The sequence below is a fragment of the Ambystoma mexicanum genome, chromosome 1p, assembly GCF_040938575.1.
Source record: "Ambystoma mexicanum isolate Mex_15411 chromosome 1p, UKY_AmexF1_1, whole genome shotgun sequence".
Lineage (NCBI taxonomy): Eukaryota > Metazoa > Chordata > Amphibia > Caudata > Ambystomatidae > Ambystoma > Ambystoma mexicanum.
The window spans coordinates 77355438-77427526 of NC_090921.1; the positions used below are offsets into that span (position 1 = coordinate 77355438).

A 72089-nucleotide genomic window follows, 5' to 3' on the forward strand; every position below is an offset into this window, starting at 1 on the left:
CATGGCAAAAAGGGGAAAGTAACTAAATCGTAGATTACATTTACGTGAATGAGGTCCTGTGGCCCGTAATATCGAGCTTTGAGGTTGTGAAAACTGCGGCGAGTGATTATAACATCCTGGTAGCAAGGTGGGCTGACCGCACAATGCTTAGCCGCTCTAATATCGCATCCCTGAAAGGGACTTGTGTGGTGAATGCAAGCGTAAATAAACTCTGATGGTCGGAGTCAGAAGTATTCCAGCTTGAACGATTGCTAAGATTAGGGCTACCAGATATGGATTTATAGCCTGAGAATGTGACAAGTGTCCAATCTGAGGTCTTCCTAGTGTTCCAGCAGCAAAAACAGAAGTCCAGGCACCCCACCCATCACCTTCACGGGTTTGATAGAGAGGTTAAAGCAAAGAAAACACAGCTTCATCCGGATCTGAGACGAGCCCAAAAAGAACCTGCCCATTTGTGAAATCAGCTAGTTACTAAATTAAGAACTACCTATAGGAACTGGTCTAAAAATAATTGCGCAGCCTTGTATCAAGAAGATGGTGCAAATATGTTAAAGATCCTCTTTGCCCCACAAAAGGAAGCCGTACAGGTACTCATGCCAACTCAGTTCCCCTTAGCTCCACCTGAGAGGTTCATGGGTGATCCCAAGAGCTATCGTACCTTCGTAAACCAAGTTCGCCTTAATTTTCTATGTAGACCTAGCTCATTTCCAGACTTGACCACCAAAGCAGCATTTGTATTGTCGCATCTGGGCGGTACTGCTGCAGCATGGACCAACCCATTACTTGAATCAAACAGTCCATTGTTGTATGATTGTGACGCTCTATTATCTGCAATGAGCAAGGTTTTCGATATGCGTTATGCTACCCAGGACACGGATTTAGAACTGTTGAATTTGCAGCAAGGCAATCAGACGTTGTTGGCTTACCTCGCTCGCTTTAACCAGCTCACCGCTGAAACCCAATGGCCAGAAGACAAGAAGACGGCAGTCTTTTATAAAGGACTGTCGGAAGAATTCAAAGATACCTTGTCAACAGTCCCTGTGGGTCCTGCAGGGTTTTCGGACCTTTTAGACCTGATCCTCCAGATAGATGCACGGTGATCCGCTAGAAAAGAAACCCTTTATGTCAGCACCCGGTCATTCCGATGCGTCTCAGTCCGCCTTCAGTGAACCCAAACCCATGCAGATAGGTGCTGTACATGGCCGCTTGTCGGTTGCTGAACGCGAGAATCACAGCAAAAATAATGTATGCATGTACTGTGGTTCAGCAGAACATCAGTTGGTTTCGTGCCCCAAGAAACCGGTTAGGAAGGCGGGAAACGTCAAAGCTCGGCAATAGCAGGGGTCCCTCTGTTGAGTACCAAACCGGACTCCCCTCAGTACCTGGCGTCCTCGATAGCGGTAGCAGTATCATTGGAATTCAACGGGAACAGCATCCACTCCAAGGCAATGTTGGATTCAGGCGCATCCAATAGCTACATCGACATAACCTTTGCTACCCAATCAGCTATCCCTAAGGTTATCAAACCGATTCCAGAAGCAGTTAGTACCATTGATGGTTCGGCCTTGTCTTCTGGGTTGGTAACAGAAGAGACCATACCACTCAAGGTGTCTCTACCCGATGGTCACACGGAATATCTGGTTTTTGACAAAATTGCCGCTCCTCAATAGCCATTGATTTTGGGTTTATCCTGGCTCAAATTGCATAATCCTGTCATAGACTAGGTCACCGGTCACATCCAATACCCCTCGGATTATTGCAATGAGAAGTGCTTCTTTGAATCAAAAGTAGCACGCACACACCTATACTGGCTTTCCTTGACGGGGCTCCTAGTATTGCTTCGCTTGGTTTCAATTCCGTTCTGGTGCCTAAGGAGTATGATGCCTACTCCGACGTGTTTGACAAGGGCAAATCGCTGTTACCACCACATAGGCCATTTGATTGTCCTATTGAGCTAATTGCGGGTGCCAAGATACCAACAGGGCATGTGTATTCACTCACCCAACAGGAGGATCAAGTCCTGAAAGATTACATTGACAAAGCCCTCGAGAACGGGTTCTTTCGCCCTTCACAATCGCCGGCAGCCTTTCCTTTGCTCTTCGTCCCAAAAAAGGAGGGGGGCCTACGACCGTGCATTGACTATAGGGCTATCAATGCAATAACCGTAAAAAAACAGTACCCCCTACCTTTAATAAATGTCCTGCTGGATCAGCTGGCTACTTCTGTCGTTTTCACGAAATTGGACTTGCGGGGGCGTCCAATCTTGTGCGCATTCGACAAGGCGATGAATGGAAGACTGCTTTTAAACCCCGGTACGGTCTCTTTGAATATCTCGTCATGTCGTTTGGATTGTGCAACGCCCCTGCAACGTTCCAATATTTTATGACCGACATTTTCAGTGACTACATCGATCAATTTATGGTCATCTACCTCAATGACATACTGATTTATTCAACCTCCGTGGAAGACCATATTACACATGTCACCAAAGTCCTCCAAAGGCTAAGAGAAAATCATCTGTTCGTAAAAGCCGAAAAGTGTGTCTTCCACACCCAAGAGGTGGAGTTTTTGGGTTATGAAATCACCAGGCAGGGGGTGAGAATGAGCCATTCCAAAGTCAAAGCCATCCTGGACTGGCCTGTATCTATCTCTGTCAAATCCTTGCAATCATTTCTTGGTTTTGGAACTTTTATAGGAGATTTATCCACTCTTTCTCTAAAATAGTAGCACCTCTCACAGCCTTGACAAGTCCTAAGAATCCATATCATTGGACAATAGAGGCTCAAAAGGCCTTCGATATGTTGAAAGAGGTCTTTACCTCTGCCCCGGTTTTACAACAGCCAGACCCAAATACGCCATTTATAGTAGAGGCGGACGCTTCCAATTTTGCTATTGGTGCTATCCTTTCTCAGGAATGTGCATACACTGGGATGGAACATCCTGTGGCATTTTTCTCTCGTAAATTAGCCCCATACGAGAGGAACTACACAGTCACAGAGAAAGAACTATTGGCGGTTAAAGACGCATTCCTGACCTGGCGTCACCATCTCCTTGGAGCAAAGCATACAGTGTGTGTATATTCAGATCATCGCAACCTTCGGGCCATCAAAACAATGAAATGCCTGACTGCGCGCCAAGCTCGGTGGCATTCATTCTTTGCCCAATTTGACTTCCGTATCTCGTATCGCCCGGCCAAAGACCACACCAAAGCAAATGCATTATCCCGTCTCCGTACTGGTAACGTCGACTGCGACACAAAGAAACCAACTCTATTGGCAGAGAAGGTGATCTGTAGCTGCTCTATTCAGCCCTCTTTGAAACAAGATATAGCAGATTGGGTTTCTCAGAATCCCCAAGAGGTGGTAAATCTGAATCTGAACATCAACTGTGGACTTCCATACTACAATGGACTTCCATACTACCTACAGAAAAGACCTGTTCCAAGACGCTGAAATGGGGTCATGATTCTTTGGTTGCCACCCATCCTGGTCAAAAGAAAACACTGGAACTGGTCCAGAGATGGTGTTGGTGGCCAGGCATGTCAAAAGACGTAATAGACTACGTTTCCTCCTGTGCTCTATGCGCTCAATGCAAAGCGTCACCAGGTAAACATATGGGATTGTTGCATCCATTACCAGTACCTCACAAACCCTGGTTCATTGTATCCATGGATTTCGTGGTCGAATTACCCCCTGTCCAGGGATACGGTACAGTGTGGGTTGTGGTAGATTATTTCACCAAAATGGCACTATTCCTACCTTGTCAGGGTATTCCTACTGCCAGTGTCTTGGCTGATCTCTTTCTGAAACATGTATTCCGGTTTTTCGGATTGCCGTCTGTGGTCATCACCGACAGGGGGTCGCAGTTTGCATCTCGTTTTTGGAAGGCATTGACATCGGCTCTTCTGATGGACGAGCGCCTTTCCAGTTCTTATCACCCTCAGACTGATGGGCAAACGGAACGGGTTAACGGTACTATGGAACAGTATCTTTGGTGTTCATTGCTACAATATCAGACCACTTGGCTTGCAGTCTTGCCCGCAGCCGAGTTTGCGTATAACAATTCTGTGCATTCCTCAACCGGGGTTTCTCCGTTTTACGCACTATATGGTCAGCATCCCCGGTCCATTCCAGTGGATCTGGAGCCTCCCGGTGTCACGGCTCGCTCCCTTCGCTCCCGTTCCTGCCACTTGGGGGCATGTTTTGGGGTTTATTCCCTACTGGACAGTTCCTCCGAACCTTATGCTACAGTGTCCTGATGAATTGGGAGCGCTAAAACCTTATTTCCCAAATTACTTCCCTTCCGGATCCATTCCAGGTTTTTGGCAGCCAGCATGCTACTGCTACTTTAATCAAATGACTATGCTTCCCAGAATGCCTGGCTCACTGCTTCACCTCCTCCCTTGCAGGACAAGGCTGGGTCGAGGATAGGCAACACCTCTGGCTGCAGGTGCAGCAGGCGGCACGCCTGAGGGGTGTGCTCGTTAAGCAGCTTTAAAAGCCTCAGTTTGCTTCAGTCCAGCGCTGGTCATTGTTGCTGTGTTCCTGTTGTGACTGGTCCCTTGTTCCTTGTTCCTAGCTTTTGTGCCTAGTACCTAGTTCCTGTTCCTTGTTCCTAGCTTTTGTGCCTAGTGCCCAGTTCCTGTTTCTTGTTCCTCTGCCCTGGATTTCGGATTCTTGTGCTTAATTGATTTCTGCTCACTGGATAACCCTTTCTGTCTTCCTCTGTCTGCAGGCAGCCTGTCTCTGTGCTTTACCCTTTAATGCTGCCAAATTCGCCTGTGTTTTCTGTTTCTTTGTTGCTGTCCTTTGCTACTGAAAAACCTGATGCTTTAGTCTTTCCCTTTATAGATTCAGCTTCCTGCCTCAAGGTTTCCTTTTGTGATATCATTTTCCCTGCTCCTGATCCTTACTTTCTATTGGGATCCATTCCATGTTTTCCATCTCACTTCTGCATTCATTTCCCATGGATTATTAGGTGTTGGTGTTATTGTAACTAGTCCCAGTGTAAATGCCCTTTTTGTTTCCTCACTATTTTATATCACTATTTCTACTTGCCCCTTGACTAGGGTCTTATGTATTTAGTTTCCTCCACCCATTGCTGTTATAGCCTTCAGGGTTCCTGTTTGATCAACTGGGTTCGTGAGTTTACTGACATTCAAGTGGTCTTTCCGGTCCTCGTGAGTTCAGTTTCTAAGTTCCTTATTCTGTATCATCCAGAGTGTCAGCTCACAGATCCTGTCCTTGCTTGCCCTCTACGTGGGTTTAGCGCTGTCAGTATCTGTAATAGCATAGTGGGTAAGGAGTTTGCCGACTTTCCTTTCAGTCATAAGGAGGTTCTAAGTGCTTACCCCACATTCCTTTTCATATATAGGTATTATTGTTTCTCCTGGGTTTTAGTATACACAAGTCTTGGGTTTTGTATGCACATATTTAGATTCAAAGTTGTACACTGTGAGATTCCGTGCACATTGCCTTCTTCCTTTCTTAACACCCGGTACCGTCCCTGGAGAAGCCAATAAACTAAAAGCAATGACTACCTTGCATGCCAGAGTTAAAAAGGAACCTGGAGGAAGCACAAGCCCGCTCAAAAGAGCATGCAGACCGGCACAGACATGTTGCTCCGCCCTACAAGATCGATATGTCAGTCTCGTTGTCCACCAAAAACCTGAAGATATCAGGCAAAAGGAAACTGCTACCTCGTTTTGTGGGCCATATAAGATCGTCAAAGTGCTTAATCCTGTGGCTGTGCGTTTGGAATTACCTTCACGTTGGAGAGTGCACCCGGTTTTTCATGTTTCATTGGTGAAACCATTCAGGGATGGAACTCGGTTGCCTGTCGGCCTTTGGCAGTATCTGTAAAGGGCTCTGATGAGTATGAGGTAAAGGCGATATTGGACATGAAAATGCGTTCTGGGGTTCCTCACTACCTCATCGATTGGAAGGTATACGGCCCCAAAGTTCACTCCTGGGAACCGTTGGCTAACATCCATGCACCCTCGCTGTAGCGCCGGTTTCACGCTTCCAGAAGGGTGGGACGCTCTTTGGGGGATAGCACTGTCATACCTGCCAAACCTGGCCTCTCCCCTACGCCTACTCGCACAGCCGAGAGGACAGCCAGGCCATTTTGTACGCGCTGGCGTCTCTTGGGGAAACTTCCTGGCAAACGATTCCTTTAACATTTTCAAGCGTTTCTCTTACGCTTTAAGGGACTATGCATTTCCTTCATCCCAATTGCATAGAACGTCCTATCTGCATGCGCGTAGTGCCGATCATGATCTGATCTACGGCATATGCGAGTGTCAGCTGATGTAACGCCATCACGCGCTACACGCAAACATCAGCTGACATGTATTTAAACCAGAAGCTTCCGGGGTTCGGCGCTTCTGATCGTTGTTTGTTTTCGCTACGTTCCGGAGCTTGCTGTTTTTTAGAACTCCTTACCGCACTTCCTAGCAGAGCCTTCTGTCAGCTGTTCAGATTCCGAGCAGCTGTATCCCTACCGCATTACCTTGCGGCTCCTATTCACCAGTGGAGAAAGCCGTTCTCCTTGGCTTTCACAGCTGCCTTCTACGTCTCCGCATTGATGTGATACCCGGCGGCGCCTTCTCTTGTCGGCATCGCTTCTGTTCCACTTTTTCTCAGCGGGGTGTTGGAGTCACCCTACCGCATTACCTTGCGGCTCCTATTCACCAGTGGGAAAGCCGTTCTCCCTGGCTTTCAGAGCTGCCTCCTACGTCGCCGCATTGCTGTGATAACCGGCAACACCGTTCTCTTGTCTGCAGCCGCCCCTGTTCCGCTTTTCCTCAGCGGAGTGTTGGAGTCATAGCCATCCATCTACTTGCACCTGCTCCTGACCATCCGTATCCAAAGAGGAGAGTTGTATACAGCGGGGTAAGGTGAGAGCAGGGACCTTCTGCTATTATTCTACACCTTGTCTACTACCCAATCCATTTCCCATTTCATCTAAAGGGCTCTACCAGTCTGTGCTTTATTCTGAACTCTGTGAACCACATACTCCTCCAGGATAAACACTGTTCTTCACCTCCACTCTTTCAGTCCAAGGCTACAGAATTCAGAGCACTGGACTTTATGGACGCTACCCTGTGTGCACCATCCCGGATCTAGTGTGGCCCTCGGTCCGTTCGGGTTAGTTTCCTTACTAACTTCCCTTTCCTTTTCAGTGGTTCATGTTTATTTTTGTGTGGAGTTTCCTGAGTACTTTCCTATTCAGCAGGTTAGTGTATTTCATTAAGCTTTATATTGATTCCAATCAATTCGGAACAGTTCCTAAAACTCCTTCTTGTGTTGCCTTAGCAGGCTGGTGGTTCCATTTCAATAACACGCCTTTTCCACTGATTCCTCTCTTTTGACTGTCACTTAAATAGTCGAAGAGCGACATCAGTTGGAAGGTCTGAATTCAACACACTACGCTGTACTCCGAGTCATCTTCTGAAGACTCTACGTGTATCCTTTGAATAGTCTTCATGTATCCTTTTAATACTCTGGTATCCTTTATTGGTGTTGGTATTCCTGATAACCTGACAAACAGATCATTATTAACCTAGTTATATATATTATATGTTACATGATAATGTTAATATCTGAAACAATCTACTAAGGTCAACATTTTACTTGTTTCACTGTTGTGGCCTTGAAGGACTACAGGACGCTGTAGTGAGTCTACCCCACTTTATTAAATAACAACTGGAGTGGACTTTTATATGTCCAAGTTCTCATCAAGCACGTACTTGCAGTTCAGTTAAGTTCAGGACTTCCCCAGTTGAATCACTGAGGGAAATGTGTGCACTAGGATGGCACGCTGTAAGCTACTAGGGCCCCCAGGTAGCCTCCTGTGGCTGTGGTGTTACACCCTAGAAGCTGTGCAGTACGGCTGCTGTAAGTTCTCACTTTCTTGGCTCCTCATCAGGAGCAGCGCTGTGGTACGACCGCTTCATCTGGCGGACTGCCAGCTCTGAAGCGGGAAACGTTTTCCCGCGGAGCGTGGGCTCGCGAGATCACGTTACGTGCGATCTCGCGAGAACACGCTCCCGCGATCGTGTGATATCCCCACACACCTCCTTTGCTGGGAAAAAGGATGGGTGGTCATTCCATGACGAAGTCTGCAAACTTGCTGGGTTTTCTTCTCTCTCTCTGAGGTCTGCTTAGATCTGTATATGGGGCAGGATTGCTGGAGTACCCTTGAGAAGATGCGGGTGATTTGAGTTCTCCTTCCCTTGTTCTTCGCTGTGACTCCCTGGGTGTAGTTGGAGAGTTGGGGCTTGAGAGCTCGTTGCCGTGGTGTGGCTCCAAGACACCTCTTTCTGAGCGGTGAGGGTTTTCGGATGTCCCTTGGCGGTCTTGATCTTCTCCTGTGTCCCAGTGTGGTTGTTCCATGTCTTCCTTCCTGCGGTACATGGCCACTCTCTCTAAATTCCATTTCCTTCCGTCGCTGGTGCAGATGTGGTTTGACCCTCTCACCATGACTTCTATGGGACTGCTGTACTTGGAGCCGGTCGAAGTGTCTTTGTGGGGGAGGCGTATTTTCACCAGGTCACCTCTGTTAACTGCTGTGTGTCGAGCGGCTCGACGCAGGTCCCCTTGGGCCTTCATGGCTTCTTTGTTGCGCCGCATGCGAAACGCTACATCGTCCATGTTCACGTCTTCGTCAGCCCTCACTTGATGGAGCCAGGGTGGTACCAGTGAGGATGCTGCCCTTCTCCCCCTCAGCAGATGGAATGGGGAGACACCAGTGACGGAGTTGGGGGTGAGGCGGTGGGCCGCTACTGCTTCCTTGACCGTCTTGTACGGGTCTGAGCCCGAGGCATGAGCCAGTTGTAGTGCCCCTTTGATGAAGCGGTTTTCTCGCTCAACCAGGCCATTGCCTGTGGGTGGTATAGGCTTGCTCTCCGTTGTCGAATGTTGTTGAGCTTGAGAAACTTCTCCATTTCTCGAGAGACTAGCTGGACTCCGTTGTCTGTGACAAGTTCTTCTGGTAGACCTTCCCGCTGGAATACGGCAGTGAGTGTTTCAATGACTGTGCTTGTGGTGTTGTCTGAAGTGAAGTCAGCTTCCACCCATTTGGAGAAGTAGTCAACCATGACTATCCCATATCTGTACTCTGGGGGCATGTTGTCCAGGGGCCCAATGAAATCCAAACCTAGTTTTTGCCACACCCCTTTGGGGACTTCGGTGGACAGCATGGTGGCTTTCCTCACGGTTAGGCGCTTGTCACTGTTGGTGCACTCATGGCACCTTTCAACCATTTGTCTTATGTCCTGGTCCATGCCTGGCCACCAGTAGGCGTTGCGTATCCTGCGTCTGGTCATGTTGCATCCCAGGTGGCCCGAGTGTGCCCTGCACATTATCACTTTACCAATGCCGCTGGGCGGGATGATTTGATCGCCCCTGAAGATGAGACCGTTCATGGTGGAGATTTCCTCGTTCACTTTCCAGTAGGGACGGAGGCCTTCGGGGATCGCTCTCTCGTTGGGCCATCCTTCGCGAACCCAGGTACTGATGTGCCGTAGGGCCTCGTCCTGTTCGAACTCCTCCTGCCAGTAGCGCTCACTCAGGTCCATGTATTCGCCGTTCCTTAAGTCACCGATGGAGGCCACGACACACTCATCTTCCAAGAATGTGGTACCGGGGGCGCTTTGGCTCAGGAGTCTGGACATGCAGTCCGCTTGTGCGTTTTTCCACCCCGCAATGTGTGCTATTTCATATGTGTATTCTTGAAGCTTTGCGGCGATCCTGGCCAGCCTCGGGGTGGCCGTCTTGGTGCCACCCGGGCTCAACATGTGGATGAGGGGTTTGTGGTCGGTGATCAGCTTGAATCTCGTCCCCCATACGTACGATCTGAAGTAGTCGACGGCCCATGCACATGCCAACATTTCCTTCTCAACCGTGGAGTAATTCTTCTCCGATGAAGACAGCGCTTTGGATGCAAACGCCACAATATTCTCAGTGTCTCCCTTCTTCTGGGTCAGGGTGCCCCCAGGCCATACGCGCTGGCGTCTGTGGTAATGCAGGTGTCCCATTCAGGGTTGTATGGTTTCAGGCACGGCGCGTGTAGGATTCTCTTTTTGATTTCACAGAACGCCTCGTTCTGTTCCGGACCCCAAGAGTAGGCTGCCCCCTTCTTCAGAAGCTTCCTCATGGGAGACGTGGTCTAGGAGAATCTGGGGACGAATTTGGCATAGTACTCCGCTAGGCCCAGGAATGAGCGTAGCTCCTCTTTGGACAACGGAGCCGGGGCTTCTGTTATATGGCCTGCATGAGGTCCTTCTTGGGACTGACGCCGTCACTTGAGATGCAGTACCCAAGGTATTCTACCTTGTTCACTCCGAAGACGCATTTTTCATGGCGTAGGTGAATGCCCTCCTCTTGAAGCCTGCGCTCAAAACTGCCCTGAGTGCCTTGTCATGGGTTTCGTTGTCTTTGGCATACACAAGGATATCATCTTGAAAGAAGGAAACATTTGTGAGTCCTTTGAGTAAGGAGTTCATCATCCTCTGAAATGCGGATGCCGCCGACGACAACCCAAATGGCATGCGGGTATATTGAAAGGTTCCGAAGGGCGTGATGAACGCTGTAAGGGGGCGAGAAGCTTTGTGCAGGGGAATCTGGTGACAGGCATTACGCATGTCGAGTTTAGAGAAGATTGCCGCCTCTTTCATCATGAGGATGATTTCGTTGATACTGGGGAGTGGAATGCTATCTGTGATTACCTCTAGATTGAGGCTTCTTAGGTCGATGCAGATCCTAAGGTCGTTGCTGGATTTCTTTTTGATCTAAACTACTGGACTCAACCACTCTGAGGATTCCACGGTCTCGATGGTTCCTTCTTCGCCCATCTTCCGAAGGTGGGCATCCAATGCGGGTCTCGTTGTGGCCGGTACTGCCCTGACTTTGTGTTTCACCGGTATCGCGTTGGGTTTCAGGCGAATCTTGTGGACATAGTTTCTCACCTTCCCTGGGTACTCGGAGAACAGGTCCGGGAACACCTCCTTGAAGTTCAGCGCTGCTCCTGAGGAGACCATGAGAACCTGTTCCGGAGTGCTGGGATCCAGTTTCATGCTGAGTTTGTGTTGATCGTCCCATCCCAGTACAGCTGGGCCTTTAGGTGAGAAATACACTTTGGTGGTGGTGGACCTCCCTTTGAATTCGATCCGGGCTTTGATGTAGCCTAAAAGGTCGACAGTTGCACCACCGAACACCGTCGGCTTGTGCTTGTCCCATCATCTCCTTATACGTGTTGATGGGGAGGATTGTGAGGTCGGATCCCGAGTCTGCCATGACGCGCGTTTCCATTCCGTCAATCTTAATGGTGCAGTGGGGCTTTTCCCTCCTGGCCTGGGGGGCGTTGACCATGACAACCATGGGTCTGTCCTGCTGGTCGTCATCATCGCTTGAAACGCAGTCGCCATCGACACGGGAAACCGTCTTCTCCCGCCACGTGCATGCCGGAGCCACGTGGCCGATGCGTCCGCACTTAGAGCACTCTTTATTCCTGGCGGGGCAGTCGCGATCATTCGCCATGTGCTTGGTGCTGGCGCATCTATAGCATTTGGGTGCCTCCTTTTGCCTGGGACCTTTGTCTCTGGGGCCGTCGCGGGACTGCTTGTCTCTGCGCCCTCTCCATTGTAGCGCCGCAAGTTCGGGCACGGGCAGGTGACTTCCCGCCTCTTTGCGTCTGCTGGAGGTTTCCTCCTCCGCCCTGGCAATTTGGATGGCCTTGTCAAGGGTGACCTCCTTTACTTGTATGAACTTGTCCTGCACTTTCCTAGAGTTAGTGTGAACGACTAGCATGTCGCAGATGACCTGTTCTGCGATTTCGCCAAAGGCGCAAAGAGAGGCCAGCTTCCTCATCCCTGAGATGTAGTCGTCCACGGGTTCGCTCCCTTCTTCTTTGCGGGTGTAGAACCTCAGCCTGTGCAGTACAACGTTCTCCTTATTGGTGAACCTCTTCACAATGCGACGGGTCGCTTCCTTGTAGACGTCGTCGTCGTCGTCATCATCGGCCGCAGGTATCTCCTTCAACCCAGCAAAAACGCGCTGTCCTTCAACCCCCAACGCATTTAACAGCATCGCCTTCTTCCTCACGGGGGCATACCGCGTGCCGCCTATCGCTTCCAGATAGGTGGAGAACAGGGGATCCCACTGCATGCATGGAATTGCTGGTGTCCCTGGTGACGGGAGAAAGGCAGGGGGCGGTGTGGCGCCTTGCATGGTGGGGCCGTGGGGTTTCTAGAATCCTCGTCGCCAATTATGCTGTGGCCTTGAAGGACGACAGGACGCTGTAGTGAGTCTACCCCACTTTATTAAATAACAACTGGAGTGGACTTTTATATGTCCAAGTTCTCATCAAGCACGTACTTACAGTTCAGTTAAGTTCAGGACTTCCCCAGTTGAATCACTGAGGGAAATGTGTGCACTAGGATGGCACGCTGTAAGCTTATAGGGCCCCCAGGTAGCCTCCTGTGGCTGTGGTGTTACACCCTAGAAGCTGTGCAGTACGGCTGCTGTAAGTTCTCACTTTCGTGACTCCTCATCAGGAGCAGCGCTGTGGTGCGACCGCTTCATCTGGCGGGCTGCCAGCTCTGAAACAGGAAACGTTTTCCCGCGGAGCGTGGGCTCGCGAGATCACGTTACGTGCGATCTTGCGAGAACACGCTTCCGCGATCGTGTGATATCCACACATTCACTTTTTGGTTTAATCAAATGCTTTAATTTTTGTATTTGCTACTGTACTTATAAAATTGCCAATAACAATCAGTTAACGGGAAAATCCATGGTAGTTTGTGGACATTGTTTTGCAGAAAACGTAGTTCCCACCTTTGCGTTCGACCAACTTTTATCGCTTAGTCTACTCTTCTTGTTCCCTAATCATCACGTACATGTATGCCCTTATTACTGTCGTTCTTTATTTCTTAAACATCAAAATATGTTAACCACACAGTTCTAGTATAACTCGGCGGCCCTAGCCAAAGAGGTGACGTATTCCGACGTTGATAGATCACGCGGTGATGTAAAGGCGTCGGTTTACGGAAGTTACGTAACTGTCTCGTTACGCGCTAGTAATGTCCTTTCTTCTAATGCCGCGTATGTGCCGGTGGTGACCGTGCAAGCGGCCATGTGTGTTGTGTACGGTGGCCTCGCGGAGCCTAGGCCCGGTTGAACACCACGGGGCTTCCTCTTCCATCTCCCCGCTGAAGGGTGCACAGGTGCCGTTGCAGCAGCACTCTTACTCCCGGCTGCATGCAGCTGCCTAAACAACGTAGCGTCCTGCAAAAGCCGCTGCCCATAGCAGGCACCCAGCATGAGCCGGTCACCCTCGGGGGCCTCCGTCATGACCAGATCTCTCCTGGAGACATCCAGCAGGAGCCGGCCAGGACCGGGGGACTCTGCTAAGAGCCCGTCTCCCCAGGGGGCCACCAGCCGGAGCCCGTCTCCCCAGGGGGCCACCAGCCGGAGCCCGTCTCCCCAGGGGGCCACCAGCCGGAGCCCGTCTCCCCAGGGGGCCACCAGCCGGAGCCGGCCAGGACCGGGGGTCTCTGCTGGGAGCCAGCCCGCCCAGACGTCCTCCACCAGGAACACGACACACAATGAGGCTGGCAGCAGAGCGCAGCCGTCCAACAGGAGCCCGTCCCCCCAGGGGGCCACGAGCCGGAGCCCGTCACCCCAGGGGGCCACGAGCCGGAGCCCGTCCCCCCAGGCTGCCACGAGCCGCAGCCCTTCGTCCCAGGGTGCAACGAGCCGCAGCCCTTCGCCCCAGGGTGCAATCAGCCGGAGCCCGTCGCCACAGGGTGCCTCCAGCAGGAGCCAGGCATGCCCGAAAACCTGCGATAAGAGCAACAGTCAAATATCTCCTCCTGTGCCTATGAACAAAAGTAATGGCGATGTTGTGAGACCCTCGGGAAGAACTACTGGAGTCGATGTGCAGCCCACAACACTCTCATCACCTAAACCTCCTGACAGTTTGTATGGCGTGCAGGTGTCTAATTTAGAAAAACACTTTGAAAATCTATACTTAAAGTCTTTCCTCGCTAAAAGCTTCATGCTTTATGGAAATGTGGTGTGTGTTACTATGCATAACGCTGACAAGTATCGTTATGGCCTGGTCTTCTACAAACAAAAGCTTGAACGAGAGAGAGCCCTGACTGCATACGTAAAGGGCCCCCTTGGAAAAAAGCTTTGTGTTAGATCTTGGAATGGTGCGCCACCATGTATTTTTGGTATTGTGGTTACAAACATTGATAACAATGCTGTGGACCTCCCTGACAGAATCAAATCTGAGTTGGGTATATTTGGGGCTATTACCTTAGTTCAGGTCCGCGGTCCTACTCACCAAAGGTTTGCCCTAGTTTTCTACAAATATCAAGAGGGACAGAAGAGTGCTCTTGCTTCATGCAACCCATTAAAAACATCATTCGGGGAGGTTAGATTTTCTCCATGGAATAAACCTCCACCAACGTGCAAAAAAATGTCCAATGAGGTCATTAGCCGGATGAATACTGGTTCTCCGGTTGTATCCAACTTGCGGAAGGAATGCAGTCAGCAGCCACCGGCTTCTGTACGGAATTGGCCACCAGTAGCCGTCCAAGCCACTACGTGGAATGGGCCACTGGTAGCCGTCCCACCACCTGTGTGGGATGGGCAATTTGTAGCCGTCCAAGCCACTATGTGGAATGGGCCACCGGTAGCCCTCCCAGCACCTGTCCAAGCCACTATGTGGAATGGGCCACCGGTAGCCCTCCCAGCACCTGTCCAAGCCACTATGTGGAATGGGCCACCGGTAGCCCTCCCAGCACCTGTCCAAGCCACTATGTGGAATGGGCAACCGGTAGCCCTCCCAGCACCTGTCCAAGCCACTATGTGGAATGGGCCACCGGTAGCCCTCCCACCACCTATGTGGGATGGGCAATTCGTTGCCATCCAACCCAGTCGTATGTCGCCATGTAATAAAAAGGATAACGAAAATAGTCAATTGCTATATTCCCCTTTACTCGAATCCGGCTCTCCCCATGCTTTACGTGGACACAACAGAAGTCGTTCACCGTTGTTCACAAAAGCACGAACAAGAACCAGACGGAGTAGGAGCAGGTCACCCTATTCTTGCATGTCCAAAAACACCTCTCCTACTAGATCCAGGTATAGCCGATGCCAGTCTCCCCATTCCAACTTGTCCATTAGCACGTCTTCTCTTACTAGAGCAAGGTATAGCAGGAGTCAGTCACCCTGCTCCTACCAGTTGCACTCAGAACGTTGGCCTACAAGCGAGATCCGACCCCTGAGAGAGCATAGAAGAGCAGGTCAGGGTGAAGTGTCCTCCACTCTTCAGAACTCATCATTGATACTTTGGATTAACAACCTGGATGAAACCATCTCTCGTGCCGAGCTCCGTTCAGCCTTTAATCCCTTTGGGGAGATCGAGCATATTGAAATCAAAGAAGGGTTCAGAAATAACGGTAAACAAGCATTCTTGCAGTACAGTAGTCCCTCGAGTGTCACTAGAGCGATTGATCACATGGATGGGACCTATTTTTATAACCGCAAACTCCAGGTAGACTTTGCCTATCCCCAGCAGGCTACAAACTGTTTGTGGGTTTACGGTCTCCAATTTGCTGATGCCACAGAGCAGTATCTAACATACGTTTTCAAAGAGTTTGGGCACGTACAGAAAATGTTGCATGATCCGGTAAAAGGCGCCGCCCTGGTGCTTTACAGTGATGCTACTTCAGCTTTAAACGCTATTAACATGAAGACCATTGGGGGACACTCCGTTAGGCTGGGGTTTGCGAATCGTAGGTGCCAGCTCGGCTTTTGCCATTCCATGGAATCCTCGGGGCAGGACGTTGGAGCCTTCTTTCGGATGTTGCGATAAATTGATGTAAGCTGTAACGTATTAAAAATGTTTTTTGTGGGGGTCTGGGTTTATGGGATTCCTGCTGTCAATTTATAGCTCCATGTACAGCATGGAGAGCATTGTTGAACCCAAACAAATGGGCACACGTTTAACCCACTGCACACGTTTAACCCACTGCACACGTGAATATTTTAAATATTGATCGGAGCATTATATGAATCTGGCATTTGACAAGTTCAAACTCTTCATATCACTACTTGTCAAACAGTTAAAAGTGGGTCTAGTAAGAGACCCTAACACTGACCGATTTTTACTTTCTTGAGGTTGGTCTGTATGTGTGAATGTCTCTTGCAACTTTTTCTTAACCTACATACGTGTGTCCTGATTTATAACCCCTTGGGGGACGTGAAGCGTACCGGGATTTAATTGCATTATCTCGTTTTGTAAGCAGAACTTACTGGTCGGAAATTAAACCTTTATTTACAACACTGCTTGTTTGCCTGGAGATTTGCTTAACTTGTCGTATTGCATATTCCGAAGATCCTTTTTAAGCGCCTGATTTTCCTTTTGCATTCTTGTATAGTTTTTGACTCAAAGTGGACATGTAGGAAACACACATTATTGCCTTACATAGCCACCATTGTGAACGCATTCTTTAAGCTGGCCTGTGGAGTTGGATGACCTGTAATTGCCTGTCAGAGCTGAAGCATGCCTGGAAGTGAGCAGGTATGACCGTAAACCTAGTGGTACAGTAGGGTTCACATGCCTATCCGTACTTGTATGCACCTATAATCCACATGCGCACACATATGGATACTTAACCTGTAAATCATTTTTTGTCCAATTTAGAAAGGTGATTAGAAGGCCAGAAACCAGAGAGAGCTTGTGGGGCAAACATAAAATCACATCTGGTCATTTCAGACGTAGCTGTCGAATCTTCTTGCTGAGTAAAAGCATCACACGCTGCTTGGTCATAATAGGACTATATTGCTACACAGGTGTTTGGGAGAGCTGATCTCTGGACAATGGTATTGGGGCATACCTGGTGTTGAGGGAGTCTGGAGACTCGTGCAGTTTACAATCCTCAAGGGAAGAGGTCTACTGCCGTTGTATATGCATGGAATATTTTTATGCGAGACAGCATGGAATGTGTGGAGGTAGTTGTGAGAATAGCGATGTCTGCCTCATATTCATTTACCATTGAAGAGCGATTTAAAGTTGCAGATAAGCTGCAAGGCCAGAGAGGCTCTGGTTTACAGTGTTCTTGCTGTTTAGTGATCGTAGCCGGATCCAGGAGGCCATACTGGGTATCGAACGTTTTCATGGTTGGGAGGAGATAAAGATCCTTCTCTTCTGGCCTGTGTTCTTTGAAAGGCGCCTGGAAAAGCTAATTGTTACAAAATTATTACTGCTCTTCCGAAGTACAGGGAGGCGTAGCGTCTAAATTAATACTCTGCACCACACTACTAGTAAACCAGCATTCATCCCAATCGTCCTTGGGATCGGAATCCCAGGTAAACTACCTCTATAAGAATAATGCATATTATATCAGGCTACTGAGAGCTATACGCCCTTTTCTGACAGAAAATAACGCGGCCACAATAGCCAGGGCCATTATACTGGCACGTTTAGACTACAGTAATTCACTGCTGCTGGGAGCTTCCAAAAAATGCATCAGTAAATGCCAGATAATGGAGAACAATGCAGTCCTGATTGTAAAAGGAAATGATGGAAGACGCCATCTGACGGAGGCTAGAAGATCCCTCCACTGGCTTAGAGTTGAGGAGAGAATTCTCTTTACGTCTATGACTCTATAGTGCACAGATGTCTGTACGGAGTGGCCCCATCCTACCTTGGAGCCAAATTCACACGTTACATCCCTAATGGGGCCCTAAGATCTCAAACATCTGGCAAGCTACAGATACCCCAGGCATCCCGAACTACGGGTGCTGGGAAATCTTTTCCGGTTCGAGCATCTCAGCAGTGGGACAACCTCCCAGGTACCCTGAGAGCAGAGCCAAATCCGTCAATCTTTAGGAAAAATCATCTGAAGACTCATCTCTTCAAATAATGTGCCACTCCTAGTTTCCACCTATCGTTCTGCCTAACTCTAATTTGTCTCTCTGCGCCCTGATGCATGCGGGCTACCGACGCATTACAAATAAATAAATCGTTAAAGTGAAACGGGCACAGTTTAACAGTTCTACTTCTTGTATAATAGAAGCATGTTTTTCTTTTTTTTTTTATCTGAGATTTTATTGTTATGAATTTTAATTGGTATAGTGTAAATCCCTCTTTAGCATGCAGATGTACTAAACCCTTTAAAAGGTTGATGGTCTGTTACTCTTGTGTATTGGATTGTATGCTAGTGTGTATCTTTTGTGTTGTCGCAATCAATGGGTACATGTTTGACGATTTGTAGTATAGTCAGTTCTAGTAAGAAAAAATACGCATTTGTTGCTTTGAATGAGTGTGTGAATTAAGTGTTTGCTTCAATGTGAATGGGTTAGCTTGTGCAAGTTTATCGCAGTACAACAATGCCCAGTGAAGATTTAACAAGAAGGAACTTTCAATAAGCTATAAAGGCATACAGCAGGTCTTAAAATTGGCATTTGCTGACCTGGAGCAAAAAGCAGCTCCTGGGTATCTAGCCTCACCCATTAGGCTGGGTCTACCTCTGGGGAACCAGAAGCTAGTATATACGGTGCAGCAAATCTAACATGTGCGCGAAATGCAAACTATCCTTTTGTCTATTATACATTCTCCAATATGCTTTAAATGACCCTTATTCTCATTTATAAGCATTCCCAAATTTACCCAGTTAATATAACATAGCTATGTTTATATGTTTGTATGGCACCGCTTGCCTGGGAAGTCCAGAGTAGCTCCTGGCAGCTGTCGGTTTCAAGCTAATCATGCTCCCCTTGGCTAGGTGGAACTCTGAACCTTTCTCTCTACTATCGCTCTTTCAACCTGTGGCGTTCCGCAGGGATCTTGCCTATCCCCCATGGTTCATCAGCGTCTATATGGCTGCCTTGGCACGTCTGATGCTACTTTCCCCTCTTAACTTTGTGTAATGTGCATGACATGCAACTATCTTTCAGGCTACCCTCAGCCACTATGCTCTTCCTCGTTCATATCTCACTGCCCGCTATTCAGTCATGGTGTGCTGCAAACGACCTCTGCCTCAGCACCAGCAAGACTGAGATCCTTCACACTGGGACCCCTGCTCCTGCTTTCCCACTTTCACTCTGGCCGGCCTCCCTTGGCCCTGAGCCTGCATCCACCTGCGAGGCTAAAAACCCTGGGGTCATCTTCGACTCAACTCTCTCCTCTCACATTTCAGACATCTCTAAACAAAATCTATCAGCTACACCTCCTCAGAGGCACTCTACATTTTTTCACTTTTCTCCCAGCGCCTCACTGTCTCCAGAGCCTTGGTTCTCTATAGGCTGGACTACTGCAACAGCCTCTTTCTCAACCTCCCGCTTCTGCTCTGCGCCCTCTCATCCAGAACAAAACTGTGAGACTTGTCCTTGGCCTCAAGCTCAGGGACCGCATCTCTCTGGCGCTGAACTCCCTCCACTGGCTCCCTGTGGCTGCAAGGATCAAGTTCAAGACCCTCTGCGTTGTCCACAAGGCTTACTGGGGCCTGGGACCTACCTACCTATCCGAAACGATTCCTACCTAAATACTGTTCCCTCCCCCACCCTCTGTTCATCTACCTCCAATCTTCTGCAAGTGAGCCGGTTCTCCAAGCAGAGATTTGGAGGGAGATCTTTATCCTCAGCAGGGGCCTCCCTCTGGATAGCCTGCCTGCTGTCCTCCGCCTTGAGCTTGGTCTCCCTTAAGTTCCAGAAACTCCTCAAGACTTCCCTCTTCTCCTCTTCCTTTTCTCTCCCTCTACCCTGCTAACCTATCCCTCTGCTCTTTCCCTTCTGTTTCGTACAGCTGGCTGACTGGCAGCCTGGTGTTCCTCAGACTCGCAGGTCCCTGGCACCCCTCTCACACTCGCCTCACCATCACTGCACTTGAAAAATAACCCATGAGAGTGGCATCTCTCTGCGCTTACTCCAGCCTCCACCAACTGGGGGCACTTAGACCCCCCCCCCGCCCCAGGACTTGGCCCTCCACCGTCCCCTGTAACAGTCTGTGCACTTGTACTGCAATCCGAATGACCATGCCTGAAGATCGCCTTTATGTCCCCCGTCTTCACTCCCTGCATGGTGGCGCCTTTATGCACTTGGTAAAACCGCAGAATCGTCATCCGGCCTATTTGCTGTTATCTGCACTGTTATTATGTGCACTTACTCTGCCTGTGCAGACACTATCGTTTCAGAATTTCAAAGACGTCCAACGACTGTTTCTCCCAGCGTTTCCTCCCTCCTTTAATCCCTCCCTAGGCGCTTTACAAATAAACATTACCTTACCGAGAACTGGGAGCTAAAGCAATTTTTAACCCTGCATACAATTTATTAAAAACACAAGAGACGGAACCCTGTAAAGAAAACTGAGAATGCAGATTTTAAGAATGAAGGGCATTATGATAGGGAGGTGTGCACTGGTATCAGATCTCAGCAGGAATGTCAGTCTTCGGATATGTTTTTTTAAAAGACAGAGAATGGGAGCTTAAAAGCCACTACAGTTAATTGTCACAAAAATGCCTTTATTTCTTGCAAGAAAATGGACGGAATCCCGTTCTAACCAGCAACCCCAGCCCGCTCGCACAGCTCTCCCGATCACCTCCTCATATTCCTTTCGAGATGCTCGACCCCAGTCATCCGCGGAAAAATATATTCTATTGCAATCTGTTTCCCGATCATACATTTCCAATTCATTCTGCGCCCGTTGTCACCTTCCGGTCTCGTTCTCCTCAAGTGAGGGGCGTAGGATTTATTTCCGCTTAAATGGAAGGCTCCATTTGTGAGACTGGATATAACTGGCATAATCCAAAGATGGTGCCCAAGTGGTCGTTACCCAGTAACATGTGTCCCCAAATGTGCTGAGCCCACCATCCCTATGGTGCATGCTCCACCACTGATAACCAGGGTCTGCTAAGATTTAAATAAAACGAAAAAAATATTTGGTTCAAATTGACATGGGCTTCAGAGGCATCATAAAATGGAAAGTAACAAATTAAATTGGAATCCCTGTCCCGTTCATCTCGCTCTATCTGTGCCTTACAAGACATGAAAACGTTGCCATGTTTATCGCTTATCTTGGGGGGTAAGTTAACATACCTGTTTCTCTTCGCCCTACATAGTTACATGAGCATAAAGTCCTGTCTATAGCTTTCCTGACCTTGACCGGTGGGGGTCTTGTCAATGGTCCGCTACTAGTCCTATCCTAGTAATGGGACTGATGGAGCTGCTTAACATTTCTTGCCCTTTTTTTGTTTTTAAAAAAAACTTTGGGTCATAACCACTAGTATGGCAAAATCATATAATGTTAATATTTAAGGATATGTGTACCGCACACGTCACCACCGGAGTGGTCCTCTAGCAGCTCTGAAAAGGAACGGGGCTGAAGTGAGTTAGTGGGACCGCTTGGTGAGCGTGCAAGAGCAGTGATGTGCTGTTGGCAGCTTCAGTGCGGTTAGCACTGTTCGCTGAGCTTAGGTGTGCTTTTCGGTTGCTAGCCATTGTGTTCTGCTGTGCAAAGCTATATTTGTGTTGCAGTGAAGTTTGTGTGGTTTGCTGTGCTTTAGGGGTGTGGTTGTGTTTGGTTAGAGTTTGAGAGGTGCATGCAGAAGGGTGAGATTGTTAGGGGCGTGGTTTATCTAGATTTGATACAGGGTAAATTCCATATTCTTAAAGTGGCACGTGAATATCTCCACCTAGATGCAGTACTGGCTAATATTGACAATCCTGTCTAGATGTCATGCAAACTAATATTCACAATTATATCCAAATGTGCCACTGGCTAACATTCACAATCCTGTCTAGATGTGGCACAGGCTAATGTTCAATTCTAGATGTGACTGAAGGCAATATTAACCTTTCTCTAAGAGTGCGATGCAGGTTAATATTTACAGTACTATCCCAATGTGGCTTGGGTAATAATCGCCGTTCTTGCTGCTTGTGAGCATGAGAGAATTGACTTTCACACAGTTACTGCACCACAGGTATAGTCAAAAGCTCGTCTGTTATCTTTTATTTTGACATTTAACTCTGTGGGAGAGCCCTTTGTTACAGCACGTCATGTGCCTTTTTCAAATCAAGGCACTTAGTGTTACATTCACATTACATGAGTTTCTCTGTTCATGTTTGCTCAAATGTTTGGTCTTTAGTCTTTAAATAGCAAAGTTCTTAGGTTCAATCCCACCTGAAGATTGTCATGTCCCATCCATTTGTGTCGGCTGACCGGTGGTGAAGCTGGTTAGTATTAGTAGCCTGATCTGCTATGTTCTGAGTTTAGGTAGCGTGGTTGGGCTTCCAGAGTACAGTGATTGCTCCAGTCCCCACACCTACCTTGATCGTCGCTGCTGGCTGGCCACTGGCCTCCCCTGCTGACACGCGCAGACTCTGTCTGGAGACGTCCTTTGCCTAGGGGCCCTTAGCCGCTGGGGGTGCCTTGGGAGGATGTATTAAGAGGAAGTAACAGGCCAAACAGTGTTGGTGGGCGGGATGGAGGGAGGAGGCAGCAGGGAAGCGGGCTGAGGGGGCGTTCGAGAGCATGTTTGCTTTTTTAAAATGTATTTTAAATGGATGCTGGAGGAAGCGTGCGGGTCCTGGGTAGCCTTACTTCCCGTTGCAAAGGCCCTAGTGGACAATCGCAGCGTTGGGGGGCGGGATGTAGGGCGCGAGGAAGCAGGCTGGGGGGAGGCAGGGGTGGTTAAGCGCTAGAGTATGTTTTGCTTTTGGTTTTTTCTTCAAATAAAGGTATTCTGGGGGAATCGTGCAGTTACTGGGCAGCCTTACCTGTGGCCTTTGCTGCGGGTAATGGATGCCCTTCTTCTTTCAGGGGGACTAGTAGGTAAACCTACCTGAAGTACCTTTTGTAACTGAGGAGTTTAGGGAACAAGGCCCCACATGGTATCAGGGTTGGGCTTAAAAGGGAACTGTTTTGTTTTACTCTATTAAAGTATTTCCACGGTGTTATATGCATCTGAAAACCTACCTATAATGCGCTGGGTTTGAACCATATGCTTTATTATAATAGTGAATGTATGTGTGTTTTAAAGTAAGTTTGACAGTATTTGCCTACAAGTTTCATTGCTTAGTGTGTAGTTTAAGGGCCTAAAATAATTTAGTATATATATATTTTTTTTAACCTACCTGTCTTAACTGGAATTATTGGTGCGGCACTTTGTGGATCTCATTGTAGCCCTAGACCACTGATGCTAAATCCAACCATGTCAATATGCTACCTGGCTAGACTTTAGTGTGTATCTCGTACCCCATGGGTAGGTCAGGCATAGCAGCGGTAATGGTCTTGTTCGGGAAATCACAGAAGACCCAAGCAAAGGCTTCTCCATCCTCTTTTTGCTGCTTCTGATGCAATCTGATTGAGAAAGGAAGACTTCGATGGAACTCCAATTGATGATGGCAAAGATGGTGTCAGACAAGATTGAGAAAGAGAAGATGGAGACGTCCAGCTAGAGTTGGCCAGGTTGAATGGGTCTCTTGGTTCCTCCAGAGGGCCTGATAGGCTCTGTGTCCTCCATTTCATCCAAGATTTCCTTGGATTGGTTGACTGCATTTGAGTATGCTTGCGAAGTATAACGTGTGAATGGGTCTGACAAGATTGCTTGGCATCTCACTAGACTACCCCAGAATGGCTGCAGTGCAGTTATGAAATGTAATTTCCTGAGGGAAGATTTGGGGGCATTCCCAGATGTAAATCTGTCATTCCCTTTTGATGAGGGAGATGTACTCACAGGGGCATCCTTCACTTCAGATTCCTTGCCAAGAAGCTTTGGAGAAGTTAACTCTAGTGTCCCTGTGGTCCTGGGAACAGCTGGTAGTTAATGCATATGCATCCATCTCTGACCATATCAGGGTTCTTATTTTAAAAGAGCCCATAATTTGGCATCTGGGAGTAGTTGCGCGTAGACAGACGGGTAGATGGCTCCCTGCGGTCAACTTTTGCTCAACGCTTCCTTTTTAATTTGCACAGGAGTGCAAAACGAGTAAATGCTGTCTATGTGCGCGTGGTGGACAGCGCTTAATTGTAATTGCCGCAAGCATAGCAGACAGGGTATACAAATGGATGGCTATGGAATGTGCTGGCTTTATGTTGATGCATAAAGCCGGTGTGTTCCATAGGGATCACTAGCATCCCCAGAGGCTCTACCCAGAGCTCCTCTGCAGCCAACCAATTTAGTAGGTGGCCCCCTCAATGATTCCATGTAATAACTGCCGCTCTAGCAACGGAGGAGTGGGTGGGATTTCTTTGTGTTCAGAGGCAAGACCCAGGGAGAATTCTGCTGGGAAAGGATCTCAAAGACCTAGGGTTTGTCAGTGATACAGCGGGGCGTTTACATCGAAGGACTCAGATAAAGGAGGCTACCAAAGGCCAAGAGTAAATCCAAGGCTAAGGAGCTAATATTTCTAAAAAGGAAAGCAACAGTCCCTCCCCTCAAGTACCTTCAACCGAGGTTGATGTATCTGTCCAACACCTGAACCCGACGATGAAGGTGTTCCCTAGGGTATACTATCCCCACGATCACCTAGAACTGCAGGATTTACTTGCAGAAGAGGGATCCTCTAGGGAAGAATGAAGCCGGAGTCAGAAAGAATACCCAATATTGGAAGGTCTAAGGAGACAGACCTGTTTCCAGTTGGATGGAGTGCCCCCAGGCAAACATAGGATCTACTGGGAAGGTTTGTTGCTTCATAGTGGCCCCAGAGAGTCCACAGGAGGAGACAAATACGGGTTGGTGGTCCCCAATATGAGAGACCCTTCCTCTTTCAGTTGGTGCATGAAGTTGCCCTTGCAGGTCATCTTGGAGTCAAGAGGAATGAGAGATTATCAATGCGTTACTTCTGGCCTAAAATGGGGAGGAGGTGCAGATAAAAAGCCACTGCATGAGTTATTCTGCTTGTCAGTTGTCTGGCAAAAGTGGAGCAATGATCTACTATTGGAGTGGGTAGTGATTGGCATTATTGGTCCCCTTAATCCTTCTACGTCCTCTGGCAGCATGTTTATTCTTGAGAACTATGCAACCAGGTATGCTGAAGCAATCCCACTTGATACAGTGATTGCCAAGTAAGTTGCTAGAGCATTATTCAGCATCTTTACTAGCATCGGCTTCCCTAAAGACATTGTCTGACAGAGGCAGCAACTATGTCTAATTATATGGAGGCCATGTGTAAGGAGTGTGGTGTGTCTTACACGTTTTTATCCTCCTTCCATCCACAGACAAATGGTTTAGTAGATGGATTAAACATAACTCCCAAAAGCATGAGTGGAGCTCTCTTGAAGAGCACCAGAGAAGGAAGTGGGATCTTCTGCCACAATGCTTACCTTTTGCCTCAAGGGGTTGATGTCAGCCTCCTTTAACTACTTTTCGGTCACCCAGTAAGGGGCACGTTGGGCAGCGTGAAAGAACGGTGTTAAAGCCCCTATATGCCCACTACCCGAAATAAAGTAAATTATGCTCTGCGATTCGAAAAGAGGATCTTTTGATGGCCGAGGCCAATGACAAATTGAAGGCTGGTCCATCACTGGAATGATCAGAAAGCTTGTCTTGTTTGGCCCCAGGCCAAGAAATCCTGACCATGGATCCCATAAGATCTAGAGCTTTACAAGAGAAGTGGACTGGTCCTTACCAAATCGTTGAGGCACTAGGTGGAGACAAACTATTTAGTGGACCTAGGCAGACCATATGAGTCTCCCAAAGTGTCCCATGTAGATAGGTTGAAGGAATTCATTCCAAGACCTTTCTGCCTTAAGTTAGTGAAGAGGAAGAATCTGAACCTCTCCCTGATATGTTCCAAAGCAGTCCTTCAGATGGCTTCACCGATAGTGTCCACTTGTCCCCTCAACTTACTACAGCAGCAAGGTATTTTATTTGTATTTATGTACCATTTTTACACCAAAGTGTGGATCAAGATAAAAATGGTACAACACAAGTCAACATGGGAGGAAAAACGGGTGAAACAATTAAGACGAGCGAAGATGGTCTTTGAGGCATGATCGAAACAGAGTGTGGGACTAGTGCGACCACAGGGGGCTGCATTTTAGTGGAGTGTGGCTAGGAGAACGAAAACTGGACTGGTCCCCGGGGCAGGGGGTTGTAGTGGGGTTGGCTGGGAGGGGTTTAGGGCAGAGGTCAAAGTGTGCAGGAACAAAACGGTACAACGTTCCCTTTATTAGACCCGGATAACCATTCCAGGACGGCAGTGGGGATTTGAGCCTGTGCCGCGATGGTGACCTAGTATCCTCACAGGTGCTTGGTTGCTCTTGTTCATTTATATAGACTGCCTGGGACCTAGCACTAATTTCGGAGCAGTCACAAAGCCCCACTTGGCAGTGATCTGTCTTCTGCAATTAATCAAGGATTGCTGCAGACTCAGTGCCTTTACAGATAATGGGTGGGGCAGGAGGTGGCTATAGACCTAGAGTGTCCCTTAAGAGATGTGAATGGTGTGTAATTGGAAGGGAGAGGCTGCATTCTATGGGCAACAATGACCAACTAATGGTGGCTGTTTAAATGCATTTTATTTATGTCTATTTTGATAGTACTGTTCTAAACACAGTAGTGTGGGGTAGAGCAAAGGAAAGCATGGTGTTTGAATTGTGGGGTGGTTCAGAAAGGGGTCTGTGTGGGGCACATGGTGGTTTGGGAGGGGGTGAGGGAAAAGAAGGGGCGGGGGAGGGGAACCTAGTTCCATTACTTTTCTACTTTGACCACTGGGGGTGAGGGACAGTAAGAAGAAACCGTGACTGAGCTAGGTGAACCAGTAGGAAGATAGAAAGATGCAACAGAGGAGAGCTGGGGGAGGGGGATTTGAGCCAAGAGTGAAATGGAAGCCAACGTAAAGCGGAATGAGCAGGAGAGACTGTCACTAGAAGACAAAGCATACAAGGCGGATGGTGGAATTATAAATATATTTGAGTGTACATGGACTGGAAGCAGGAAGACCAAAGATAAAGGAGGAGCAGTAGAAGAGTTGCAAGTGTTTAGTAGCATGAAAGTAAAGAAAGGGTATCTACAGGAGTGAGGGGAGATAAAGCGAATGAAAGAGAGAGTAAGGTCCATCTAGATACCAAGATTATGAGCAATAGAATATAGGGGCAGGTCCGAGGGAGGAAAGGAAATGGATGCTGGAGTGGATCAGAGTGGAACTAGAAAAGGCAGGAAAGAAAATTCAGTTTTGGAGGAGTTTAGTACCAGGTAGTGGTCAGCCATCCAGGATTGAATGGCCAGTAGACCAGATGAAATAGTAGCATGAATCCCAGAAGAGCAGGATAGGAACTTGAGTGTGATCCGCTTAGACCTGGTGGGATAGACCAACGGAAGAGATAATAGCATGCAAGAAGGAATGTGTGGAGGTGAGGTGCATTTGACTGGGTAATTTGCCCCCTTGTTTTCACTAATATCAGGCCTGACACCTTGGTGACAGCATGACATAAACACGGTGGATAGTGTGCATACCAAAAGTAGGAGTTCTAAAATGTCAAATAAAGGAAATCTCCCATTAAGGCTGAGGCCAGCAAGCTGTTGGATCTAGGGATGATGGAATCCTCTTACAGTCCATGGTCCAGCCCAGTGGTTCTGATACCAAAGGCAGGCACCTCTTACTTGAGATTGTGTGTGCACTATAGAGTTATTGATGCTGTCACCAAGATAGTTGCTCTTCCCCATCTTTTTCTTGGGTCCTGGTCAAGTGGGAATGGACTAGATCTCGAACAATTCTCATATATTCCTTTTATTTTCTGAGCTGTCTGGGATAAAGGTAATGCATCTTTCTCCCCCCCTCTAAGGTCTCTAAGCATATCCAATACATCCCCCGGTTCACGTTCATATAGAAGTTCAAATGGCGAGACCCCTAGAATGATCCCTGGGGAGCTCCCCAGGCATCCCTTTCTTAGTGCCTTACATCCGTTTCTATGAGCTTTCTGAGGACCGTTTTGAGGGTCTTATTAATACGCTCAATGAGTCCGTCCAGCTGGGGATGTTGCGTGCAGAGCATCTTAATCTGAACAATCTCCTTCAACTCAACCATCAGTTTGCTCGTGAATTGGTTCCTTGATCTGTGATGATTTCTCTAGGGAAACCTCAGTGGGATTTGAAGGGACCGTGATGTTTGAGGATTTGCTAGGTTGAACTATTACACATTGGAAAGGCTTTGGGGTAGCGAGTTGCATAATCTAAAATGGTTATGATGCATTTATTTCCAAGCTGGGATGTCTCTAGAGGACCTACAGTATCTACCGCTATGAAGGAAAAGGGTATATCTATAATGGGCAAAGTTTGAAGGGGGCTTGACGGGGAAGGTGTTGGACTGTCTTCTGGCACAGTTAAAATGTTGCAGAACATTTTTGTTATCTCAGAAAAAATACCTGGCCAGTAGAACATACTCACTACCTGTCCTTGGGTCTTAGCTGTCTCTTGGTGTCCCAAACTAACGGGTGCGTGTGTGATCTACAAGATTATCCTACAATTACTTTTTGGAGCCCCAATCTGGGATCGTAGAACACCTTCCGGGGTTGCGTCCCCTGAACAGTAAGCCCCATTTGAAGAAAAAGAATGGGGTATCTTTCTTCCTTCTTCTTTTGATATCACTTTCTTGAAGGATTCATCTAATATGGCATCCTTGCGTTGAGCAAAGGCGAGATCTAGCATAACTTCAATCCCCCCGTCCCTCAGCCTCTGCCAGTGGGGTAGATGTTTCTGGTTTGGGCTCCTCTTGTGTCTGCTTCACCAAACCCCGTTTCCCGTTTATCGGTTTGGTTTTGATAAGGAACCTCCAGTGGGTCAGGAAAACTGCGTTATCTAATATCACTTGTGCAATTTTGTTCCAACCTTAATATGGTAGGCCTGCTTTGCATTATTTTGCCAAAGGACTTTAACATCTCCTCTATAATCGGGGTCCATAACCCCAGCTAATGCATCCAAACCATATTTTCAAGCGAACGCCATTAGGTACCCATGGGAGCTGACAAGACTAGGCCAGTAGATATAATTTGTCTTTTCCCCTGGTTCAATCATCAGATCTTGACTATTGGATAAGTCACATCCAATAGACTCCATAGTGGTCACTGAGCGGTTGGAAGACCTGTCACTAAGTTTGGTCAACTTGAGGGTTGCCCAGTTTATGCCAGACAGATGAGATCCCATTGCTAACACCAGATGTAAGGGAACAGAAGTACGAGTCTGACACAGTCGTGGCATGCTTGTTGGCAAAGACCTTTATTATAAAAGCAAAGAAAAAGAAAACCCTAGCTTGCCCTATCTCTATAAGGAGGGTGCCCTACCTCAACAAATACACTTCGGACTCTGTGTCCAAGCCTATTTCCGACCCTTGGACCAAACTAAGTAAAAACGATACGTCTTCTTGATCCAGAAGGAGGATTCTCTTGTTTTGGACACATGCCTTTAAAGTTCAGTTTGTGGAGTAAAATTCAATAAGAAATTATTTAAACACAGTTCGCAAATATCAAGGGTGGGGGGTGTGGTCTCTTCCCCATATGATGATCTTCCTCCAACTCCAAACTGTATCACCAAGTCTGGTGCACTATCCTGCCAGACTTGACTATAGTACTTAGAATTTCCAGAAAGTGTCTCTTCCTTTAGCAATGGGTCAGCGACCCCTTGTTTCAGATTCTTCTTTTTCTCTTTCACGTAGGTCCCAGATCCTTCTGGCATGTCTCTGACTTGCTCTGGGCCTCAGGCCCTTGACTATATGTTCTTCACTCTTGTACGCGGTTTCTGACCCATGTGCTTTGCTTTTGTGGGCCTCGCCCAACTTCAGAAGGGTGCCAGGCACTGGTGTGTTGCTTTCGCAGGTTCTCTACCCGTGCTTCATTCAACTTCCAACTGGACAGACCTGGTGGACTCTCCTGCCAGGTACTGTTCCCAGTGCTCCAGATAAGATTTTGAGGTGGGAGTATTTTACGCATGATTTTTCAAATTAGAGAGTAAATGCAATTTCAAGAGAGTAAAAATGAGTTTTGTCCTCTGAAAGAGAGTAAAACTTATCCAACACATACACCCATCGCATATGTAAAATCCGACCCATAGACCAAAAGCGTTGTAGATCAAAGTTGTCTGGCTTGTGCAGAGCCCTTCACTCCATATGCAAACGGCATATCCCGTCTGGGCACATAGTAACAGCACATCACTCCACTTGATAATGGCATTCATCCACCCCGAACATGCAAGCTATGCATCTCCTCTTGACACATACTAACGAGTATGCCACGTACTCTGTGCACATGGGGCACATCTACTTTCAGCATTTTCAGAGATGTGCTGTTAGCATTTGAAGAGCAAATTTGTGTCATTTGCATGTGTAAATTGCACCTTTACACTGTGCATGCTAACAGCACATCTCTATGCATATGCTAATGGCAGACACTGTTTTCACGTATTGATAGACCATGTTCTGTTTAGCAAGCCTGATATTTGTACACGTTGACAGGACATCTCTACCTATAGTGACCTCCAATCTCTTCTCTGCGCATGCTATTGGCACATCTCTTCTCGTCTGCTAATGGTACATCTTCTCTGCGCACATACTAGTGGGACAACTCTCTGTACATGTGTGATAACTGTGCATGTGCACAGATGTGTTTGCTAACGACATGCCTTCTACGCACATGCTAATGTGACGTCACCTCTCTGCACATCCCATCCCTGCACGTACTAACTGCACATCCTGTGCAGCGACGGGATGTGCAGTTAGCATGTGCAAGCTCCACATCCTGTCTCTGCACATGCTAACGACACATCTCAGCTCTGCATGCTAATTACCCTTCTGTTCCATGGCACGTGCAAATGACACATCTTTACTAATTACGTACTATGGGGACATTTCTTCTCTGTGAATGCTAACGTAGCATCTCCTCTGCCCATGCTATAACAGCACATCTCCTCTCTGCCAGTATTAACGGCAGGGCTCCCTGCTGCACAGGCTAAACTGTTGCATCCAAAGAAAGGGTGGAAAGCTACTGGGCAGGAGGGCTGCCTGCACTTCCCAAGTTCCAATTACATGACGAAGCCTTGATGGGTATGGTGCAGAGGGAAGACCGCAGAGGAGTTGCTTCTTTCTTACAAGAAATGCAATAATGAAGAATGAGCATTCACACAAGTTACTGTCAGTGCTGGAAATTGACAAAATGTACTGGGGCCAGATGTACCTGATTTTCCCCCTCCCCTTTCCTTAGTCAGCCTGACTCGAACATGTGTTCGCCAGCCCCCATCACAATGCCCAACAGTGCTCCCCTGGCATTCTGCTCTGTTTTGCTGTAATAAATCAAGTACCATTCGAAATGGGATAATAACCGTTACCATAGTGCATAAAAGCTGAAGGAGTTTGACTAAAAGCGCTATGTAAGAACACATACTCCCTTTCGACATGTTATTGGCATAGACTCCGTACACATGCAGCAGCACGTCTCCTCTCTGCACATGCTAACTGAGCATCTCTTTTCTGCATGCGCCAGTGGCACATGGCCTCCCTGCATGTGCTATTGGCAAATATATTCAGTTCAGGCTAATGGAACCGTTAATCCCTGCATGGGATAATGGCCCATCCCTCGTGTTATAGCCCAACAGCAAGCGCACGTCTTACTACAGCCAGCGTAACTTTATAAATTCTACATTACAGAGCAGGTTTACAACAGGCAGCAAGTAAAGGAATAATTGCAGATGTGTTGGCTCCCGCCCCTCTATTTCAGCACTTTGAGGGGAGGTGTGGGGGTGGCTGGGGGCTTGTGAGAGTAAGCCGACCTACCTGACCTCTCTCCCATGCAGGAGCACAACAAAACCTCAATTTCAGGAGGTTCAAAGGGGGGAGGGGGGAATTAAGTCATGATGGGAGGGGCTACTTCAGAAAATAGGCAGGGCAAACTTGGAGGCTCTGCCCCCACTGGTCTACTGTTCTACCCAACTCCTCCCATGGTCTGGTGTGTGGAACAACTATTGAATAGTATATTTTAAAGCACAATATGCAGAGAGGTGATGGAAGACGTTCTTGAAAGGAACAGCTTTAGAGTTTTACTGCGTTTGTTCAAGTACATTTTTATGAGCACACACAGTAAAACATTAACACTGCCAGTTTGGGGGAAAGACTTCCCTCACCTCCCTGCCTATCAAAATGCAAGTGTGCTCATCCAGGGTTGCACCTAGGCTAAAATGTAGGTTGGGGCTAACCCTTCAAATGTTGGGAGAGGCACGAACTTCAGAGACTGTGGAGGAATGGCAAACTTACTTGTGTAGGGGCATCTAACTTCATTACTCATTGTAATAAGAATATTCTAGTGCAGCATCAATGTTACTATCAGTTAACTGCTCTCTCCTTGAGTTTGAAACACCCACTTCTTGCAGAACCTGAAGGTCGTAGAAAGTGTGAAAATGGCAGATGGTGTGTAATGAAATACTCAATATCCTAGCATAACAGGGCATTGCAGAGTGTGGGGCAGTACTCTGGACGGCCCAAGCACCCCCAGTGGCTGGGAGCAAAAGAGGAGAAAATGTAATGTTGGTTCTACCACAGTCCGCTATACTAGAATCTCCGGTGCACTGACTGGCTGGTGACACTATGTCTCCCTTTCAAATCCAGTGTTACAAGAATAGGGGAGGGCCAGTGCAGCAATAATGCAATTCTATGCAGCAGTATTGGAGCCACTAGCAGAGGAACACCAGTATACACCAATGTGTCCCTACACTTATTAAAACTTTTGTACATATTCCGCCTCCTTTTAGAGGAGGATGGCAAGGCCTCCTGCTGGCAACAAAGCATACTATGAGCTCCTGGGACTCGGTGCTGAAACAGAAGGGAATCCTGAGAGGACTGAACCCCCCCCCCTAGCACCGATCTTCCACAATCTGACCTTCTCGCCCGGGGTAAACCCCCAAAACGTTCAGAATTGGATAGCGGGAGGCCTCGAAACGTTGGACCGTTTACGAGGGGGCCCGACCCTGCACCTTTGAAAAATGCAAGGAAAAGTTTCGACTCCAAGAAAGTGACAGATTCACATACATTCAGCTGTGCCATTGGTGCTCCCACCCCAAACTCTCAAAGCAGCTACACGCCCTCTTACTTCCCTTGAACAAACCCTTAAGGATCTCCCAGTCCGCGGAAGGATTTACACTCTATACAGGCGATTCCTGGGAGACTTTCTAGCTTCAAAAACCCGCTGCATGGCCCAATGGGAGGCTGACCTGGGACACCGGATTGAGGATCAGACCTGGGTGGACATCTGGTCTCGAACACATAAGTCATCCGCCTGTGTCACTAACGGAGAATGTGCATATAAAATCTTGCTGCGGTGGTACTATTCCCCTCTGAGGCTCCACCACATGAATCACTCCCTCGACCACACTTGCTGGAGAGGGTGTGACCAGCCGGACTCCATCTTCTACATGTGGTGGGCATGTCCGAAGATCCAACAGTTCTGTAAACGATGTTTAGCTACTATTGAACAAATAACCCAGACAGCTCTCACCTCGGAGCCTGAGCCCTTCCTCTTAGGGTCCCCGGTCCCTGGGGTTTACCCACGCTCCGGAAGCAGAGCCAAGTTGCTGACTCAATGCCTTCTGGGGGGAACAATATTGGTCGCCCGCTTCTGGAAAGCCTCGGAAGGCCCTGTTATGGCCCATTGGTGGGGAAAGATGTGGGACATACTGATTGCGGAGAAGGTCACAGCAGCAAGGACTGGAATTCTTCAACGCTTCCAGAACAGTTGGGCCCCCCCGTGCTGGAATATGACCAAAGATTCCCTGCACTGACTTAAACCCATCAATATCCGGTGGGCCCTGAGAGACCAGAATTCTTCCTGAAAAGGGGAAACGCATTAGGGGGCAGCGCCCCCAGACTGATGATCGTGAGGGGTGTTGGAGGGGGGGAGCAGAGGGGATTTATGGTCCTGTTTTATATATCTTGCTGTCTTTGTCGTTTTCTACACTGCTGTCACTCTGCCCTGGTTTAAAATAAATATATTTTTAAAAAAAGTGTCCTTTTGTAAGGGTGTAAACTAAGCACTCCAATTTTTTGCAATTGAAGTCAGGGAGAGATTACATTATTTGCCCAGCATCACACACTTACGCTAAATTTGGGCATGGCCACCTTCTCCCGTGCTTTACTTGGAACAAAACATTTTGTTTTGGGTGTCAAGCCCTACAATAATACTGTCCTATAGAGTTTACTTGCATAATAAAGCATCATAACATGTAAATCCTTATAGCAGCATTTTGTGCCAAAATAATATCACTGTACCTTTTTTATTTTCCACATCCTGCATGGAAAACTAGAAGATGCAAAAGGCAAAATATCCTGGATTTACCCACTTCATTTTCAGCGCTTTAAAAACACCCCAAAAAATAAATTGTGCCATAAACTCACTTAGGTTTGGAGATTCGTCACAAACTTCCAGCTTGTTATGTATGGTCATTAAATAATATTCAACTAAGGACATCAAAGCAAACTTTACTTTTTGGCATATGAAGCTATTAGACGCTATGGGTATGAACACATTTTAAAAGGGTGCATGCTTTATTGTGTTGCTCGCTTAGCTCTCACAGATTTGGTCTTTCAGTTGGAAATTCACCATGTGTAAGAAAGGCTATGCTGCTGACAAAAGAAACGCTACAGTGCCATCTAGTGGTGGAAAGTATATATTATTTTAATGAATAAATGAAAGCGTACTCACAGGCCGATTCATGTAATTCCCCTCAAAAGTGTTGCACGCGGCTGGCGCACAGCGTGCCCGTGCGAATGTCTGCGCCAGCCGCGTGCGATAAAACCAATTCTCGCGCACAGCGTATTCATGGATTCTCGCCTCCAAAAGCAGACGTGGCGCAGCGACCCTGCAGCAGCGCCAGTTACGCCCCCAAGAACGCCCTCACGCAAGGAAAAGCCATCAAGATCGCAAAACCATCGCAAAGGGCTGCGCCAACACTGTACCGGTTTACCGGACTGACAAAAGCGGGGAACGCGTTTTACGGGTGTCGGGAACACGCGTGCGCGAGAAGATTCACACGCGATTGGGCCAGGGGGAGCGTGTGCGTGTATTTCAGGGGTGCGCGAGAAGTCCTACACGCGAATGGCCTGGGTGCGTGTATTCCAGGGGTGCGCGAGAAGTTCTACACGCAAATGGCCTGGGTGCGTGTATTTCAGGGGTGCGCGGGAAGTTCCACACGCGATTGGGCTGCGTGCGTGTATTTCAGGGGTGCGCGGGAAGTATCACACGCGATTGGGCTGCGTGCGTGTATTTCAGGGGTGCGTGGGAAGTTCTACACGCGATTGGCCTGGGCGCGTGTATTTCAGGGGTGCGCGGGAAGTTCCACATGCGATTGGGCTTCGTGCGTGTATGTCAGGGGTGCGCGGGAATTTCCACACGCGATTGGGCTGCGTGCGTGTATTTCAGGGGTGCGCGAGAAGTTCTACACGCGAATGGCCTGGGTGCGTGTATTTCAGGGGTGCGTGGGAAGTTCCACACGTGATTGCCCTGGCCGCGTGTATTCCAGGGGTGTGCGGGAAGTTCCACACGCGATTGGGCTGCGTGCGTGTATTTCAGGGGTGCGCGGGAAGTTTCACACGCGATTGGGCTGCGTGCGTGTATTTCAGGGGTGCGCGGGAAGTTTCACACGCGATTGGGCTGCGTGCGTGTATTTCAGGGGTGCGCGGGAAGTTTCACATGCGATTGGGCTGCGTGCGTGTATTTCAGGGGTGCGCGAGAAGTTCTACACGCGAATGGCCTGGGTGCGCGTATTTCAGGGGTGCGCGGGAAGTTCCACACGCGATTGGGCTGCGTGTGTGTATTTCAGGGGTGCGCGGGAAGTTCCACACGCGATTGGGCTGCGTGCGTGTCATGATCTCTGCTTCCAAAAGGTCAGGGTTTTCCCAACTCCCTTGGAAGCAGATCCATAACCCAGGTTCCGAGTGCCAACCAGTCCCAATTGGGACCTTTTGGACCCAGTCCTGGCGCAAGTGGCACTAGGCTCATAAATATGCCCAGTCCCAGCGCTGGAAGCGCCGGGCTTATAATGCTTGGGTGGACTTACCTGCAGCAGACCATGCTGCTTACTTGCCTGCCAGTTGAGCCTCTGATCCTCTTCTGTTTGGAACTACTTTTCCTGTTGGGTGGGGCAGGAGCCACTCCCTAGGTTCAGAACACTGGAACTCTTCTGGAAAGCAGGAACTCTTTTCTTACCTAGGCGTGGCTGTGGAAGGAGACACCTAAGCACTACAGGAGGCTATTTAAACCACACCCGATGGATGAATCTTGCTTTGCGTTATTCTGCATCCTCTGCAGCAGAACGCTCATCGTGTCTTCTGCATCTGATCCTGGGCCTAAGGAAAAAGGCTTACCATCCTGAATCCAGTCTTCAGCAACACCTATAAAGACAAGAAAGAACAGGTTAGCATTACGGTCTTCAGTGACAGCGCTTCACTTACCTGGTCCATCGGCTGTCACCAACGCCTCGCGCTGCATTCCGGCATCTGAAAGACAAAGGCTTACCTACTCTTCGTGCGCTCCGGAGGTCTTCGCACTGCATTCCGGCATCTGAAAGACAAAAGCTTACCAACTCTTTGCACGCTCCGGAGGCCTTCGGCGCTGCATCCCGCATCTGAAAGACAAAACAAGGTGCGTTTAAAGACATTGGGGAACATTAATACTCCCGTGCCATTACTCCTTTCCACATCTAACCCAGTGGGTATTCCGGCACCCTGCAGCCGCTCCGAACTTGTACCTGCAAAATAAAAAGACAGTTAGAGCGCATCGTGAAGCAGGCAACAAGCGCTTACTTACGTGCTTCCAGGCGCTTCTATTCATCACACGGACTCCATCTTCAACTCACTTCATCCCGTCATCCGCCATCGCCGGAACCCTGCAAAACAAGAGACATCATTCCTAAAGACTTTTAAAGACATTAGAATTACTCGAAACTTACCGTTCGTGCAGTAAACGACGGACAGCAGTCCTCTGAAGTCAAGAGGCCTGCTCCCCTTATCCAGTGAAGGAACTGGTTACAGCACCCTGCCCCGAGGCAGATGGAGAGCACGGCGTTCACTTACCTAAAGTGAGAGCGTTAACCTTTGGGTTCTACAGGAGAAGAGAAAGGGAAGAAGAGAGAGACATTCAATAACCCAGTTCATTAATCCCATATTTTCTATCTGCAGACATCTTACCCTTCAAGTCAGACATACAGTGCACAGAGGTCCAGCCCAAAGAGCCAGCCGTGTGTTACACATCACCTTTGAAGATACGGTATACGCCCAGTCAAGACCGGCGCCTCTACGGGAATCAGGTGAGCGTTACAGTGCGTGTATTTCAGGGGTGCGCGGGAAGTTTCACACGCGATTGGGCTGCGTGCGTGTATTTCAGGGGTGCGCGGGAAGTTTCACACGCGATTGGGCTGCGTGCGTGTATTTCAGGGGTGCGCGGGTGGTTTCAGACGCAATCGGGCCTGGGGTAGCGCGTGCGTGTATTTCAGGGGTGCGCGAGAAGTTCCACACGCGATTGGCCTGGGCGCGTGTATTTCAGGGGCTCGCGGGTGGTTTTACACGCGATCTGGCCTGGGGGAGCGTGTGCGTGTATACCAGGGGTGCGCGGAAAGTTTTACACGCGATTTCAGCAGGGTACGTGTATTTCAGGGGTGCCGGGGAGTCCAACATGTGATTTGCCAGTGTGGGTCCTCCCAGGTGTTCCCTGTACTCCCTCCACGGCCCCTGCAGGCAGCCCACACCACAGGGGACTACCCTGCATCCCTGGTCATGTCCCGCAGGCAGCCCACCCAACATGGGCATGCCCCCCAGCAAAGGCACATGTCTCCTTGCACTAATGATCACCAACTCATGTCCCCTTGCACCCCCACCCCCAGAATTACGGGGCACCTGCCAGCAGGCCCCCACCCATGTCCAACTCATGTTCCCCCCACCCCCAGCAGTGCAGGGGCAGCCTCCACCAGGCCCCCACCCATGTCTCCCACCACCCCCAGCCACCAGGGGCAGCCTCCACCAGGCCCCCACCCATGTCTCCCACCACCCCCAGCCACCAGGGGCAGCCACCACCAGGCCCCCACCCATGTCTCCCTCCACCCCCACCCCCCAGCACTGTGGGGCACCCACCACCAGGCCCCCACCCATGTCCAACTCATGTTCCCCAGCACCCCCACCCCCCAGCACTGTGGGGCACCTGCCAGCAGGCCCCCACCCATGTCCAACTCATGTTCCCCACCCCCCAGCACTGTGGGGCACCTGCCAGCAGGCCCCCACCCATGTCCAACTCATGTTCCCCACCACCCCCAGCACTGTGGGGCACCTGCCAGCAGGCCCCCACCCATGTCCAACTCATGATCCCCACCACCCCCCAGCACTGTGGGGCACCTGCCAGCAGGCCCTCATCCATGTGCAACTCATGTTCCCCAGCCAACATGTCATCACAACCTAGATCCTTGGTCCCTATGGTCCGCCTCCAAATGCAAAACACCCACCCGAGTATTGCATCCACCCACTCATAATTTGCAATTACATCACAGAACACCAATTGCAAGTTACGAAACAAACACATCTCCCTCACATACACCCAATGGGTGTCAGTGAATCTCGAAACACATATCATGAAATGCATGAAACCAATGAGATACCACACATTGAAGTTCACCAAAAAAAATATGTATTAAAGGAAACATAAATTGAATAAAAAATGAAGAAACAGAAATGTGAATGTACAAAAATTAAAAGAAGCATGTCCGTGAAAAAAAGCAAAACCAAAAATCAAATTCCAAAGTTATGTCCAAAGTCAATGTCCACAAAATATCCAATGGGAAATAAAAAAGAAAGCCATTGCTCCATGGTTAAAAAGTGAAAAAAAAATACAATCCAACAGTGAACTATGTACATGGGAACAAGCCAGGGTCCATTATCCCAACAAAAGAAAGGAAACCTATCTAACTAAACTAACTAATAAAATAAACTATATACAAAAATGTGGCCAATGTCCGAAAGGTCCAAATAAAATCAAAACAAAAATGAAACCTAACACTACCTACATAACTATGTACAAGGGCAGCGGGCTAGTTTCACGGCTCACTTGTGGATGTCCCGGGCCAGGGCATCATCGAACTCCTCCCCAATGTCCCGGAGGCGGTCCTCCTCCATGTCCCCGAGGGTCTGCAGGGTCGTCGACGTCTCCACCTCCAAACCCCTGCGGATTGCCTCGAGGCACTCGGCCCGCCTCAGGGCCCTCCGCATGGAGTTCTCCGCCCTGACCATTGTGAGCTGTGCCTCTTCCGCCTGCTGCCGCTCCGCATCTATGGCGTGGCCCAACCGCTGCCGCACGGAAGACACTCTCTGTCCTGGGTCCTCCTGCCCTCCGGCCGATGCCTGCCCCTCCAATGTTGAAGGCCCCGAGCCTTCATGGCTCCCACCACGTTGCTGCTGCTGCTGTGCCTCTGCCCGTGCACTGCCTCCTGCTGCCTGCACATCCTCCGCCGGTTGGGGTGCAGTTGTTGATGTGGCCACCCCTGCTGGATGTCCGACTCCCGACTGTGGCAGGGATGCCTCCTCCACCAGCCTGGACGCACCGTCAGAGGCAGCTCCACAGGGCACCCAGGTGACTGATGGGTGGGAAGATGGCACAGAGGACGACTGGCGCGTAGGGGGTCCAGTTGAGGAGGGGGTCGTAGCAAGCCCCATCAGACGGAGGAATCCGGCCTGGGTGACCTGTCCCAGCAGGCTGACGTGGTCAACGAGCCATTCGAGATGACGTGCAGTCTCTTCATGAAAAGACTGCAGGTCACCTCGCATGGCCCTTTGACGCAACGCCACACCAGCCAGGACAGGCTCAACCCGGACCCGGATAGCCACGCCCGCAGGCAGAGGAAGGCCAGTTGACGTGAGCTCATCCCCTGCCTGAAAACGGGTCTGGACGTAGGCATCCCTGCTGGTGCAAGATGATACAGGGACAGGATCAGGGACAGGATTGCACACAGGCACCTCTGTGGCGGCCTGTGCTGCCTCCTGTCCCTGGTCCTGCACTGCACCACTAGCACCAGTGGGATCCCCACCTCCAGACCCCGTCTCTGGTGCTTGCACGGCGGCCTCCTCCACCAAACCCCCCACCAACCTGGATGACTCCGTACCATCTTCCCCTGTTGGGCCCTGTGGGGTCCCAGCTGCCCCTTCCGCTGCCGGGGAGTCCAACTCCAACCTCCGCCTCTTGGACCTCCCCCCGGCAGCTGCGGCCTGGGACGCGGCACCGGACTCCTCACTCCCCGACGAGATCACAACATGGGAGGGGAGCCGGGCCTTGCGTCTCCGGATGGCGGTGGGATCCCCGCCGCTGTGCTCCACAGCACCTTCTCCGCCCTCTTCATCAGTTGACGCTGCAGACAGGGAGAAACATAACACAGGCATCAGGGCACTGTACAATGGACACATACACACATGACAGTTGTACATGAGTGGCATTGGCAAACCTCAGACATATCACAATCCCCAACACACATGTCATTACAACTCGCACACATGAGCCATACCACAGCCATATCGCAACTGCCACCACCATCCATACACATACAACAGCATGATCAGCCAAAGGTGAGCCAGACATCACATGCAACACAGGAAGTGCACCACACATGTACACACACCACCACACTTGCATGCATGTGTACACCTCTGCCAAGTGTCGCAGTGTTCAGACGGGCATCCATGTCACATCTGCCAATCAGGCTTCCACATACCACTGTCACATGCATCCATGTTGCATCACTGTTGCACCCTTGTCAAATACACACACATGCACACAGTGCTGATACATGCAGCCATAAACAACATACATGCGTGGCATCACGGACATGTCTACTTACATACACATTCATCCAAACATGTGTGCCCACACAACTGCATTTGGCATGCAAGCCTACACACACAAGCACCATCCATGTCTCACACATTCCAGCCCTCGCATGTGTCAGCCCCACGGCCCTGTACACCCCCACCCATACTCGACCCCATACAAACAGATGTGCAACCTGCACACTACTGAATAATCACCACACGCACTGCTCACAATCCGGATGCATGTACACTCACCGCTCGACTCCAGACGGGTCTGCCTCTCAAGGACCTGGACGTGGAGCGCTGGGGATATGCGTTCCAGGACCCTCATCTGTTCTTCCGACAAGTGGCCCCAGCGCCCCTTGGCATCCGCTGCCTTCAAGAGGCGCCGGGCCTTGTTCAGGGTCCTGGACCTGAAGTCCTCCCAGCGCTTCTTGACATGTTGTAAGTCGCGGACTGCCACCCCCTCCGCGTTGATGGCAGTCACGATGTCAGTCCAGATCCGAGTCCGTCCTTCCTTGTCGGCGCGGGAACTTCCGAAGAGGGCATCATACTGCCCCAGGACTTGCTCCACCAGGACACCAACTTCTGTGGCACTGAAGCAGGTGCCCCTCTGCCCCTCTGCCTCTCTGGCCGGGGATTGTCAGTGGTCTCAGATGGTGTTTGCCCCGACATGACAACCCCAGAGGCAGGAGTGGGTGGGCAACTGGGTCCTGGGGCTGGGCTGTGGAGCGATGGAATCCCAGTCGGGAGTCTTCGGTTCCAGCAGGGGTGGTCACAGCAACAGCACCCCTGGCTGATGTGCAGGCAGCAAATGGCAGGGCACGTGGGCAGCAGGCAGTCTGGCAGCAGCAGCTGGCAGGTGGGGGCGTGCTCGGGGCTCTGGGGGGCAGTAGTTCGGCCTTCTGGGCAGGAGCGTGGTCTTCCGTGTGCTTACGCGTGGCCAGCTTGATACGGAGTGATTTGGCATGTGAAAATTCTGCACGTCAGCGTGTGAATCGAGGAAAGGCCCTTAGCGCTTAAGCGCGTCAGCACGCATATGCGATTCCATTGGACCAAAGGCCCTTAGCGCGTATGCTTGTCTGTGACGTATCGCGCACGGGCGTTGCTTTTCGTGGGGTGCGGTGCGTGTGTCTTGCAGGCGTTGGGGTTCACACGCTATTACTTCACAGCGGGTGGGTGTTGGCTACGCGTTCTTCTACACGCAAGGCAGACGGTGAGTGGTACCCTGCTCCCCCAGGCCCCTGAAATACACGCACACGCTCCCCCAGGCCCGATCGCGTGTGAAAACACCCGCGAGCCCCTGAAATACACGCACACGCTCCCCCAGGCCCGATCGCGTGTGAAAACACCCGCGAGCCCCTGAAATACACGCACACGCTCCCCCAAGCCCGATCGTGTGTGATACCACCCGCGAGCCCCTGCAATACACGCACATGCTCCCCCAGGCCAGATCGCGTGTAAAACTTCGCGCACCCCTGAAATACACGCGCACAGGCCAATCGCGTGTGAGTAACTTCTCGCGCACCCCTGAAATACACGCGCCCCGGCCAATCGCGTGTGGAACTTCACGCGCACCCCTGTAATACACGCACACGCTCCCCCAGGCCAGATCGCGTGTGAAACCACCCGCGAGCCCCTGCAATACACGCACATGCTCCCCCAGGCCAGATCGCGTGTAAAACTTTGCGCACCCCTGAAATACACGCGCACAGGCCAATCGCGTGTGAGTTACTTCTCGCGCACCCCTGAAATACATGCGTCCAGGCCAATCGCGTGTGGAACTTCACGCGCACCCCTGTAATACACGCACACGCTCCCCCAGGCCCGATCGCGTGTGGGCCTTTTCGCGCATGTAGGACTTTGGCGCACATTTTTTTCCTGCGCAGGGACGCTACCGCCTGCTTTCGTGTGGCGGACATGTATGGGCCTGTGCGCGTCTTTGGCCGTGCGCAGTTTTTCCCTATTCGATTCCATGAATACGTGTTGTAGGCGAGCGTGTGGGTGTTCTGCGCACTTGCCTCCTGTACTTCCCCCGTGACGCCCACATTTTCACGTATTGTTCCCCATTCTGCATGTGACGCCCCGTGTTACGCCTACTTTTGTTATGTGCGCCGCGCTATGTGCGAATTCGCTGTGGCCTTATCGCACGGCGTTCGATGACCTGTGCGCCAGCGTGCGCCACGCACTTTCTCAGCGCACATCCCACATTTCGCGCCTGCACGGGCTTCCATGAATTGATGTGCGATGTTTTCTGTGCGATAATCGCACTTGCACTGCGATTTTCGCTGTTTCTCTGCGAATCGCACGTTTTCGCACGCGTGCACCCTTTTTTCGGTGCACGTTGATTCCATGAATCGGCCTGTCAGTATGCAGTAGAAAATGAAATCCTCTGTATTTGCCATAATTACATGCGTAAAAAGGCACGATACGCACGTTATCTGCAGGGCTGACTGTGCCACATGTTATTTTATACAGTTTGTTCCAGCTTTTACAGTTTACTATCCCTTTCAGCCTCTCGGGGATATTGGCTTCTGTCAAGCACAACCTTCATTCTCTCTCCTTTGGATTTTCTCAGGTTCCCAGACCCTTAATGTCAGTTTTGCCCTTGTATTTTGTTAGGGTCTCCAACCCGTTTATTTTGGCTTTGCATCTGTGGTTCGTTTGGGTCCCAGACCCCTTTTGTAATTGCATTCTGGAACACTTGGTTTACTCTCCTAACAAGTGTCTATTGAGGCAGTATATGTCTGTGTTCTTATGTTTCTCTTAGGGTTCTGGACCCATGTACATCATCAGCCTCAGTTTGTATCGGGTCCTTGACCCACCTCGGGCTCCCTTTGTTCAGTTCCCAGCCCCTCTAGTGGACCTAGGTAGCACCCGTACCTTGTTTCTGGGTACCTGCTTCATGGCGTCCCGACCTTCTGATCCTTCTCTGGCAGCCCCTGCTGCCATCCATATCCCTGCTTCCGCTACAGGGATTCGGCAGTGCGGCTTCCCTTTAGTAGGCATCCCAAGTCTTCTGTGTACTTAGTTTCTGTTCAGATTGTTGTGGTCTGCAGGTTCACGGCAGCACCCTTAGAGACGGTGGCTCTCTCCCACCGTCGTCCCCGTCCACAGCTGCCTGTATCTCTCCATCTGCGGCATTCAAACTTCGGTCTCGATTCGTCTGGGGTTGCCTTGACCAATGGTCTAGTCCTTTTTCTAATTTGTATATTGAGCAACCAGTAGGCAGTCTCCAGCAACTAAACTGCATATTCTGGTTCCTATAGGTATTCCTCATTGCTCACCCTGCCTCCTCGTCACAGTGCTGAACTGATCATCACTATAGAGTTAAGTATCCCTCTCTTCATCTCTGTATTCTGTTGGGACTAGCTTCCTCAATTGTACTCAGAGGTGTGGGGGTCTACAGTGTACTGAGTGGGGAGAAGTGAAGGAGGGGACTGAAATGAAGGAGGAGAATACTGCATTCTGCCAAGGTGTTCATTATTAGTCATTTGGAGGGATCCCTCCCCATGAGATCCACCTGCTGAGTACCAGCTCCAGGTATCGGGTAGCGGCCTTGCCTCCCTGGCCTCACGGGATGGGGCTTCCTCCAAGGAAGTACTGACGATACCCTGGGATTTGTTACAATATAAATAGTGGGTCTGGGAAGCACTGGCGGGGTGATTAACAATTTTACTTGGGACTGTGCTCGTTTCACTTTTCACTTGGGATTAAGCCCGTTCACTGCTAACATTGTGCCAAATTTTTATTCTGTTGATTTAATGCCCAGCACGTCCTCTACTCAACCCTGTCAGCCTGATGTCCAACGGCTCTTCTCCAATTCACGCTTTTGTCCGTTGTAACTTTTCAGACTCTGCGTTTGATGAGGTGAGGATTATACTGGATGGGGTTGTCGATGTCGAAGAAAAACACCCTGCGAGCGCCGGAACTCAAGGCATGCTGACGCGCTTTACCAGCGACATCCACAGCGCCCTGCCCCCTGTTTCCGTTTAGGGGAACTGAACAAAGCGTGCACCGAACTTCCAGCCCCATTGCGCTTTGCCAGTGTCCCCTGACAGAGCGGAGTTGCTCTGTCTCGCTGTGCCACCCGCGATTGCTTTGTTTCACTATGGCGCATAGAGTAACGAGGCGGTTGCGAGTAAATTCACGATGCCACATAATCTCACACAGTTAATATAAATTATAACTGCTTCTAATCTAAATACTCAACATAATATAAAATGTGCTGAATAAGAACATCGGCTGCCCGAGCAGCAACGAAAGAGGATGAAGTTGATTTCACATAGACGGTTAAAGGAGTATAAGGATTGTGATTGGACAGACATATTACGGGGATAAAGTGACCTATACAGTTCAAACTAAGAAAAAGACTTGGTTTCATGGGAGTTGTAGTTTATTCATGTTGTTTGCACTTATGTTTGATTTGTATTGCTGCTTGAGAAGTAAAAGAGAAGAGTTGAGCATAATCTGAATTTGTATTTTGTATTTATTTTATTTATAAAGCGCACCAGGCCCAAGGGCATCTGGGCGCATCACTTAGGTTACAGCATAGTGAAAGCAAACATATCAGTTACAGTAAATTGCATCTATATACATAAGCAGAAAATTACAGGATAAACAGTAACCTATTTACACAATGATAGAGCTGGCGGCTATCGCGAGACTGGAGGCTGCTGGGTGGTCGGGGGCGAGTCTTGGGCGGAGAGCCAAGTTTTGGCCATGCTTTTGAATCTCTGGAAGGAGGGTTTCGCTCTGAGTGGGTTAGGGAGCGAGTTCCAAAGTTTGGCGGCCATTACTGGGAAACTGGACCCGCCAGCTCTCTGATGGTTGAAGCATGGTACAGTTAGGCAATTAGTTTGAGCACTTCTGCAGGGTCTGTTGGAGTTGAGGGTAGTGAATCTGTTGGCCAGGTAGCTGGGTGCTTGGTTAGAGAGGCATTTGTGAGTGTGGGCTAGTGATTTCAGGGAGATTCGATGTGATACTGAGAGCCAGCGTATGCTACGTGTGGTGTCTGAGATATGTTGGTTCCTGGGGATATTTAATGCAGCTCTAATGGCATTGTTTTGGATAATATGTAACTTGTTTAAGTTACAAGTGTTAGTGCCAAGATAGAGGGCAATACAGTAATCGATTTTTGACAGCACCAGAGTCCGGGCTAGTGTAGTGCAGTTGGCTGGAGATAAAAAAGGATGACTGGCAGTGATTAGCTTGCAAGTGTAGGCAGCTGCGGAGGTGACTGCATTACTTGTCTGGCTAGGGATAGAGTGGAGTCAATGTAAATACCTAATGTTTTGGTATCCTTAGAGACCTTGATGGTGTTGCCATCAATGGTGAAGGAATTAAACAAGGGGTCTAGTTTGTTGAGTCTTTGGTGAGAGCCGAGGATGAGGAGCTCTGTCTTTTCATCATTCATACAGAGTCCATGCTGCGCCATCCGGGCTTGGATGACTTGGTAGATCGAATTGACAGCAAGAGAGCCAGTAGTGTAATCTCCTGTGATGGGTATCTGGGTGTGGTCAGCATAATTACTGTATGCGACACCCAGATAGTCCAGAATATCAATTAATGGTTTGTAAACGCATTGTACAAAGTGGGGGAGACAGACGATCCTTGTGGTACCCCGCAAGTGACTGGAGAGGGTATGGCTGCTGCCAAGGGGGAAAAAAACCTGCATGGATCTGTTATCCAAAAATGATCTGATCCAGGATGATGCTTCATCCGAGAAGTGTGCAGCTAGTTTAAGGTGTCGACGCAGTATTTCGTGATCTACAAGATCGAATGCCGCAGAGAGGTCAAGTAAGAGTAGTAGGGCAAATGTACCCTTATCTTTTAAGTCTTCAATCTGAGTTTTTAGATCGATGAGGGCAGTTTCAGTGCCGTGCCGCGGTCGAAACCCGGATTGCCTCAGTCCCAGAGTTTGTTAGATTCAAGGTATTCATGAATCTGTAAGTAAGCAGCTCGATCAAGGATTTTTAGTAGAAAAGGCACCATAGTGATGGGCCTGTAGTTAGTTGGTATGTTAGCATCCAGTGTTGGTTTTTTAAGGAGCGGGATAACCCAAGCGTCCTTCAGATTGTCGGGTACAATCCCAGAGCTGAAGGAAGAGTTAATGAGAGTGGTAATGAACTGAGCTAAATCATGGGAAGCCTCCTTAATGATAGGCGCAGGGCATAGGTCCCCCTGGCAGTTAGAGGGTTTAAGACTGTTGATAATGTTTTCCACCTCAATAACGGAAACGGGGAAAGCTGAATGGTTTCAACGAATCGGGACTAGGGTTATTTTTGGTCAAGAGAATGTTAGGTTGCGGGTTGAATTGTGATTTTGGCTTGGAGGGAGTGTTATCTTTCCAAGGAGTGCGTTCTGAATATTAGTGCACCAAGTGCTATCTTTGGTGCAAGTGTCAAGTTCAGTGACAGGGGATTCCAGTTCTTTCAGTATTCTGGACAACTCTTTGGTATTAGATTTGGCTTGTTCAATAAGTTTGTTGTGTCTTTTTTATTTATTTTGCCTGGAGTATAGCTTCCTTATAATTCAGAGTTGCAAGAATAATGCTAGCTTTATTCGTTTGTGGGTTTACTTTTTTCCAGCATGCTTCAGAGTTTTGTTTTTTTTTACGTAAAGTTCTAAGCTGGGTAGTAAACCACGAGTTAAGGTGAGCTCGGGGGCTTAGGTTTTCTCAGTTTAGAAGGGGCAATGTGGTCAAAGGCTTTTAGCATAGTCTGATTGAAGGTGTCAACCAGGACAGTTGGGTTGGTGCATAAGCGTGCATGTTCATTGAGAACCGGTAGGATAAGAGGGAGGAGTTTTTCACAGGTTATGTCGCGCTTATTTCTAGTGGAAATAGCTAGTGCGACATCTGAAGTTGTACTAATAGTATTCACTAGGATGTTGAAGATGATGAGATTATGGTCAGTCCAGGCACAAGGTTGGTTAGATTCCACATTGATTTCACAGTTAAGGTCAGCGATCCAGTCAAGGATTCTGCCTTTGGAATGTGTAGGTTTATTAATATGCTGAGAGAAGCCTAGGTTAGTGAACGTATTGTTAATAAGAAGGGCAGCGATATCATTAGTGTCAGAGAGGCCCAAGTTGAAATCACCTAGTGCAATAATTTGAGAATTATTTTAGTGTTGTCTGTCAGAATGTTGGATAAGTCTTCAGAGAAGGTGGATGGAGGCCCTGGGTGCCTATATCAGGTGTAGAGTGATGGTGTGGTTAGGGCTAGGAGCGAGTTTAGCTGTTAGAACTTCTGCCGATGAAATTAGAAACACAGAGGCGATGCAGAAGTTTATGGAATTTTTATGGATGATGGCATTGCCACCTCCTTTGGATTGGTTTGTATTGTGGTCATGTCTAATAATGTTATAGCCGGTGGGGATAGCTAGCAACAGTAGGGGGCCTGAGGCAGCGTGTAGACAAGTTTCAGTGATGGTGATGAAGTCGAGGTCATGAGATAGAATAAGATCAGCCACATCTAGGGCATGAGCTGTAAGGGATCTTGCATTAATTAATGCCCCTTTGATTGGGATTTTGGGAGCCGTAGTGGTGATCTACCGAGGTTCTTGGCTACAGTGGGAGTAGGTATAGTTAAGTCATTCCTGGCTGGTGGCTGTAAGTGGTTTTTGTGTCACGTGGGAGTCATATAGTGGTGCGAGGCATGGGTAAGTCTGGCTCCGAGTCTAGAGTTCCTCACTGAGGTCGTGTATGGTTGTTTCAAAGTAGGTCTAGTGGCGAAATGTTTTTTTTAAATTCTTTTAAATTTTATTGGTTTGTAAATTAAACCTTTAAAATACATAAATGTTACAAAACAGACAAACAACATTCATCCATTTCCCTTTCCCAATAGCTGTGAACGATAACGCCAGGATGCTGACGCCGTGAAGCACTGTGTACTAGGCTCTTGGAATTCACGGGGCTTCACACATTTGATGAATACTGAGTGGTTGGGAGGTTTGGACATAGTATGCTTGCAAGAGACATGGTTAAGCAGTAGCCCTGTCGCATCAGACTTTGAGATAGCTATAAATCCAGCTATAAAAGCGGTGAAAGGCCGTCCTATGGCTGGTCTTATAACTTTAGTAAGACGATCATCCGGATATAGCATCGAAAAATCGATTAATCACTCACCTTTCATCCAAGAGTCCACGATTGTCAAATTGGCCAAACATTCGAGTAATAAAGAACAAATAACTATCTTGAACTTATATTGGAATCATGTGAGGGCTGGAACCAATGTGTTTATTGACGAGGTCACATGTCTCATCGATCGCCTACTGGTTGAGCAAGAAGAAGCCAATATAGTCCTTTGTGGCGATCTGAATATAGACTGCTTTCAATCGAAATCTCGTCAGACAAAGAATTTGGCAACTAAATGGATGAAAGAATTGGGCGTAAGAAATTTGCAGGTGCTTAATGGCTGCATGCTAGGCGACATACCGCCGGCTTTGACGTGGAACCGTGGAAATCAGGGTTCTACCATTGACTATATATTTGTCACTGCCGATTTCCATCAATTGGTAACTTCATTAAAAGTGCAACGAAATTCAAACAGCGACCATGGAATATTAAAGATGGAATTCATAAGTACAAATGTAAGTGCTAAACCAAAATGGCAGGCGAAAGTCGATGTGGGAGCAAGTAGAGTTCGCCTGTGTTTAGCTGAAAAGGACGTTGAGCTCATAACAAACAAATTCAATAGCGATACTGCGACATTAAAACATGCTCAGCTACTGGCAAACTTTAGAACCAAGAATGGTGGCTCTAAACATACTATGTTGAACCGAACCCATTGCTTTGATTTGGCCGTATTACAACAGAAACGGGGTATGAGAGGGATAATACGGCAGGCACGCTCTGACGCCCCAGAGACACGTTGCATGAAGACAAGAAAGGCGAAGCAACACTACAAAAACTGGCTTAAATCTTACAAAGTGATTATGACCCAAGGCGACTCAGAATGTATGTTAAGAAATCTGCATAACAAGAAATCCCGTGGTTTTTGGAAGCTCATTAACAACACACAGGCATCCCAGTCAGCGTTACAAGCATCCATGGTATCTGAAACAACATGGATTTCACACTTCAAAGAACTATATAAAGACTCTGGAGGTGACGCTAACCTGGACGATCACTGTGCTGCAGGTTGGTCATTAACTTTCCCGAGAGAACACGTAGATGTTAGACAAACTGGTTTTGTCAAGCAAGTTGGATGCTCGTTGAATCTATTGTTGTTAAATATACTTAAAATGGAAGCAATTAGTGGCGAAATGTTGAAGCCATAGGGTGGGGTTATGAAGGTATGGGTTAGTGTGAGGAGAGGTAGTGGCCGTGATTGTAATAGTGTGATGGGGAAGGTAGGTCGATGAAGCAGTGCTGTCGTTATGAGCAGATGCGGTGTGTTAGAGTGTGGATGCCACCACTAATGCAAATATCTTGAGGAGTGAGGGTAGATAGGAATGATTGACTGCTGAGGACAAAGTATGCCAGTGCATAATGACTAGGCGCATAAATGAGACAGCAAGTGGGTTAGGTCGCGATATGGAGTAGTGTCAAGGAGGGGCTGATAAGAAGGAAAGGGTTAGGGTGCAATTTCAATGAGGTAGCATAGAAAACAGTTGCAGCTAGGATACGATCTACTATAGTTCCAGCAAGGGAAGGCTAATGAGCAGTTATGCTAGTTAGCGCAGGGTGCAGTATCAACTAGGATGGCATGGGATGCAGTATCGGCTAAAGGAAGTATTTTGATGCAGCTCCAACAGTCAATGGCTATTAAATTGTTACACTGAAGTATCACGGATTGCAGTAGGCTAGGTCACATTTTCATACAATTCTAGTAGCATTCCAGCAGGGATAAATTAATATGCAATTTCAATAGTTAGTACAGGTGCAGTTTTGGCTAAAATGGCATAACGTGCAGTTACAGCTACATGGTGTTGTCATGCAGTAACAGCAGGGGTAGGCTAAATGCAGTTTCAATAATGTGGCACAGAGGGAAGTAGCGACTGAGAGGCAACAAATGCAGTCAGTTAAAATGGTATAACGTGCAGTTACAGCTAAATGGTGTTATCATGCAGTAACAGCAGGGGTAGGCTGAATGCAGTATCAATAACGTTTCAATAACTTATCATAGAAAGCCAGTGGTACGACATCACATTCTGGTTTAGATCCGACTCGGAAAGAGGCTGGAATGCCAATGCACTAGGTGGCACAGAGAGCAGACGCTGCAAACTAACGCTCATGGTGCAGTTCCGACAGAGTGGCTAGAATGCAGTTACAGTGAATAGCACACACTGCCGTTACAGTTAGGTGGTACGGAGTACTATTACAGAATAGCAAAATGGGTCAATGTGTCAGAGTAAGCTCATTATTCGTAGGTAATAAGGTAAGCAGATTCGATCAGAGTGCAAGTGGTATTTTGGCAAGTAGCGTTCACAGGCAAACAGTGTTCATAGACAATAAGGTGAATAAGGCAGCTGGCACTGTTCCTGCAGTCGAAGTGAGCTAACAGCTCCTCGGTTGGAGTGGCGCCATGTGGGATGTAAGTGTTGGGACTGTTAGGCGAGCTAGCAGGCTTCGTTATGATCCGCTCGTGAAGGACTGGGGAAGCTTTCTGGGGATTGTCCTTAACGATAGCAGGTAGTAATGGGCTACTGTGTTGGATATAGACTTGATGGGCTTCGTTACGAGTCTGGCAGGACTGGGAAGTTAGAGGTTTGCGCGCACGGTATTCAATACGCGTATTGAAGAAGTGGACAAAAAGGTTGCAGATGGGTAGCTTATCTAATGGCTGAACCTCTGCTTTTGCAATAGAATAGAATGTAGCATTTACATTGAAAATTCATCGAAGTTAAAATCAAGTTAAATTGCTAACTGAACTACCACACAGAGGCTATATCGGGCAAGACCTTTACTTGTATTTAAGTCTTAATGTTTCTGCTGTGAGAAACCAAAGCGTGTCTCACCTGCTAGTTCCCGGGGATCTCTCTCTCAGGTGGCCAGGGCACAGCCATCGATTTTTGGATCTAGACCCTGGGGGTGGACCAGTGTGGGTGCTCCACCCCCCCTTCCCTTTCCCGTACCCATGACCTATCCTATTATTATATAGTATCCTCAACTCGCCCCCCCTCTTTTCTACACAAACACTGGGCCGAGGAAGAGGGTGAGGGAGAGTAAAGAGGCTCACCCTTACATATCTCATTGGACATGTCCCGCTAATCAGGACAGGCAAGTCGGGCACTTGACTTTAATTACATACATCTGATACACATTAGCTCTCTCCACATGGATTAAAGGTGGAACATAGAGAGACACACTGCGCAAGGTGGAACACGAGAAGGAGCAGAACTTCCGAGGTGAAGGCAAACCTACTGGAGCAGAGCGACCAACAAAATGGTCAAATCACAGACAAGAAGACTGCATTGTGTTTCAAGGGTGCCAGCGACCCTCCCGGGTGAGCGGCAGAGTTGGGGAGTTGAGGCCAAGCCTGTTGTATTAACCTAGACTCGTGAATTAAAACTGCAAAGACGAGAAAGAATGCACACAGCTGGTGAGTTGGCTAGCGACATGAAAGGCTGGTGTATGTTAAGGAAAGATTGAAGGTGCAGCAGTATATCTCACAATAGAAGGCAGCATGCGTGTGGATGTGACGGGAAGGAAGGCAGACCTGTGGGGAACTAAATTACTGAGAACTGTGAAGCCAGTGATGCAGAGTAGCGGAGTGGTCCAGCGAAAGGAAGTAGCCCACTCGAAAGTCTCAGCAAAACGTGAAATGTTTTGTTATAAAGCGACAAAGTGAATGAACTCTACAATGCTTAATGATCAAGATTAACCCAAATAAAGGGCAAAGTGAAAGAGTGAATGTCAAATGTTTGTGATTGTGATACTGAACCATCCAGACCAAGAAACACTGGGGCAAATAACACAGAGTCTGAGCTGAAGGCAAAGTCGAAGTGGTCCTGCGTAGGTCTATAGTAAAAACCTTACATATTCAAAAGTCTTTGACATCAGGAAATGGTCCGAGCCTGACTGAGGGAGACAGAAAGTGTGATAAATTACGGGAAGGGAATCCCTAAAGTATGTGAATTAAGCTCGGGGAAGCTTAACACGTGCAAGTGCTGTGATTGAAAGGTCCAAGCCCGACCTACGTGAACGTTTGTAGAACTGGAATAAGTGACTTTAACGTGGAAGGCCAAGCAACCCTCGATCCACGTTTTGAACTGCCTTTGTTTTGAGACCCTGAGCCAGAATGTGTCATCCTGTTAACGGGGACCGCCTTAGTCCATGCTGTCCAACGTGGGAAGGAGAGCTGACTCGGCCACATTGATTTTGATGTTATGACACTGATTTTCCTTTGCATGCATATTTCCCATTACACAGGTTTTGTATAACAGATAGGGCAGGCATTAGGTTGTGTTAGTATAGGCCATCTTTGATTTGACAGAGACTGACTAGGACTGTTTCTTTATTAATTGATGGTAGAGACTTCTTCCATCCTAGCTATAGGGCAAAGCAGGAGTTTTTCCAAACCCCAGAAATTGAATAAAGGTTTTGAAATAGTATCTCTTGTGTCAGTGTCATACTTGTGATATCCTGCCTCCCTTACATATGTGTCAGCAGTGAGATGTCTCAATTAAAACAAACTGGGGTACACTAAAATTCCAAAAACGTAGTCACAGAGCCTCAGACCCCTCTACCGCCACAAGAGAATCCATATGCATTGAGATTTGTAGCAGCAGAGAAGCCACTATCCCTCCCGGGGAAAAGAGGGATGATTCCCACTGACTTAGTTCTACCCCTTGTGGGTTGTTATATAAGATTGGCCCCAAAATCTGGCTTAGACTGGAAATGTTGTCTAGATGTCCTAGCAGGCGTTATAAATCCAGACTTTCGGGTAGACATACAAATTCTCCTACAGAACCATGGTGAGACCCCGTTTGAAATGCGTCCTGGGGACAAAATTGCACAGGGAATTCTTGAGAAAGCTCTATTTACCCATTTTTATGCTTTGGAGAGCCTGATGAGAGATGTACCACCTAAGCAAAAAGGGCAGAGGAAGCTACTATCCTTCCCAATCTAGCCTTTGCCCAGTGAAATAATCCAGTACTCTCAGAAGCTTTCTTACAAGTGATTCCTGAGGGAGCAGGACAAGAAAAAGAAAGCCCCCTTTTTTTCCCGAAACAGGAATTTCTATATAGAATGGAAACCTGCAGGGAAAGGCCTAAGTAAGGCTCAATTAGTAATTCCCAAAACCCAGTGGAAGATCGTGCTAGAGATTGCACACTCTCATTTGACAGTGGGACACTTAGGACAATCTAAACCTCAAGATCACATCAGTTGGAAGTTCTATTGGCCGGGTATCCATGCTGACATAAAGAACTTCATTCAGACATGCAAGATATGCCAAACCAAAAAAACTGCTCACATATTCCCCTACCTGCCCGTCTCAATACATTACCGATAATAGAAGTCCCTTTATCTACAATCGGGATGGATATCATTGAACCATCAGAAACTTCTAAACTGCGTACTAAATATGTTCTTGTAATGGTTGATTACGCTACACGGTACCCAGAAGCCTTCCCCATGTGGAACAACACAACAAACTTTAAAACAACTGTTGCCATGTTTTTTCTAGGGTTGGTTTTCCCAAGGTAATTGTAACAGATCAGGGATCCAAATTCATGAGTAAGCACATGGGTGAAGTTAAGAACTAACTACACATTACCACCTTAAGAACCTCAGTTATCACCCCAAACGGACGGATTGGTAGAGAGATTTAATAAGACCCTCAAAATGATTCTGAGAAAGTTATTAGACGAGGATGGGAAGGACTGGAATCGTATGATCCCAAGGGCCCTATTTGCAGTAAGAAAGACCCCTCCGGCATCCACCGGTTTCTCCCCTTTCGAGTTATTATACGGTAGAGAACCAAGAGATGTCTTCGACATGCTCCGGTAGACCCTGGAAGAAAGAGAAGAGGCACTAATCCCCCTCTCGCAGACAGCTACGCGACTACGAGAGCACATGAAACTTGTCTGGTGTCTAATCTACACCCCTATTGAGAAAGCCTAACAAAAACTGATCCATAAGAAGGTAAACTTGAGGTCAATTTTAGTAGGACAAAGTCCTTCTACCTACCACTGAAAATAAACTTGTTTCAAAGTACAGGCTTTATGAGGCACTAGAGCAAACAGGAACCTGTACCTATATAATAGCCCAAACCGCTAAAAAGCAAAAGACTCATCTTTACCATGTAAATCTCCTGAAAGAGGGGTAAGAAAATCCTTCCGCTACTACCTCCTCTATATTATCTTGTTGGGTACCCGAGGAAATAGACCACTCCAAACTTATTCCCCAAGAACTATCTAAACATAAACAAAAGGATTTGAACAACCTTATTACTGCATACTGTAACTGTAAAAGAGCGATGGTATCACAAATATGACACTTAACACAAAAGGTACAATTTGTAAAAACGTTATTGAAGTTTCAATGGGGTTGGGGAAATTCCTACTCTGCCCTATAGCTAAGATGGAGTAGTCTTGACCGCCAAATAATAAATAAAACCGTTCTAGTTGTGTCTGTCAAACCAAAATGTCCTATACTAACAAAAACCTAATGTCTGCCCTATATCTTGTACAAAAATGTGAAAAGGAGGATATGCATGCAAAGGAGAGTTAGTGTTCAAATATAAAGAATAAATGTGGCTATGCCAGCTCTCCTCCTCACGTTGGTCAGCATGGAGTAAGGCGGTCCCTGTAGGCAAGATGACACACTCTGGCTGGGATTTTAACACAAAGACAGTTCAATACGTGGATCGAGGCCCATCTGGCCTTTGTAAGGAAGTCATGGTATCAAAGCAAGACAGACACAAGTGATCACAGTTCATGGTTGTTTATTAAACTGTAAAAATGGGTGGGATAAACGCCTAATCTAAACCTAAATCGAAGATGGTAGCAAGCCACGACCCTCAAATAATAATAATGCAGTCCTAGTGGAGTCGAGTCAAATAAAAGGGCCTGTAATAACACAAAATATTGCCAATCCTTACTGCTATGCTACAAAGCGTGTGACTAATGTTCATAAGAAAAGAAAGAAGTGTTCACACAATAATAGTCAGCATGTTATAGCCTGGGTCTCCCTTCCCCACGTTTGAAGCACGGGAGAAGGGGGGACCATTGAGCATTGCACACTTCTGGGCTTCTCCGGCCTGAGCTCGGAGTTCCTTTTTCTTGATATCAGGACCTTCTGTGCCCAAGTCCCTTATGTAAAGTCTCTTGCTTCAAAGGGCCTGATGTATCATAAACAACAAAACAAAAGTTACTTTTATTAGTCTTCACATCGGGCAATTACTCTTCACCCGTGGTTACTCCTCAGCTGGGCTCCGATCCCTTTTATATCAGCCTCCCTCAGTTGGGCTCAGACCAACAACTCGCTGTGGACATCCCTCAGTCGGGTTCACGTTTGCCACCACAATGCAGCTCACTTAGCTTTTCAATTCATCATCATCTTGTCATGTTCAGGAGTCTCATTGTCTTTTAAAACAATCCTCTGGGCTATCTTCTCTCCTTTATTCAGGGACCCCTCGTCCGGGCTCAGACCTTCCTTCACCTGCTTCCCAAAACACTTGTCAATTTGCATAGAAATGTCCAAAGGGCGGTCACGTCTCGCTGGGTTACTCTGTGATTCTATGGCAAGCGCAGGTTTCACGTTATCACCATTTACATGGCAATCCCCTTAGTAACACAGTTTATTTTACATTGTGTCAAAGACTTTCAACTGTACAAGGGGTTTTGGCTTGACCCTTGTATGACCACTTTGACATCTCACACCGGCCTTCTCTATGGCCTCTTTGTTCTTTTAGTTCTCTCAGTTCAACATATCTGTCTCTTTTAGGAGCGGGGCATTCATTAAAGTCTTTAATGATCGCCAGTGTGGTGCCGGACCACTCTAACTCTGATGCCTCGTTTATTCACAAAAAGACCTTTGTCTATTATCTTCTTTTCTTTACGCAAAATGTGCAAGTCTAACAGTCCAGTCCACTATCAGTTTCTTCGATTCACCGGCTGTGCTGAACCCGCTGGCTTTTCTTCGGCTGGAGGCAAGGACGGTACCATGGCGGAATGCTCTTTTCCCTGCCCTGGCTTTCGGTGCGGGAGGGCCATGTGTAACTTTTGACATCTGTCACACCAATCAGCAGATGCGATTCCCGGTCTTAAGGTTCTTTTGTCGAAGGTTTTGCGGATCTGGTTTGAAAAGGGCACGGACAACTCCCTCCTTGTCATCCTTTCGGTTTCCACGGCCTTTCTCCTCTGTTTGAACTGGGTCCATTTCAATCACCTCACTTTAACAGTTCATTCATTTTATCGTTACCAACTTTTCACCTTTCACTGAGACTTTCGAATGGGCTACTTCCTTTTGTTGGACTGTTCCGTTACTCTGTATTGCTGACTTTCCAGCTATCATTACCTCATAGTTCACTCATAGGTCTGCCTTTCTTTGCGCCTCATCCACACGCGTGCATCCTTCAATTGTGCGATAATATGTATCTACTTAAATCTTTCTTTAGCACACACCAGTCTCTCCCGTCACTTGTCACCTCACCGGCTGTGTGCGTTTCTTTTCTGTTCTGTGCTGCTTTGATTCTCGAGTCAAGGTTAGACCCACAGTCTTGACCTCGCCTCCCCAACTCTGCCGTTCACCGGGGAAGCTTGCTGCCGTCCTTGAAACAAAATACAGCTTTTTTTTTGGGACTCATCCTTCTCCACATGCCTTTTGGAGGCAACTACCTCCTGCAGGGAACTCCTGAGATTTGTCACCTGTAGCTCTTGTGCCTCAGTCCGTTGCTCAGTTCCACTAGGTTTGCCTGTGCCCCGGAAGTTTTGCTCGTACTCGTGTTTCACCTTGCTCAGTGTGTTTCTACATTGTGCCTTTTATCCATGTGAGGAGAGCTAATTGATATCAGATGTATGCACTTAGGGATAAGTGCCTGACTTCGCCTGACCCAATTAGTTGGACATGTCCAATGCAATGTGTAAGAGTTAGCATTATTACTCTCACTCGCCCTCTTCCTTGGCCGAGTGTTTGTGTGGAAAGGGGGGGCAGGAGTTGGAACATTGGAGAATCCCTTGAAATGGGAGGGGTTGTAGGTATGGAAAAAGGAGGAATATCGTATCTCACCAGCAGCTGCCTCACCACCAATCCCTGTAGACCCATCACCCTGGTGATCCTCGCGCACTGGTCCACACCAGGGTCTGGATCCAAAGGTGATTGCTGTGCCGTGGGCACCTGAGCAAGAGACCTCGGGGACTAGCAGGTTAACACCCTTTGGTTTCTCACATACCCTTCCCCTATGCGATGTAGCCGCATCTGTTTCACTGGGAAACCGGGAAAGACAATTGACGTTCCCCTGTTCCTTTCTGTTCACACTGAAACAGAAGGGTTGCAGGTCTAAGAACCTTTGCATGACTTGAAGGTTAGAGTCCTTTCGTTGACTTATCCATACCAAAGGTGAGTGGTCGGTAACAAGTGTGAACATTCTTCCCAGAAGGTAGTAGTACCTGTAAGTAAGGCATAACATCAACAGTAAGACAGATACAAGTGACCACAGTTCAAGGGTGTTTTTAGAACTTCAAAAAGGGTGTGATAAACGCCTATCTAAACCTAAATCTACACATGGGAGCAAGCTACGACCATCAAATTTTTAATGCAGTGCTAGTGGTGGCTTGTCAAAATAAAAAGGGCCTATACTAAAAAAACCTATTGCACAATCCTTACCTCTAAATACAAATAGTATGGTGAATAAGGAGTTTCGGAAGCTCACCAGAGACGAGGGGGCTCATTACGGGTCTGGCGGCAACCCACCAGTAGCACCAGCACGGTTAAATATTTACCAGCGCCTGACTTCCCAGTGCCACCGGGGGATTACAGCCCTGGCGGCCTGGAAAGTCAGGCACCGGTAAAATGATGTTCCCCATTCCCATAGAGTCCCATATGACCCTATGGGACCACAGAAGCACTGGCACCGTTAATAATGGTGCCAGTGCTTCCGTGACGGTCTGCTTACCGTGGCCGCTGTGTCCGGCAGGGTCAGAACTGTCTCCATGGCAGCTCCGGCAGGCAAGCCTGTAGTATGCCGGTCTGAAAACAACAGTGCCGGTAAACTTACTGGCACCATGGATTCCAGACTGGCATATAATGAGCCCCAATATCCTACCCCTGATAAACATTCCTTGCCTTAAGGCCCCCTTTGCCTTGAACCCCACCTCACTAGTGGATACCTACACGTTGATCCTCTCTAAGGCTGTGAACTCCGTAGCCCTGCTTATACCACACAAAGCAAAGATGGTCAGACATTCCAACTCATGGTTTACCCCTGACCTGCTAGAATTACGCACCATAAAACGACATGCACAGTTAGCCTGGCTAAAAGAGCCCAACACCGCTGCAAAACAGGATTTCACAAAAGCTTCCAAATGATATAAGTCAGCCATTATCACAGCAAAGTCCATCTCCTTCAACACCAGAATTAACTTTGCTAAATCAGACGCAAAAGAAATCTTCACCATCTACAGAGAACATGAATTCCCTACTACTCCCCCCACAACCATCAACAAAGACCAGACCTGGTGCTCTAGCATCCAAGACGCACTCCTGGGTAAAGTTGACACACTGAATAGGACGATCCTAGTTCAACAAGCAACATTCAACATAGTACCCATGACTTCCCACAACAATTGCTCACCTCCCTCACCACTGCGTTCTCCTTCAGAGACCTCTCCGAGACCACCAAACTGATCACTAGTCTAAAACCTTCGAAATGCAAAGGCGGCATCTGCCCTGCACCCCTGGTGAAAGACTGTGCCGACATACTAACCCCCATCATCTCAACTATCATAAACGCCTCCTTCGTCCAAAGCACTGTCCCTGTCAGCCTCAAGGAAGCCTGGGTACTCCCTTTCGTAAAAAAAAAAAATCATCCCTAGACCCAACCCTCCCCACTAATTACAGGCCAATCACAACAGTCCCTTTCCTCCTAGAAATCTTGGACTGAGCTGCCTACCTACAAGTTCAGCAGTTCCTGGAGGACCATCACATCCTAGGGATGCGTCAATCTGGATTCTGGCCAGGACATGGCACAGAATCTGCACTGCTCGATCTAAAAAATCAATTAGAAAAGATCAGGGACGAAGGCAAGACTGCACTGCTCCTCCTTCTAGATTTATCTGCAGCATTCGACGTAGTCCACCACCAGATCCTCTGCCACCACCCACACTCACTTCTCCCCTTCAGCCACCGCCTGGATAGCATCCTTCATTAATGGAGGATGAGTCTTCTCAGAGATTGCCAACGCCTCTCCATCTCCTATCGCCTGCGGGGTGCCTCAAGGATCCTGTGTTGCCCCTACTCTGTACAATATCTTTACTAGGCCCTATTCCACATCTTTGATTCACTCGGCATAGCTTACACAAATTATGCTGATGACACCCAATTCTAGAGCCCCCTTTCAGGCAACTATATAGAAGGTTCCAACACCCTCAACACAATCTACTCCACAATTCAGACCTGGATGGCAGCCAATCATCTCTGTCTCAACAACGACAAGACTGAAATCCTGATTGTTGGCCCACCAAGCACCTTAAAGACCCTCAACAACCAATATTCTGCCTTCACAATTGACAACAGCTCGATACAGGTCTCTAAAACAGTAAAGACCGTAGGGGTCTACCTAGATGCATCACTGACCATGACCAGAAAAGTACGTACCACTGTGTCCTCTGCAGCCTACGCAACAAAGGTCCTTAATGCAGCCCGACCCTTCCTCTCGAAGAACTGCCTAACCATTGCACGTGCAATCATTGGCTCAAAGATTATTGTAACGTCCTTTTCAGCGGCACCTCCTCCAGAAACATACCTGAGCTACAAGTAATCCAGAACTATGCCCTTAGAGCATCCATGAACATTCCTAAAAGAGAGCACATCTCAGGAGCCAGAAGAGATGCACACTGGCTCCCCATCCAGGAGCGGATCATTTTAAAATCCATCTCAATCACTCACAAATGCCTGTCCAACCGAGCTCCACCTTACCTCGCAAAAGAATTGCTAAAGCCCACTCCTCCAAAAATACTAGAACCCCTCACACAGATAGACGTATTGTGCCCAAAGTTAAAAGATGCAAAGCTGGAGGTGCCAGATACCCCTACCTTGCTGCCAAGCTCTGGAACACCCCCCACCCCTTCCTCAAAGGGCAGAGAAGTCCTACTGAATTTTCTGCAAAGCACTAAAAACTCAATTATTCAACTAATTCCCCCCTCCCGCCATTGCACCTGTCCCCAGTAACTTCCTTGTCCCACCACCCATCGGTATACTTTGAGGATAATTGCCACTTGGTTTTACTCCTATGTAATGTATGATTTTTAATGCTTTCTACGACAACTGCCACCTGGTTATACTGTCATCACCATGTGCTTCTACAAAACTATGCCTGTATTACAATAAGCCTGACTAGTATTCTGAACTCTAACAGCGATTCAATGCCTACGGGTTGTAAGCGCGCTTTATAAATGAAATAAATAAATAATGTTATGAAAGAAAGAAATACGTGTTCAAAATCATATGTCAGAGTTTCTGGCCGTTGTCCTCTTCCGCGTGTTTTCAGCAAATGATAAGGCGGTTCACTCAAACAAAGCACAGTCTCTTCTCTTCTTTAGCACAAAGTTACAGCTCAATTAGCATCAGGGCCTTCGGAGGGCAGGTCTCCTTGCTTCTCAAAATCTCTTCACTCAAAGGGCCTGATGCAACCAAATAAACAAGTTCCTTTTCCTCTAAAGATTGTCACAAGTATTCACATCGGGTGAGTCACTCTCCACCCTGGATCCCCCTCAGCTGGGCTCAGATCCTTTTAGCATAATGTTCTGCACAGTATTCCCTCTGCCGGGCTCAAGCCTGTCTTTTCACCTTTCACTTTATCACACAATTTTTATAAGTAATTCTTTTTCGGGTGACTCATGGTTCAACCCGGATCCCCAGATCCCTTCAACACAATTGGTTAACCTCAGCCGTGCTAGGACCAATGTCAAGTTTACATCAAGTATCTAAGATCCTGGAACGTGCACAGGGTTTGGATTTCACAATTCTCTTTTTACGTGTGCACCCTTTTGGTTGGCTACCTAGCAGAGACATTCAAATGAGCACCCACGTGATGCCAGACCACTCCGTCTACGGTGTCTTATTTTAGTTCATTCACTCATCTTCTGTTTTAATAATCTTCTTCATACAATGTTGCCGCTTGCATCCTTGATTTCCACACAGACCGGTCTGGTATTATTCTCCCCAACTACCGGGCTGTGCTGACTTCACTGGTGCTACTTTGTTGTAGGAGCCAAGGACAGTACTACTGCGGCAAACACTTTTCCCTGCCTTGACTATCAACACAGGAGAGCCCCGGGTATCTCAAAACACAATGCAGGATTGTTCAGCTTTAATTCCAGGTCTTACATTTCCTATTCTCGAAGGCTCATGAAAGATGCAGTCTTTCGGTGAAAGGGTCAAGGGCACTTCCCTCCTTGTAATCCTCTTTGTGCTAGGCCATAAAGACCACATATGGAAACTAAGGCACAATAACCATAAATCCAAGTGACACGTCAGACAGCAGGTTCGTTTTCCAAACAAGTCTGGTTTTATTTCAAAGGTTTCTCAGTCAGCTGACTGGGTCCCAACACCTCATGACATGTGGGTGTTCCCAGACCTTGTGAGATGCGAGATAGTGAGCTGCGCTCAAGCAGTAATATATATACATTACATATAATCTTTACAAAGGCAGTTCGATCCGCCCACATGTTGTTCAGGCTAGGGTTCAGTGATTGACAATTATGACACGTTATGACAAGTCTTCATTCAGTCTAAACATAGTTATTCTAGCAAAAGCAGCAGAGACAACTTTCTGTTATGGGGATGATGGAGCTTCTGGTTCAGCAGGGATATCGTGTTCTCAGCAGGGAAAAAATCCCTATTACGTTATCTGTATGACTTGGGTCATGAGCTAAAAGGTCAGATAGTTCTGAAGCAGAATACCACTCTCCGCGAAGAAGCACCGCTAGGAGAATATAATTCATGTTTTAACTGCCTTTTACTGTATTCTCAAAACGGTTCTGAATCACAGGTAGGGATCAACAGACTTCTTGCTCTGTGAGCATATAGTTTCTATATTCAAGAAGAAAGTCCTATATTCTATTCGGTGTCACCTTACACTCTTCCCACATCAAGTGCAATTAATTATCACAAAAATGTTATTATCAATCAATTTCATAAAACAATCATAAAAATTATCATAATACATAAAAACACATACAATATGTTAAAACAACACAAGTAGAAACACCATGTGTGAGTCATGTTGCAATAATTCAACAAGGATCTCAAATGTGTAAAAGAATAACACTCTGATTCTCATGATTCTCATGCCTCACTACTTTCAGCCTATTTCCTGTTCATATATTTCAAAAAACCCGACTTGTACAAGTTTCCGTCCTTAATATACACCAATGTAGGACATTCTTCAGGGACGTATGTCTTGTGTCGATATTAAAAAATCTTCTTTGGTTCGGGAGAGTACCCTGTTAATAACAAAAGGACACCCTATTAGGGATCAATAATCAGATATAAATCTCTATTTGCATATCTTCACGCCCTCATCCCTAAAAGGGTATCACAGTATGTTGCTTATTACAATTCTTTGACCTTTTCTGGTTCTTTCTGCAGTTTCCCAATTTCTTAAGAGAATTCTTGCGTTTCCTCTTTTCTTCTGTAAACTAATGCACAGATGACATTAATACCACGGGGCATCTATAAAAACCCATATATACTATTTTATCTTTCAGTGTCTAGACAGCATAAAGTGGTTATGCTTAACAGTCTGGAAAACACCAAACAATTAATTCTCTCTGAGTTCCCTCAAGTATGGATCTCAACAGGGGATGGCTACCCTGTAAGACAGAGTAAATGCACTCTGTTAACAATATTGACTTAAAAATCCGAAATTGTGCAACAAATCAATGCAATGTGGCAAATCAACAAACACTCACTTGCTGGTAGCTAAGACCTCAATTGCTGATAACGGCTTCATCCCAAGGTGGACTCCTGTAGCAGGAGCCAGTATTGTGCCTCAACCCCTTAAAAATGGGTCAGGTTCTGTGGAAACATAAGCGTGCACATCACTGTATGAGCCCCTGCTCCTATATGGGGTATCCAAACAAACCTCCAGAGCCTCCCATGTGCTTCACTTACTTGGATAGTTGTCTAAATCACCCACTTGTCCTCTTCAAAACGTGCCCGTGCTGTTCAGCTAACTCTACTCTACCGCAGTCAATTTGCGGGTGTACCAAACATCCGCGCGACGTCACCACGTCATGTTAACATGCGCCGTGACGTCAAGCCGCCGCACGAATGCGTAAAAACGCTGGCGTCATCAGCATCGTGAACTAGAAAGCCTGCACATGTCCCGGGGTACAGCCCGTGGTACAGTGGGACTCGTAGTCCAACTTTGACCTCAAATGCAAAAGCCATTGTACCTCTATTTACTAGCAGTGAATAACCAGCAATGTGAAAACAACCTGGTACCCCGTTTGATTCAGAATTCAAAAAATGATATTGAGGGAGGGGAAAAAAAGGATGCATACTGGTCTGGACATACTAATAATCCCTTAAGTCAAGTAGAACTCCATGCATAGGTATTACAGCCAAGTAGGACAAAGAATCAAATTCAAAAAATGTGATGACATTCTCCTATTAATTCTTTCTTCCACAGTTACTGCAAGAACTTACACACAATTCAGTTCTTCATATTGCAGTTATTTCAAAGAATAACATATCACTTAAATGAGCCAACGTTCTTACTTACAATGATACTACCAAAAGTTACATACAAATTATTTCTTCATTTAGCAGTAGATCATGTGATAGCATATCACATAATCTGAACTAAAATCTGAAAGTCGAAACCGAATGATGCAATTAGGCATTATGCCATTCGATTCCCTCATTCAGATCACTAATATGGCTTTTTGATAAAAAAAATCAATTTCTCTTCTAAATGCAATAGTTTCTTATTAATTGCTGTTTGTGATTGTCCTTTGATTTGTTTCAAGATGCACCACTCAAAATCATTGCAAGTATGCTTCATCTCCACAAAATGTTTGACCATCGAAGCTTGTTCAACCTCATTCCTAATACAGCTCCTATGCTCAATCATTCTTGTTCTGCATTTTCTGTTAGTTTTACCTATGTACATGCGTTTACATGGACATTTAATCAAATAAATGACATTATTCGTGTTACAATTAGTGTGTTCATTAATGTTCCACATTCTTTCGAGGCCTAGATCTACATTGTGTTTTTTTTTGTTTGGATACACATTGTGCAATTGCCAAAAGGATGATGCCCTGCCACTTGGGGTAAACCCCATAGGGTAGTTTGTTGAGAGGGCTTTTTTTTGGTACTCACATCATTTCTCATTACCAAATTTCGTACAGTGGTGTTCTTCCTTGGTCATGATCTTATTTAATTTCTTGTAATAATACCCTTAATCTTATATGACAGATTGCTGAATGTATTGACAAAAACTAGAGGTGTATCTTTATAATTTTTCTCCCTCTGAATTTGCTGATCAAGAAGAGATTCCCGATTTATTGTTAATTGCCTTTTTGGAAGCTTTTTTAACCAAAGGGGTGAGGTAGCCCCGATGTATCAATTTGGTAATCAATTTGTTTGCTCCATTTTCATACGATCCATTAGTACTACTCTTCTTTTTCAGGCGTATAAATTGCCCAAAAGGGAGATTATCTTGATATGCTGTGCATGGTGGCTCTTAAAATGTAACAAACCATTCTTATCAGTGGCTTTTGTATATGTTTGTACTAGAAGTACCCCATTCCAATGGTATATACAGATATCTAGGTAGTTAACTTCCTTGTTACTGATATTGCTAGTAAATTTCAAATATCTGTTTTGTTGATTCAACCACTGCATAAAAAAGCCGGCTTCTTCTTCACTCCCTTTCCAAATGACAAATACATCGTCTATGTAACGTAACCAACATAGAATATTATTCTGAAATGGATTACGATCATTGTAGACGCCAGTTTCCTCAAACATATTAACGTACAAGTTAGCGACATTCGGAGCCATGGGCGTTCCTTCAATCTGTTTATAAAACTGTCCCATAAAATGGAATTTTTTTTTGTGCGTGCCATTTCTGTGCACCATTTAATGAATGAATTGGACACTGGATTTTCATCCTCTTTTCAACAAAGTTTCCTCCACTACATCCAATGTAGCTAATTGAGGTATGTTAGTGTATAATGCTTGGATATCCAAACATACCAACAGATTAACCTTCGGGTCGAAGATATGTCCCTCTATTCTGTTAATGGTGTCTGTGGTGTCCTTTAGTGTCCCGACTGACGCTCCTTCTCCATCTTTTTCCGTGGCTCCAACAATCTTCCTTGGAGGTTTCACTGGGCAGTCCTTCAGGAAATGTCCGGACTTCCCGCAGTACAGACATAGCTGTTGTTGTCTCCTTTTATCTCGCTCTTGTTTTGTTAGCGGGGGTCGTAACCCTCCGATTTGCATGGGCTCCACAGTATTTTCTTGCACTCGACTTACATTGTCTCTAGGTCGAACTAACACTGGCCGAGGGTCCGCTTTAGAACGGTCTGCTTTTCAGTCTTGCAACCGGTGGTCCAGTTGCACAACCAAGTCTATGAATTCAGAACAATCTCTGGGAGGATCAACCACTTGAGCTAGGACGTCTTTTAATTCGCCTCGTAAGCCCCGATGAAACAACATGGTTCTTTTGTTTTCAGGCCACCTAGCTTCAGCAACCAATCGGTTGAAAGTAGCGATGCACGTTAACAAATCCTGATTACCCTGTCGGAGGGAAAGGAGCTCATTGTCCACAGCTTGTTCTCGGGTATGGCGAGCAAAGAGTTTTTCCATTTCCCTCTGAAATTCCCCAAAGTTATGTAATAAAGGATCATCATGGGACACCAATGGTACCAACCAATCTGCGGCACTGCCACTTAGATACGATAAAACAAAGGCTACCCGAGCTTGGTCATTTGGGAATGCTCCCGGCCTGCAAAGAAAATGAAGGCGACGCTGATTCATGAAAGCTGCGTATTTTCGTGGATCACCATCAAACCTCTCCGGTGGGGCCAATGGAACTGTACCTGGTAACACAACTTGTACCGGAGTAGAGACTGTGGATGATATGCTAGGATTTTGCATCGGTGGGTTGTTCCCAGGTAGAGGCGTCTGACCCGCTTGTGATTGCAAGACTTGCCTGCTGATATCTTCGGTACGCTCTTTAGTCACCAATAAGTCTCTCCGGAGAGCGTTAGTCTCCTGTCTGGCAGAGTGAACCTCGGCACAAAGTTCTCCCAAAAATTGGGCCAATTGGTCTAATTCTGATGTTTCCATGGCGCCCAGGTGGATTGATTTGGCAGGCTTTGCATTCTGTTACGCTCACCTGGTATCCACGGGGATGCCACCCAGCTGTGGGGACTCTGGTGCCCTTCTCAGCCGCTGCCAGGTATAATCAGCGGAGAAGTTCTGCCTGGAAAACAGGTGGGCAATGTTCAAGACTGGGCAACTGGGGTAAGAGCCTCCCAACACCCCGCATGCCCGCAGCCTCTCCCCGGACCTTTCCTCACCTTGTTATTGGTTTTGGCATGCTCTCCGTCCTGCCTTCTTGGCAGGGGCATGTTGTCCTTTGTGGGCAAGTGCGATCTAGTTACTTCACTGATGCAAGCCCTTTAGAGTCTTTCAGGTAGGTCTTATTGTTATACTGTATGTCTTTCTTGGATTTACATAATGTCTTTCTCTTTACTTAGATGCGTGGAAGTTCGCTCTGGAATGTTGGCTGAATTTGGACTCGCCGACAGGTGATGGTGTCTTGAGAGCGCCTTGATGCGGTAAGTAGGTGCTATGCTGAGCGCTATGATGCCTTACCTTTGCTAACCTGTTGTCTTTTGTTCATAGGTTGCGGTACTCACCCAGAGCAAGAAGTCCCAAGGCAATGCTAGTCGATGGGCTCGTGAGGTAAGCTGCCGGCACAATTGCAAAATGTCTAATGTCCTTTTCTCTCCTTTTGCAGATTCGACGATCCGGGCGGCTCGGTGTACCTTGGATGATGGATGCAGGAGCGGAGGGCAGCTTGCGGTGGAATCACAGGTAAGCTGCTGCTTTTCATGTCCTTTTATTTTTCAGATGCTGTTCTTCCGAGGTTCGCAGATGCAGCTGAAGACGATGAGCGTCACGTTGCTGGATTGCAAAGTAACGCGAAGCATGTACTGGAGTCCGGGCGTGGCTTATATAGCCTGCAGGCATCCCAGGTGTCTCTGGGCCTGCCACACCCAAAATGCTAGACCGCATAGTTCAGTTCAGGAACTGAGCCATGTGGAAGCATCCATGTTGTTGCACAATGCCCTTATGGGCCCAGATTACTGCTTAGGCACATGAGCCAAAGGCGCCAGGACTGACTCCAAGAGTCTGGGGGCAAATGTCAAGGCCCTTGAGGGCCTGATGGGGGTACTAGAAGTAGCCCACCTGGCCTAGCAATTCAGGCCTAGGGCAGGGGTCGTGACAGCAGTTCCCAAAACCAAGAACTTATATTCAGATTCCAACCTCCTGTGGGAACATGCAGTTCAGAACTTAAGACATGCCATTTTTTAATTGCTTCAAATATCGTGGGGGAGGAGTCACTTACAAATACACAGCACGCTGACCCCACCACTTTGCATACTCCTCCACAATCAGCCAAAATTAAATCCAGGACCATTCTATTCTGAAATGCAGTTAATCTGATTGCTTTTTGTTCTAATGTAATATTATAGAGTATATTTGTAGTTCCATTTATCGGTTTTTTTAACACCTTGGACAGTTTCCTTATATTCCACAAATGTACTGCTTGCCCCCAAAATGGTATAAATGATTTTGCTATATACCCTACTATTTACCATGCGGGATCATCGCAATGTGGCCGGGATCTAGATAGTTTTGCTATCTCAGATTTTGAAAGAAATACACCAGGCAGAAGTATACCTAAATAACAGGTTCTGTTCTAGGTAACCATGGGTAGGGCTGATCTCCACATATAAAATAGACAGAACCTCCTATAAATAAAGGTTTTTCTTCTTGCTCAAGCAAAGCAATGTTCATGCATCTAGTGAATGTTCCCTCCGGGTGGGAACCCTTTTTCCGTAAGCAAAATGGGAAAGAACGTGGAGTATGATTAATAGTATAGGAGGGAGGCACAGCATCGTTATTGCCTACTGGAGCCATTTTAAAAGTGGTTAGGGACTTGTAAGGCCTAGAGAGCTTATCTACTGGACTTGTTGTTACCGGGTTTATTTTGCTTCTGGTTGTACAAACGGAACAACCTAACGGTTCTCACACCAATCTCTCAAATTCCTTTATATTTGTTCCATCAAACTGACCAGTGACACTATCATTCCATTTTCCGTAAAATAGCACTCTCAGTGACGCATAGCAAGCGGTATTAAGTGGCAAAGGATGTACATACCAACTCATTCCTCTTTCCCTGTGCTGGGGTAAATGGGAACAGACCCAACCATTGGACCTATTCTAAATAGCATGAGTCATATTCATAATCCGTAGCAATGTATTATTATCATACCCTTTTCTATGTTTCACTTCTTGTGAGGGGAGAGTATAAGAAAGCACATGTACTGGGCTGCTCGTAGTAGGAGCATCGGTAGCAGTCAAAAGAGAGTTCAAAGGATGTATAGTTTCTAGATACCAAAATATTGGGATCAGTGTAATCAAAATGCAAAGCAGTATCATAATCATTAGCATATTATTCATTCCGAACCAAGTCTTTCTAGGAACAGGCTTAGTCTCTATTTCTATATCATCAATAGCATTGGTGCAGGAGGGAGCAGGAACGAATATGGGCATTGTCTGTAATGTTTATCTCAGGCAAAGTTTTTAGTGTCCGTCGGGGAAAGTTCTCCACAGCAACACACGTAGCAGTAAGGCGTTCAGGCCAGTTCAGGCTAGCCTGCTTAGCAGGTGGCAGCAAGCTGATGTAAATTTGCACAGAACTCCAAAAAGGCAGGAGCAAGTATCAATTCGATAGTGTCGGTACCAATTGCCCCGCTTGTTCACACTAGGTTGCAATGGTCCTTCACTTTTCAATAGTAGCACCGGGAAACCGCGTTTCAGAGCTTTCAATTTGATCCAGCTTGATACAGCTCATATGCTCCTTTTCCCTAGGCCTCCGTTCCCACTTCATCCATGTTGGGAACAAAGGCGAAACAAAAACGCTGATCACTTCAGATTTTGTGAACGTAGATTGTACCTCAAAGCTCCAGGTACAGTATGATCGATGAACAATGCACTCTCATTTCCAGATGCAAGATCAGTGCCAGCTTGCGATGCAATGAGTGATGATGAGGCCGCAGTCGGACAAAGTTGAGGCACCTTTGGCCTTTCGATCTTTGTTGCAATCTCCGCAGGCCCTTTCGTGGGCTTAGGAAGCACTTCCGGCAGAGAGCTGGCGATGATATCTTTGTGATCAAGTGCAGCTGCCTTTCTTTCGATGTCAGGATCATCAAGCTCTTGTGTGGCAAAGAAAACTGAACTCTTTTTGTGTGTGTTACGTGGATCCAATGCTTGCGTCCTTTCACTTGGACTGCAGTCTGCGTAGCCAGCAGCACCTGGCAGGGTCCCACCCACTGTGGTGCAAGTGAAGATTTTCTTTCAAAATTCTTGATCAAAGTCCAGTCCCAAGGCTGCAGACAATGTCCTGCGCCGGTGTATCTGACGGGAAGAGCCTCCTGCAACTGCTGATGAATCAAATGGAAGTTTTGAGTCAACTATCTACAATAATCAATGAGCAATGAGTACTCTATATCCCTCGGCCGAGGGGCATTCCAAACATTTTCTGGTCTCCCCATTACGATTTCGTAAGGGGCGAGACCAGTCCTCGCCTGTACAGTAGTGCGCATGCACAATAGAGCTGGCGGTAATGCATCGGGCCATTTCAAATTGTTCCCACACACACTTTGCTTATCTTATTTTTCAAAATACCGTTCGACGTTCCACCAAACCGTTTATCAATTTGGAGACCTGCACACATTTGCAATATCACAGCCGCAATAAAGTGTGGCCCATTATCTGCCCATATAACACGGGGCAGGCCGAAACGGGGAAAGTATTCCTTTAGCATGGCTTTAGCTGTGGACATAGCTGTACAATCTTTCAGGGGATAGGCCTCTACCCATTTGCTAAATGCGCAGACCACCACAAGAACATACTTATAGTTTTGACACCTTTCCATTTCTATGAAATCAAAATGGATGACTTCAAATGGCATAGAGGGGGGGGCCAAAACTTCCTACTGGCGTCGCTGTTCCCTTTCCAATGTTATGTTGTAAACAAGTCATGCAATTTTGAACTAATCTTTCAGCAGTTTTTTCTAATGTGTGGATTCGGCCATACAGAATCCAGGTGTTGTATCATTTTTCTAGCACATATGTCTGGTTTTATTTCAAAGGTTTCTCAGTCGGCGGACTGGGTCTCAACGCCTCACAACGTGTGTTCCAACCTTGTGAGATGCGAGAGGGCGATTAACGCTCAAGCAGTAATATGCGTACATTACATATAATCTTTACAAAGGCAATTGTCGTACAGGCTAGGGTTCAGTGATTGACAATTATGACACGTTATGACAAGTCTTCATTCAGTCTAAACATAGTTATTCTAGAAAAAGCAGCAGAGTCAATATTCTGTTATTGTCATGATGCCTACTACTCGAATTTGAAGTTAAGAACATCCTGGACTCCAAGCTGAAAGTCAAAACTTTTTTATTTAATCGACTGGAAAGGTTACGGACCACAGGAAAGGTCATGGGAACCTAGTGACCATGTTCATGCACCCCGATTGGTGAAAAAATTCCACAGAAATTTCCCAGACAAACCGAAACCACAGGGAAGGATGACTTTAGGAGGGGCCTTGGGGGGAGTGCTGTCATAATGCCTACCTCCGGCGACCCAGACCAAGTCCAGCAACCCCGGAAGCAGGCATCAAGTTACCCCAAGCAAGCCCAACAACCCCCGCTAGGGGCTATTTGGGTGCAGTCCTGGCACCTATGGCGCCAGGCTCATATGGAGGGTCAGTCCTGGCGCCATAGGCGCCAGGCTCATAGATTAAAACTTACCTGATGCAGACCATGCTGCAAAC

At 47.5% G+C, this 72089-nt stretch overlaps 1 protein-coding gene across 1 annotated transcript; it reads left to right on the forward strand.

The window, feature by feature from the left end:
- The first annotated feature begins 13078 nt into the window (after positions 1-13078).
- On the forward strand, positions 13079-45295 carry LOC138566257 (uncharacterized). Its single transcript, XM_069643347.1, has 2 exons — positions 13079-15891; positions 44680-45295. Exon 1 carries the CDS (start codon positions 13321-13323, stop codon positions 15883-15885), a length of 2565 nt encoding a protein of 854 aa, XP_069499448.1. The 5' UTR covers positions 13079-13320; the 3' UTR covers positions 15886-15891; positions 44680-45295.
- Positions 45296-72089: the final 26794 nt, after the last annotated feature.

Coding starts and splice junctions, on each gene's coding strand:
- LOC138566257 (XM_069643347.1), top strand. CDS start 13,321: ATGAGCCGGTCACCCTCGGGGGCCTCCGTCATGACCAGATCTCTCCTG.